Here is a 61,163-nt window from a genome sequence, read left to right on the forward strand (position 1 = left end):
GGGGATGTTTCTTTCTATCCAATCCCATCACACAAAATGGCTTTCAAGTACTAGTGTATTGCTGAAGTCTTCCTAAATGTTGGTTGACTTCTTGATTCCCATGCAGTATTTTGTGTGCCATAGCTAAGCATGCATCTTGAAAACTGACTTTTGTTTTCTTTGTCATCATCGTCCATCATCATCATAACCATCATCACCGTTATACGGAGCTTGTTTGTTTGAAATGTTTGAAAATCATGCTGTATTACAGAACCATTTTATTACGTAAACCTAGTTATATCATGCGCTACTTTACATTTTTTTCTCAAAAGAGAAAAACAACAAAACAACAAAAAGTCACATAAAACACAACATAGGTTTGTGACTGGGTGAACAAAATTTCTCATTGCCAAACATAATTAGCGCTGAAACAGGCACCAAACAATTTGTAAACTTGCCGAAAACTTAATGAAAACTTGACCTGTTTTCTGATATTTGTAAGACTGAAGTTATGTGAAGTGCATAGAAAATCTTCTAGATTATTATGGGCTGTATGAATTATTGGTGTTATTATTATTACCTCCGCCAAGGGAGGAGGTTATGTTTTCGTTACCGTTGGTTTGTTTGTTAGTTAGTTCGTTAGTTCGTTAGTTTGTCCGTGTGCAAAATAACTCAAAAAGTAGTGAACAGATTGGGCTGAAACTTGCAGGAAAGGTTGAGAATGACACAAGTAACGAACGATTAACTTTTGGTAGTGATACGAGAATTTTGGGGGAATTTATGAAGGATTTTTGATATTTTGGCAGGTAGGGTCAATGAACTTGGGAGTTCAGGCTGCGCGTTTTTGAGGTTTTCCTGCACGCACTAAAGTGCGTGCACTAGTTTCTGCTGGGATGAGGCGCGCACCGTGCAGCTGAGAGTTTATGACGTAACAAAGGCTTCTATATTGGAAATCAGGCAACTTTCAGCACACAATGCTATAAATACGTATGGGTGGAAATCACTGATTTCTCTATGGAAGAACAAGATCAGTGATGAAAATGATTTGCATGCTTGGCGGAGGTCTGCGCTCTCAGAGTGCTTCTCTAGTTATTATTGCTATCATTATTATTATTATCATCATCATCATCATCATCATCATCATTATTATTATTACCCTCTTACCTCTCTCCTCAGATGGCCTTCAAGTATCTGTCGTGGCTTCTCTACCCACTGCTTGTCTGCTATGCGATCTACTCACTCCTATACCAGGAGCACAAGGGCTGGTACTCCTTTGTGCTCAACATGCTCTACGGATTCCTGCTAACATTCGGTGAGAAAGAGATCGAGAGAGTTAGAGATCAGAGCTCCCGAGGGGCCCGGTCATCTGCAGGATGTTGTTTTTGCATTTTGATGGCTGGCATTGAAGACCCAGCATTCACAAGAGCTTTCTTGGGTCGGGAAAACCCCTGCAGTGGGGCGGGTGTTATCTTTATAGAATTTGAATCATCATATTCATTGAATTGAGACTGACAAGTACAGTGTAGGTGGATATGTTCCGCTGCATATTTTAAAAAATTACCCAGTCCAATATGGCTATTATTATTGTTATTAGTGGTATTAGTATTTTTACCTGCAACATTGGCTATGTCCTATTTGCTTATGTCAGTTAATTTGCTGTTCAACAGTATACAGTATACATAGCCTTTTTCAACTTGCGCAGTTGTCAAAGTGATATATATGACATGACGGACCTGCCTTCAAAGTGTAGTATGAATGTTTTTCTATGTTTATGTGAACGCATGAGATGATTAGTGGTTTCAGGGCTGGTACATTTTGTATATTCAGTTGTGACAAAAGTAATTTACAAAGTGTGGAGATCTCTTTCAAGCTTTGATATGTTACAACATGATGAGACAGATTCTACACAAAGTGAAGGAACTTTTTTTTTTTTTTAAAGCCTGCTGCTGATAATAGGATGCCTAATAAGAACTAAAGGTTTAGTATTATAGTAGTTGAAGATTACCTGTTATAGAATGTTGGCTTTCCAGTGCTGCACACGCGACACATTCAGACAGATTCTGCTCCATAGTAAAGGTCCTTTTTACCAGATGAAACAAATAACGGATGAAACAAGAACACAGCTTTCATGCTTCAAAATAGTTCTAAAATGTGGGTTAGGGATAGAAACAACCAGTGTAAAAATTTTGATCATTATAGTTAATGTTAAGTATTGTTGAATATACAAAATGTGAACAATAGTTACAATGAAATTATTTCTAGACTTAACTGTCTACAGTTATGCTTTACGGAGAAATATAGTGATATCTCTGTTTATAAAATGGGTTCAAGAATGTAGCCAATAGGCAGCGCTGAAATGAGACACACCTCCTTCCTTTACTTCAGTACAATTGCACTGCCTGTAATCCTATGGTAGATTGCCGATCGTCTGTGCTGTGCGCGCGGCGGCTCCTTTGATGAATTGCATGCATACGCGCTGTCAATCCTGTAAACAACTTCTAGTTCGGGCTGCCGGCCGCGCGGCCTGTCTTCCCTTGTGCATAACATGTGTGACGTACGTACATATACTCTACTATACGTACACTTTGTACAGTACAGTAGACCAAGCGTTATGGGACCGAACGCGTACATGGAGTCACTTTGAAGAGCAAATCCAACGATTTAGCAGGTTAATTCTCACGCCGTTTTCAGAGTATGTTGTCTAGTAGGCCTATATGAGGAGTCTGTATCAAGTCTTTAAGGTAAAGGGTGCATATTCTATGTAAAATAAGTAAGTTTTCATGCGGGAACTTAAGTGTCCGGAAACCCAACCCCCATTATACTTATACTGTATGTGCGGGACTTCCGCGAGTGCGACGTGCGTAAATGTTTGGGACGAACATCTTCGGACGTCTTGACCCACAAAGGTACGTGAAAAACGCTGAAAAATGATGTTAGTTTTCGAATTTTCGACCCATTTTATAAAACAAATGATGCACAGGATTATTTCATGGCGTTAGTGGAGGCGTAGCTCACTCTCGGGTATTTACAATGTAGTGCAACATGCACTCGGCTTCGCCTCGTGCATGTTTCACAATTGTAAATACCCTCGAGTGCACCACGCCTACACTAACACACTCTATCCTGTGCATCATTTGTATAATATTTTAGGCTTTATTACAAAATTTTTGTATGGTTACGATGTTTTGTGATACAACTGACCTACACATATGTATCAAATGTGATAACTCGAACATTTTTTATATCTCTGATCCCAATGGTTAACAGTACCTTTAATGCATAAATTAATTACATTAATTAATAATGTTGAACCTGTGCTACTCTCTTTCCACTGGTAGGATTCATCATGATGACTCCGCAGCTCTTCATCAACTACAAACTCAAGTCGGTGGCCCATCTACCGTGGCGAATGCTGACCTACAAGGCACTCAACACCTTCATCGATGACATATTCGCGTTCGTCATCAAGATGCCGACGCTCTATCGTATAGGCTGTCTAAGAGATGGTGAGTGCAACAAAGCAGCAAATTTCTTCCTTCCCCTAACCACAGCAATCTTTAATATCAAGAACCCGAGGATGTGTAATACCAATTGACTAGCTCATCCTGAGAATGGGTGAAAGAAATGTAGTTGTGATTTCCATATCAAGCTCAACAATCGGTAGCAAAAGGTCATAAGTGTTCTGGAGTATCACTAGCAAGAATACATGATAACGTCGTGGTGTACTTTTGCCGCTGAACTCAAAATGGCATAAGTTCTTTCCATCCATTCTGCTAATTCTGCTAATTCTGCTAATTTGTAAGCAGCACTGTCCACTTTCTGCATTTTGATGTCACATAGCTTAGAATGTCCTAGCTTTTGAATGAATATGAAAGTCTGAGCTTATGCATAGGCACTGATCAGGCACCAGTGTGTTGCCTGCACTTGTATACCATGTTCATTGTAATCCTAAATTGATTTTAGTTAGAGTGAAATATATTGTGTTGCCAAATTTTTGAGACGGCATTGTCCATGTTTGCATGATGTTGGGTTATTTTGACAAGATTTTGATCCTCTACGTCTCTCCTTTTTCTTTCCTCCACGCAGACGTCATCTTTCTAATTTTCTTGTATCAGCGCTACATTTACCCGACGGATTACAAGCGAGTGAATGAGTTTGGCACCACCGGTGAGATGCACGAAAGCGCCGATCAGCCTGCCACCAATGGGGGCGCCGTGCCCGCCCTGGAGGCCGCAGAAGGCTCGCAAGAACAGGCGGCCGTCAAATCTAGTCAGGAGAAAAAGGACGATTGAGCTTACCCAATAATCCAGACATCTTCACAACGTGTTTTTTTATGGTGCTGTGAATATTTAATCGTTCCCTGAAGGGAGTGACCAGCACATGATTTAGGAATGCTTCGTTGATTGCTTTATTGTTGTTTTTGGTGATTTTTGCAGGGATGCTTTTGATGTGTTGTTTATTTGTTTGTTTTTCGGAGTGGGGGGAAGGGTAATGAATTTGTGTTGTGATCATAAAAGAGGTTTTTTTTTGGGGGGGGGATGGGGAGGTTCCTCCGCCCCCCCCCCCCCCCCCCCTTTTGTGTTTTGTTGGTGCCTCGCTTTTCTGCAATGCATTGCAGTTATTGGGCACTTGTATGCTGAAATGCAAAGGGGAGAATTTTTGAGAGCAAATGAGTCAAGCGTGGATATTTTGGCTGAGTAATCATGATAGATATTACAATTCCACTCCCTCCCCCTGACAGTGACATAATTGTGTAAGTCAGCATTGGTGATGTCAAGGTGTCTTTATATCCATAGATGTAATCTGTATTGTAATGTGTGGTATGTGATGATTTGTTTGAAAGATGATTTGTCATATGAGAAGAGTGTAAGAGTGTGTGTTGAGAATATGCCACCAAAAAAAACCTACTCTGCAGCGTCCTGGCGTGACTGTCATTATTCTATGTGTGCATTGCTGCCTCCTTACACTTGTAATCTGATCAAAAAGTTCCCCTCCGGGACTTTGGAAAGAGCGAGTGAGCAAATGATTGGTATGGGATAGATGGAGTGATTGACGATAAAAACCCCGTTTCACATCTAAAATTCAATCTGCACCCCATGCCTCTGATACGTTTTAATGCCAATGTTATTGATGCATTTCTCAGTAGCGAACGGTCGACTCGTTCTCTCGTCTGAGCTTGTGCATAGTAATGCAGAATTGCAGACATGCATCTCCTGCAGTGGTCTAGAAAGATTTGAATCGTTTTTACACATTAGAGGAGTACAGACCCTGATGAAATTTGGTAACAGTGTCATCTTCCCATTTTTCTATACTCTGACCAAATTACATTGTAAAGGCAAGAAAACATGAACATGTCACTGTCCGAGTGGTCAAATTGTCAAAATATATTGCTGTTTTACTACAAATATCATACCTATGTACATGTTTATAGAAAGGAGACTGGGTGTGAGGACATCATTTTCTGCCACTTGTATATTCAATAATCAGGCACTCATTGTAAATTTCTGCGATATGCTTACGTTGTGCCTCGCCTTCATACCAAGATTGTTTGTAATGAGCCTATGTGCTGTGTTTGGGCATCAAATACTTTTACTCAATGGCAGGTCATTTTTCTCTCCACATGTCCCATTATCAATTGCCTTGGAAAAGTGACCCTTTCCCCTCCCCCCACCTTGTATTGTGACAGTTATCCTGTTCATATCTCAGTAAAAACAAAAATTTACTGTAGGCAAAAGAATTTTGTGGTGCTTCTTCTTCAAAGGATTGAAATTATCGTGGCAGCGACCTTTCAATTCTCCCCAGAGATCCGTGACTGATGTTGTGTAGAGTTCGTTCGGAGGCACACTTATCAGTACTGATACAGAGTCTCGACTTGTGTCGTGGTCGGTTTCTTGTAGTTGTATATGTGACAAGATTAGAGAGCCCATGTAGGTGATTATATAACTGACTTTTGTCAATCCACTGAAATGATCCCACAGAAATCCCAGTGTGATATCCCCCTCCCCTGGGTCGAGCGTAAGCCCTGTTCGAGTGAGGGTATTTTGGCCTCATGCACTTGAGCGTTAGTCTTGCGTAGCATATAAAATTTGCGCTTCGAATCTCTGTTGCAAGGCTTTAGCAAGTACAATGCCTTTCTGTGCACTCATACTGTCTATATATGCCATCTGTTGTTTCATTTCATTTTGTTTTATTTTCTTTTTCTTTTCTTTTTCTTTACTTTTTGTTTTGCTTTTTTTTAACCTGTTTTCTTTGGCTCTATGTGTATTCGATGTAGCATCCTTTCCTGTCTTCGATTTTCTCTTCAAGTAATTCCTGATCTATCACAGCCAACTTCATTTTTGACTTGCCACTTGAATCAATTAAGCCATTTTTTTTTCTCTCGTCACTCTGCCAAAAGAAAAAAAAAGAACACCAGAAAAAAATTAAAGCCAATGAACAATTAAGTCCTTAGAGCTCTTCATTACACCCCAATTTTAGGAATGATTACTATACCATGTAAGTAAGTCTTTCCTGTTAATAGCATGTCATTTCTTCTCCCCCCCCCCCCCATAAGCTTATGAAGATCATCCAAGTATGATGACAGTCCTGTCTTCCACAGATTATCTCATTTGTGTATCCAAATTTTGTGTCAAGGGGGTTACGTCTCTCTGAAGGCTGTTAGGTATGGATAGAAGGGTTTTTTGCCACGATCTCGGGTGTTTTGAAGCAAAGGATAAAAAAAAAGAAAAAAAAAACATACACACACAAAAATTAGCAGAAGTTTATTATTTGTGTAAAATTTGAAAGGTTGGTTTCAGTATATGTCGTGTCATATATTTGGCGTCTAAGCTTGCTGTATTTTTCACCTTTTTCATGCATATGGTTTGCTTAACTACAAGCTGGAGATTTTATTTAGTGATAACATTGATTCATCCTCCCCCACCCCCACCAAATGACTTATTAAAGAGTAGACATGTTGAAAACAAATAATGACCTAGTGCAAATACAACCATGCTCTACTCGATTCTGTTGTAATGGTCTGATTGGAATATCAATTAGGTTCATGCACTCTGATTTGTATTTTTTTAAGTTGAACATGGATATTCCTGTTCACAAGTGCAGTTTTGCTACCATATCCATCAACAACAAAAAGTACAGCCTAGCTATGTAATAAGGAAGTACTGTATAACACAATATTTTCGCTGCATGAAATTTTTGTGAATTGGAGCCGATGGCCCTTTTCACGGCATGAAAATTTGCGAAATTAGAATGCACGGGAACATTCCTCATTTTACAATATTCTTCTTTTGAAAGATCCCTTCTGAGAATTAAAGTGAGGGATACTACTGTATTGGAGCTTCGGTGCAAGTATAGTCCATTGTTTTGTTACTCTAGTACCTACAGTTTACTCGTGATTGTGTCAATGTCTACCTTTGTACGGTTCTACTCATCAATTGTGTTTGATTCAGTAAGGTTGTAACCGTAAAGTATTGCTATCATGAGAAAAGTGATTCATCCCGTCAGCATCCCGTAAACCTTAGAAATATTGGACAATTTGATAATGAGTAGATAATCAGTCCGTTGTCAAGTGTATTTTCCTTCACTTCATGTGTATTTCTCTTTTATATTATTTTTTTATGTGGTTTATTTAGAATAATATTAGGGTTTTGACAATCAAGCCAGCATACTTGTATGAGCTTAATTTAATGCCATGTATGACAGTATTTGGAGAAAGCATTTGATATTCTGCCAGTTTATATACCTGCATTATGATATTCATGAAACCACTGAGATCAGATAATATACATGTACAGTAAGTCCCCTTGTGGTCTGTGTAATGACCCCATGACAATAAATCAGATCGTAACTGTGTGAAAGGACATAGTATTTGATTGCGCCATTGTCATAGTTAATGATGCACTTAATGTGAAGTATCACATATGAGGAAGTGAGGCATGTTTTCATACTGAATTATATTCAAACAGAAGAAAGCAGAATCATTTGTACCTGCACTTGATGACAATTTCAAAGAAAGCTTTTACCCGGAAAATACCCAGCTTTGTAGTGCAAATCATTGTGATCAGAGCAGACCACTTAACCAACATAATTATTCAGATATAGTGCTTATCAGTAAAGACAAATCAGTCATGGCAACCAGAACCAGAAAGCTTGCTGCAGGCTTATGTGGCATTTGAACAACTGAGGCAAACAGATTTGATGTAGATAGTGATATTTCCTTTAGCAGGAGCAGGTAGATTGGATACCTCATTTCTCGATCTCTCGTGGCAAAATACCCAGACCTCCCGACCACACTGAATTTGGAGGAAAGAATCTGAATTTTGACCATTCCCTCTTGTTTCGACGAGAGTTTCCTATTTTTCTGGATAATTTTACTACACACTCCTTTGGGAACTGCTCTTTCTTTCCTACTTTTGTGCCAAATCATCCCTATTTTACAGTCAGAAAGATTGGGAGGTCTGAATACCCATCAATTTTAATAATACAAAAGAAAACAGGCTCATAGAAATCATCTCCAATGACAAGGAGAATGCATGACCATCTATTCTACATCATTTTACAACTTTTATCTGGAGTGCAGAATATACCCAGTGTCATGCATTTCGGATGAATGTTATGCCCTAATTTGTGTATACCGACATAGGAAGTTTAAATGGTACTCGGACGAAATATTGGAAGAAAAAGGGGACAGAGTGTATATGGCATGATATTTAGTGAAATGTTACCATGGACAATTTATGGCCTTCGTTGTCATAGTGGATGCTAAAGAGGATTGTGAGGGCATCTATCTGCGATACATATGTGGGGACACTGTGGAACGGTGGTTAAGACTCGCAACTCCAAATCGGAGGACCCGAGTTCGATTTCCACCCAGTGCTTACGCCCTTGGACAAGATGTCTTTATCCACAGTGTCCCTCTCTGGTGTTTAAATGGGTACCTGACAATGCAAGGGTAATACTTCTGGCAGGGCCCTCTGGTAGAGCAGTGGCAACACTGAAGAGGCTACCCTGGATATAGAAGACCTTTTTATTAGTATTATTATTATCTATATATATTGTGCTTGACCCTTTCTGAGTTGGGGACTTTGGACATCATGTACAATACTTTGGGGGTTTTCCATACCAATCAGCACTCATAAGTACACAGGGTGATTTCATGCGCCCTTTGTCTTTTACATGGATGTTATGATAGATGTTGATGTGTTGGACAAATTTAATGGATGCTGAATGCTCTTAAACGAGGCAGTACAGACTCGAGTGCATATATTCAGATCAATTTATTTTTGTGGTTTTAGGTATGCATTTGCAAAAATGTGTAGGCTACTGCAAATGCAAGTCTGTGTACAAATATGTATATAAGCACACTCACAGAATCTCACCGTGCAATGTTAAGGGAGAAATGAACAAGAATGTGGTTTTAGATAAAGACAGCAGCAACAACAAGAAAGCAACAGATCAGCGTAAATTTGAGCAACGTAGGCAAAACATTGTAATGACTACTTCATTGTCATTGAATTAAGTTTCAACGGGAACCTAAAAAAAAAAATAGAAATGAAAAAAAACCTGTTTTGGTGATGTGACCTTAATAACTGAATTTTAGCTTCATAAGAGTTTCTCATTTGTATTGTACATAGGACGACCTTTGACGTCTCACCGCCTTCAAGTTAAAGATAAAATGTAGGTAGAAATTTTAAACTCTGTAATAAATCTTGTACAGAGGTGTTAAGAAATATATACCTATCTGTTAAACAAATGTGAAGGAAATTATTTCATGATATGCAGAGTTTTGGGGGATTACAACTTTAATAACCAAATCCAGGCAGGAGCATTTTGGTCACATGGCCAACACAGGTGAATTGGGGTGCCTGTGCGTGCTAATTCACAGACATACAAGTGGTCGAAACCGAAATATTTGTTCAATTTGCCCAAACATTTAGTCTGATCACTGTTGCTGCTGCTGTTGTTCGGTCTGGATGGCCGTCTCCCATGGGTAGCGTTCTCGTATTTTGATCAATGTGATCACTCCGATGACTATTATTCAGGGACCAGAGACGAGAGGAAGGAATTTTTAGAAACCATGTTTTCTGTGTCAAAATCTCTCAATATGCTGTTTGTATTGAAGGATGCAGGACTTGCATGCGTGTGGGTAGGAATGAAATATGCAAGTGCGCAGGAATGCAAGTCCAGAACGTTATCGTGAAATCTTCCTTGTAGAGACCATTGACATATTGTGACAAGTCATCTGCATCCAAATGTAAATAATGCACTGTATACACTCTATGCTACTCGAGGTTTTTTTGAGCGGCCCTGTCGGATGACGAGCTCTTAGCCAGCCGATCATGTGTGAGTACCTGTGATGATATTGTGGATTTTTAAAGTGCCATGGATTGTTATTTTTTATTTATTTATTTTTTATTAATTTTTCTTTTTGCAATCTCTTGACGAGTTGTAAAAATGCTGTCAATTTTGAGGGCATTATTCAATACTGTCTAAGTGCATTAAAGATGTTCAAACCAGTGGAATCGAGGTGCATATTAAATCCATTGTCAGGAACTGCAGGGCATTAGAAAGAGAGCTGCATAATCTGCGACCATAATCTCTCAAATGCCTTTTCCACATCGTCTCTCAATAGTTTTGCCCTCTTTCTCAGCCATTGCTAAGGATTGCAGTCTTCATCAGCAATTCAGATTGTGCATGTGTACACCTCTAGAGGGCGCCATGTCAAACCAGGGCATTGCCTACATGCTGCAGCAATGCAAGTTTGTACAGAGAAGGGCGATTAGCAGCAAATGTCAAGTTGTTCACATCATGCAATGTCCAACCCCAGTAAACCCCAGTTGAAGAAAGATGCTTGACCCCCTAAGCATGAAAACAGTCACTTGTGATGTTGAGAAATAAAATCCACTGGACTAATCAGAAGGAATCTATTACATGTACCTGTCTTTTTTTTCCAGTGTGCTGATATACTGTAAAAGTGGTTTCTTTCGCGTACAGAAACTTTCGCGGTTTCCATCGGTGCCGACTTTTTCGCGTGTGTTTAAATTCGCGGTCGGTAATGATAGCGTTGTAACAAGCGACAAGTTCAAAACATTTTCGCGTGATGTTCAATTCGCGGTTCAACCTCAAAGCGCGAAAAGGGCGAAAATAAAACCACCGCGAAAGAAACCACTTTACAGTAGTGTAGCCTAAGTCAACAAGGAGAGTGCTACTACATGTAATAAGACTCCACAAGCATAAACTGTTTGGACGGCAATCCTTGTGCACGTACACTGTATAATCAGGGTCAGATTTTATTGGCTGCAGTTACTATAAGAATCATATTCCACTCAGATCAGAGATTTATTTCATCATCCAAAGACTTGATGACACCTTGAGAGAAGGTACCAAGACTCTTCCCTTGCATACTACAGGAGACTCCTTGAATTTTGATTACCACCATATCTCTAAGGCGTAGTGACATTTCCCTGATTGCTATTTTATACTTTTAAAGGACAAGTTCACCTTCATAGACATGTGGATTGAGTGAATGCAGCAATATTAGAACACATCAGCAAGAGTTTTAGGAAAATTGGACAGTCCATTCAAAAGTTAGGAAATTTTGAAGTTTCTGCTCAGTCACAGCTAAATGAGAAGACTACTTCAGCTTGTGATGTCACGTGTAAAATGATATAAAGAAAATATAAAGAATATTCAACTTATTTTCACTCTTCTCGCATAATAAAAGAACAGTTGACTTGCCTCTTTCAGAAGGCAGGGGGAATGATATTACCTTTAACATACATCAGTGACAAGTCATGGAAATGTGCATTTTTTTAGAAAAATCAAATTTTGTAAAATTTTCTTAATTCTTTTTTACCATGTAATTTAGAATGAGGATTGATTGTTGCCTGTTGCTATGCTCTTCAGTTTGCATGAAGGAACATCTCTATAGACGGGACTCTTCATAGATGACCACATCAAGAGATGGCCCTTGAGCAGAATGAATGTGGGAAAATGTCTCTTTTTTGTTGAGCCCACAGGAGGTGAGGGGAGACTAAGGGATCACCTGTGGCGTCTGTCCGTCCGTCTGTCGTCCATCCATCCGTCCGTCGTCTGTCCGTCCGTCCGTCCATCCGTCATCTGTCCGTAACGCTCCAAAAACTTCAATAACTCTTTACTCTGGGCTTCAATTGCAATCAAACTTCGAGGGAAGAGGGGTCATACAAAGTTTCACATTTTACCATACGTGAAGGTCACCTCAAGGTCAAAGCTCACAGGCAGGGGTCAATTAACTTTTGGGCCCTATGTTAAGTTTTTATGTTTCTATTATGGGTCATATCTTTTGATCCATAACTCCATTTGTGACCAAACTTGGATGGTAGATGTCCCTTGGAGAGTGGATGATCACCACAAGGTCAAAGGTCACAAGCAGGGGTCAACAAACTTTTAGAGCCCAATGTTAAGTTTTTATGGTGCGTTTCTATTATGGGTCATAACTTTTGATCCATAGGTCCGTTTGTGACCAAACTTGGATGGTAGATGTCCCTTGGGGAGTGGATGGTCACCACAAGGTCAAAGGTCACAGACAGGGGTCAACGAACTTTAAGGGCCCAATGTTAAGTTTTTATGGCACGTTTCTTTTTTGCCATAAATTTTTACCCTTTTATATCTCCTTTTATCTGTTATATCTCTCCTTTTTTTATCTGTTATATCCCATTCACATACAATTTCTTGTATGCGAATGGGCGAGACACATTATGGCACTTGCCTTGTTTTCATTTCAGGCTGACCCCAAGATTGGGTAATGTACAATGCTTGAAACAAAACACATACAGACTGGTGCCAAGGAATTGAAAAGGTAAAACGTGAAAGGTGAAAACAAGATAACTTGCAAGGGCGCAACTAAAAAAAAGGGGGGGAGGAGGAAGATGCAGAAGAAGAAGAAAGTAGAAGAAGAAGTAGAGAAAGAAAAGGAACGAAGGAGAAGAAGAAAAAGAATGAAGAAGAAGGAGAAAGAAGACAAAGAAAGTAGAAGGGATCGAAGAAGGAATACGAAGAAGAAGAGGAGGAGAAACCTTGTCAAAAAGGTCATGACCATAATATTATTGGTGTACTGCTAGCTGCAGAAAGTCCTGATAAAAACTTACAGTCATAATAAAATTTGATGAAATTAACATTATATTGATTGTTCATATGGAATTTGCATGGCATTACCCATCCCATATTTACCCATTAATGTAGCATGATTGAGGAAATAGGATATCTTATCAGGATATAATATTTCAGTTGATGTCATTGAAATACTGTAGTGATTGAGGTCCAACCAGATTGCAGGGGGGGGGGGGTGTTGTTGTTGTGTTTTAAAGAAAGAAGAGAGAGAGAAAAATACAACAAATAATTTGCCCCAGTCGACAATACTGACATAAGTCAAACATAATAAAACAAGAATGTTAGATATACCATACACGTCTCAAAAAGGGAGCTCATACAAAATAACCCCACAAAGGAGCTTATGCTAATGATAATTATTACAGTAATATTATTCAGTACCAAAAATAATAGTCTCAAAAAAGAGCTCTTGATAAAAGAATACCGGTATTACAAGGAGAAATAGAAGGCGTAAATATTCATCACTGAATGATAAACGCCTAAAATCAAAATAACTACAACAACAACACAGAAAGTGGTATTAGACCATTCTTGCTTGAGTTTTACAAAATGTACAAGGCGATGTTGGTTGCGATCTTATCTCATCATGTGTAAGTTTTGCATTTACATATATTTTTGCATTTACATACATTTTCACGAATGAGGTCACAGACATTTCCACGAGATGTGGTTGATGTTTTTCTGTTTTTATACAAGAAAACCTCAATCAATGATCGATGGAACTTCCATGTGTGTGTTCACTTAATCTAATTAGTTTTGTTGATTTGAATGTTGAAGATAAATTAAGTATAGTTGTACTGTATTATGCTGTTTGTTTTGTTTTGTTTTTTTCTGTTTTTAGTAACAATTTGTATGTTCCTACATAGTAAGTTTCTGTAAATACAATGTAAGTTAAAATATTTTTCACATATCATCACAATAAATTGCATCATTCCGTCAACAGTCTTTATAGCTGGATTTATCAACCGCTATGTTTTGGCACAAGTGTTGAATTCAAGTGATCGCTCCATCATCGTGCGTGAACGACAACAATAACAACAGCGTTTGACTTTTCTAAACCGCTTTTTCAAAACACGGTGTGGCAGTCCTCCATGCGATGACAGACCCCCGTGCAGTTCATGGGTCTACCCCATCGCGATCGGGTACGTATGGGTACATCATCGCATCACGTACGTTGTCGATCGATCGCATACAGTATGTATGCACTCGACTCTTAACGTTTAACACGCACGCAGAGCTACACACACGACGGCCGGGCGTAGAGCTGTGTAGAAGTGGATCTGAAGAACGAAATCTGAAATGTCAACGAGAACGTACCCACTGGAATCCACGTGAAAACATCTTCATGGGAAAGGTGTTGAAAGCTTAGTCGTACCTTTTACCTGCCTCGAAGTAATTAGTAAAGCCTACAGAGATGGAAAGGGACAAAATTACAGGGGTCATTTTGCTCCTAGGAGCCTTTTTCGCTGCATTCATCGGCTCCGTGCTGATGATGGGCCCAAGTCTGCCACTCATGATTCTTGCCCCACAAGTTTACCGCAGAGTGACGGATCAAGTCATCGGCTTGTGGTTGGCGCTACCCGTGGTAAGAAACGTACAAATTTACTCCGGGCATTTAGTGAACTATTCACCTTTTTCTGAAAAGAGTTCTATTCCTTTGACCTATGTCATGCCGGATATATTATGGTGCCCATTATTGGCATTAAGGAATTCTAGAACATGTGATTGTGCACCTCTGATTTGGTGTCCCTCGGCTCAAGTACAAGTTGCTCCGCTACAGTGCTACTACTATGCTAGTGTTGTATGATTGAGGGTACCACCTATCGTCACCCTATGGATCTGTAACAGTTTGTTAAATGTTAGCTTGTTTATTCTAAAAATATAAAACAAATTCGGCTAATTCTTACCTCAAATATGCCATAAATACTGCAGTTTTGAATGTCGAGACCGCCTCGTTGATTATGAATCTGTTTTAAAATAGCGCAATTTTAGTGCATGCAATCTGTTTTCTTCGCGCAGCTTAAAGGGGCATAATCCCAGTAGTGTAGAGGGCGCTGTTGATGATACTGCCGATCACCGTTAGCATTGATACGAAGATTACCGAGGTTGAGCTGTCATCAAGAGTAAAGTGCGTAGCTGTTGCTAAGTAATGTTGCCTTCATTGTCTTCTCTGCGCATCGCGCAGTCTGTTGTAATGCCAGGGTGCGTGCATATGTGCTTGTTATTATGATATCACAAAAGAAGTTTGCTAAAGCTGTCATCCCCCTCAACCGAATCATGAGCCGAACTGTGATCCGACCACTGACTACATTGAATCGGACTTCTTCGGACTCGGGGGAAGTGGGCCAAAGCGTAAGCACTAAAGAGGAGTCGATAGCATAGGTTTCTATAGGAAACTTGCGCCATGCGCCCTCGTACGCATTTGACTAAAACACCGGGACCATGCACCTTTAAAAGGGTACCTAGCGATCGGCACCCCCTCCCCTCCATAGGTAATACACGTGAATTTCACAGCCATGCGTTGTTACTGAGCGGATGTGTAATTGAAACATGTTTAGTTTTTTTTTTTTGCTAGTTTGTTTTTGAGTCTGATTTTTGTTTCTTCGTTTTTATTGTTTTTATAGCTAATGACACTTAATCCCACGCGTACCTTTTCGTTATATATGCAAACAGCCATGTTACGCAGGGTGCCGATGGCAAGGTACCCTGCCGATAGGTGGTACCCTTACCATACAGTGGAGCTTGTACAGTTGTATTTACCTTCTGCTTGAAAAAGTGAACAGAGTTTGAACTCTAGCCTAGAGACATCTAGTCTTGACTAGTTGTGTTGTGCTACATACTGTAGATTCTGGGACTCTCAATCTTACATTCATCATTTTGATTTGACAAATCAGGATTGCTAGATTCCAGGGTGGTCCACAACTTGAAATTTGAGAATGTTGCGAACTTTGAATGTGTGAATATTGTGGAAATTGTACAATGTATGTGCGTGGAGCAAGCACACAGATCACAAGCTTAAATACGGAAACTACACAATTGTAGAAACCTAGTTTGCAATCTTTCGTGACTCATCCTCTCCTTTTGTGCTGCTTATAAAGTATGTTTGATGTCCTGTTTCATGTTTTGTGCACAAATTTTTGAAGTAAATTTAGTTTGATCTTTCTCAAGTTTAATATGCACGTTTTTCACATGTTTGATTATATTTACAGTGTTGTTAATTTTAGGCATGCCGCCAACTCTCGAGGATGCTGCATAGCATATTGCCAGCTATAAAGGATGTTTCACAAGAGTTCGGGCATGTTGCAGTGACATGGTCAAACCTCTCATGAACCCCCATTGTGAGACACATTACACACAGATGAAATATTATCACCTCATTCAAATCCATTAAATGCACCTTCAGACTATTCAAACATACAGTATACACCTACACACATTGTAAATCACGTGCAGTGTGCCCAGCAGTATGTTCCTCTGAATCACTGTAACATGTTAGTATTTGTGTAGGTGGAAGAATGTTCATAATATGGTGTACTTGACTTCATGTCATTCACAAAATTAATGACCTACTCAAGCATCTATTGCATTACATGCAATTAGATATATGCAGGTCTATCTTAAAACTTTGCCAGTATTGATTGTACCGGGTACACATCATTTCTTGTTGTTGAACATAACATTTCTGTTGATTCTCTTCAATAACATTCCAGTTGTTTTCATGAATGGCAAGAACTTATATTGGATGTACATGTCTACCTTTCAGAGAAAAACTGATCAGTGCCAAAGATGCATCGTGTTGAATCCTAGAAACAGAGGCAACAAATTAGTGGAAATTTGAGGAAAGTCATAAATTTGATGATGGTACTAACACAAGCCAGGCAGTTTGATAGTCAGAAAGTCCTCTCATCTAGCATCCTATAATGTAAGCACATAGCAAATGCGACGCTGTTGTCATCTACATGGTTCTACCATTCATAAATTCAAATCTGAGGGGCATTTCATGATGCGTTTTGTCCACTGAACTCTATAGTGGAAGTGACGTTACGCACACTGCTTGAAGTACCGTTTTGCTTTAGTTGGCACTTCCATTCCAGGGCTCCACCTTTAGGCCCCACCCACTTTACTATACGCTACTGTTGTGCAGAGGATAGGCAAGAGACACATACATGTAGAATGGGGGTCAGCACATGTTGCACTCCGCCCTTCCAGATTTATTATTGATCGCTGCTCGTTGATACAGTTAACTGACTTCATGTCCACAAAATAGATAAGTGTCCTACTTTAAATCAATCTCAAGACTGTACATCATTTGTGAATGTTATGTCTTTACAGTTGTATGATTTTTGAAAAACACATTCTCTTGAATGCGTCTGATAAATCATATCCCTTATAACTGTCTACACTAGTACGTGCATGTGTTTTGTCTTTTATTCTAAAGTAAGTTAAATGACCTCACCCCCAATTGGAAACGTGGCCAAGGGTACCTGGTGTGCTGTCATTGTTCGTGAGGTTTCAAAGGTCTTGATTAGTGCATTGTAATCCAGTCAGTCAACTGATGGTCTCAAGAACCAAGTGGACTTATCTTCCGGCTCCTCTTATTAAATAGCAACAAAACGAGAAATGCTCAAGATTGTTTAATTTATGCCTGAGCTGTTGATCGAAGAACAGGCATTGTATGCAAAGTGACAAGTGCAGTCACTGCTTGAGACAAATTTTTGTAGGATAGTCGCTGTGTCTATAACAGCGATACATGTACACTGTACAGCTGTAATGATAATAATTAATATAATGTTTTTATATAGTGTGATTCGACGTTTGTACAAGTTTGTAAACAGCATTTAAACTAAAATATCTATAAGATTATTTGCACTGCCAAATGTCATTTATGAAATACAGATCTACATTGTATACCGGTACATGTATTCTCATGAATGGTAGTGACTATACAAGGAGCTCATAATGTTTTTCAGTACATTTTTACAACAGTTCCTGTTCAGTGTAACACTATGAAAGCAAAAGGTATAGACCGTCACATGCAGTTATCAAAATACAAAGAAGTTCTTGGAATTCTAGAGCATGGATTCGTGTGTCAGTACACGTACCGGTTGTAAGCATCAGTAGTTTACAGGTTCAGGTTTGGTATTTTTTGCCCCTGCTGTCTTCAAAACCTTCTTGTATACAGTGCAGCTGGTGATTCAAGTCAGATTTGATAAATTGTATTTTGATAATTACATTTTCATGTGGAAAACAACAAAACCAACTAAAGCAGATGCTGGGGAGTCAGAGCAGCACTTTATCACAGAATCAAGTCTCCAGTCAACATGAATCAAATGATGAATATTTTTTCCCTCACATACAGTACTCCATCTAGAATACCACTTCGTGTAAACAGTTCATCCCCAAACCATTACCCATGGCTTTTTATGTCTTTAGGTGCTTATAAATCAAAATTTAGTAGGCTGCATTTGTGATGTCACCCTACAACAACCCACACTCGCATATAAAGGTATCTGAGAAATGGCTAACAGCAGCTGGGCAACCGTTGTAAAATATGCTGTAAAATCTATGATATCATGGGATCTGCACTGCATTTAGCAGAGTATAATACTGGAGAGTCATGATGGACTTTTTGTGTACCATATAATGCAGAGCAAATGGAATATAGTTCTCTTTATTCAGCTAGAACTGTGTGCATGCATAATGGTGCACAATAGCACATCCCAGACGATGCAGGTGCTGTGTATTCTGTGAAATAATGAGGGGGGGGGGGGGTACAAGTAGGGTATTGGTTCTTGTCCAATCTTATATGTTTGCCCAAATGAATGATTTGGGTAATCCTGTAGGCCCTGCTTATTTTGTTTTGTTTTGTTTATCTAACACACACACACTTACACATAATAATTGTAAGGGCTACAATAAGTAATGGTGAAATGATGACAATTCACCCTTTGAGAACAGGGGCGGATCCAGGAATTCCAGAAAGGTTGGAGGAGGCGCAAATAAAATTAAGGAGGGCGCACACACCCCCTTTCCTTTTTTTTTTCTTACATTTCTTTTATTTCAACAAAAATAAAGGGTGGGGCCATGTCCAGTGTGACCCCCCCCCCCTTCCCCAGAACTGTGGCTAGCAATAACAACAGTCGGTGAGCCTCTAGAAGAGAATAAGGGACCTTCGTTTGGCAGTGCTCCATACAAGAAGGACGGTAGGCTTTGTCATCCTGACTCACCTCCAGCAGCCAGCGGTAATCTGCGCTACTGTGCATGAATGTACACGAAGGGCCTGCCGTGGTCACAGACTGCTGACCAGTAGCCACTATGCAGTGGTGGTCAATCTTCTTAGTTGTGCATGAATGACTTACTACTTACAGTACGTGGAAAGCTGATGCATTCTCCTGTATTTTGTTGTCATGTCTGCCGTGTGGGTGTGGGGTGAGGGCGGGGGGGGGGGGGGGGGGGGGGTTGAAGTATTGGTGATGGTGGATGGGGAGAGCTAGACCACGAAAATGACTCACCATTACTGTCACTGCAATTAATGCCCTGTCTTTCAGGATCATTAAACTGCAGATGCATTTAGGTGTTACATTCTCTACTCAGATAGCTTCCTGCTTTTTGTCATATTTTCATCTTAATGTGTTGACTCTAGGGATGGGTTTGGGGGCTGTGACATACATGTACATGTTATTATGATTGGGGCTTAGGAGAGAGACTGGAATCTGAATTGCTCTTAGAAAAAGTCAATTTGGTTGCTACCATCTAGAGCATACAATGTAGATTGAAGTACCATAAAGCATAGATTGGACAGGGCGGCTTTCCCGCAAATCCATTGCAGAAAGTTGTAGTCATCATTAAATGGAAGTTATGCCACTGTAGTGAAGTTTCTGGTCGTCCATACCAGATATATTCAAAATAATGGCATACACCGTACATACTAACCCTACATCCACACAAAGATACTTAAAGGCTTGATTTATCATTTGCAGATGAAACAAAAACCCAGCTTTAGGGCTTCAAAATAGTTTTTAAATTTGAGTTTGGGATAGAAACAACCAATGTAAAGATCTGAATCAGTATAATTAATTTTAAGTATTGTTAGATGTAATGTGAACAGTAGTTGTAATAGAAATATTTCTGGACTAAAACGTCTACTGTTATGGTTTATTGAGCAAAATAGTGATATTTCCTTTTGTTTTAGACTTTGTTGCGAAATTTTTACATGGTAGGATGTTTACAACTGACAACTGACCTACACATGAATGCATCAAATACATTGTATGATATCTTGAACATTTTTAAATCACTGCTCCCAGTGGTAAACAGTACCTTTGATAATCTCCTCTCATGTACAGCCGGGTTTGGGCATTATGATAGACTAAGAAATCAGAAGTGTACCAAAGTCATTCCGTAGCTCGCAGAGTTCACTGCGTGGCACAACCCTACGTGTGCTCGTGATGAATTTATTTCTTCTGATTCCCCGTGTGAGAAAATCGGTTTGAATCTTTGCCAACATCTTGAAGTCTCTGGTGTGAAGTGCCGTCAAGTTATGTGAGCAGGGAAAAGTTTGACGTGTATGGTAGTGGGGATGCAGAGGGGAGGGTAAAAAAGAGAAATAAGGAGATACTGTAAGGGCGGAGAGAGTAAGAAGCAATGTGCTTGCTATTCCAGTGAAGTGTTCCAGGAAGATTTGTCAGTAGTGCAGATGGCATTCACAGAATGGAGAGAGACAGATGGAGGGCAGTGAATGATAGGTGTTTATTTAGAGGAGATTTCTGGATAAACTGACCTGTGCTTCTCCACTGCTACAATGTGATTCCAAAAGTCATACTTACCCGTATTCAAGAGGTGCAGCGTGCTCAGTACACTATAAACATTGTATTATACCTTTATGATATGACATGTATGTTGGTAAATTATTACCTCAAGATGTAGGCCTACATCAGTGTGCAGCGTTTTCGCTCTGCTGAGTATACCCACACATTTGGACAAGTTTTGAGAAAAATTATTTCAAACAAAATAACTGTAAGATTTGCAACATTTCCTCCTTTTTTTTAACAGATGTACCCATAATTGATGATTGATACACATGTGCATGTACGTACACATTGTACACATGCGTAAATGCACTACATGTTTGTACTTAAAGTAATGCAAGTTGAATAAGAGCTGTAGATTACAGACACCAAGTGAATCACATATTGGCTACATGTATGTAAATCAAATCATGAGTATTGAGGAAGGGAAAATTCACGATGTTCCATTGGCACCACAAATGTTTGAAACAAAGACAACTACAATATGTACAATTATGCAAATTAGAGGAGAACCTGATTTTATTCTTCATCAACTTTCCCACTACTCTGCACACACTTCTTCACTGAATTTCCTTACAAATGTAAATCCGAATTGAAATATGAGAAGAATGTGTTGTGTGTTTTTTGCATCAAAGTGTTTTAGTATTGCAGCAACCTTTAGTCCATGATGACTGTACAATAATTGTAGGGGAGAAGGGTTGTTGCCATGTATAGGCCCTATGTCTGATTTCAATGAAACTTTTATCATTAATTGTGTACTGGATATTATGCTGTCATATTTCTATGAATACAAGTCAACTTTAACAGTCTGTGACATTGTGATATGAGTCCAAGAGGAACATTCTCACCAATGAGTTCTCATTGCTTTTGGATTGTTGCAACATTGTGAACTGTCATGCGACAAAGCCTGTGCTCAGCATGTAGAAAGGTGCCATCTTGACTTCCTCATTAAACAGAGATATCCACTGGTTGTACACACAATAGCAATGCCTTGGTCCGTGGGGTTCCAAAATTACCCCTTCTGCCTCGTTGGTAGTGGAAAAAGGCTTTCCGTAGATATTGATTGTTGTTGTTATGCACAAATGCTCCTTTGTCCTTTTCTCTGACATGCCTTCTGGAGGTGACAATGCGACATATTGGTAGTCTTTATAATACAGGCTTTTGGACAACACTGCTATTATATACAATCAGAAGTACATGTGTGGTTCAAACAGGCCTTTTTGACTACCATGTTGTTTGTAACATGTGTGCAGGAAAATCTGCATATTTGATTAAATACAGTGTATGTTTGTTAAAGGAAATTTCATCCTGATATAATGTTGCCTAGTATGAGGGAAGGAAAATCTGAGAAGTACATCAATAAAAATTTGATGAAAAAATTTCACACATAAAAAGAAGTTTTGACCTGTAAAAATTTAGAGAGTAAGACAAAATTGCAACTCTGTGTGGTCAATAACACAGGGGATAAACAGTTCTACATCTGTGTTGTAAACAAAATATCACTAATTTTTCTCTTTCCAAATATTTGGGCACTGACAGAACTTATCTTCTGAAGAAAACATGCTAAAGCTTAATACCCTTATTTTTTACCTAGAACAGGTTTGAAGTCATTTTTTTCTCTGGTGAAAAATGAAAATTGGTAAATTTTTGCACACAAGTGGAATGGAAAGAGCTCTGTTCAACACATACATGTAGATCACATAGAATTGCCAAGTTGTCTTGGTGTAGTACTCTCCTAAACTTTCAGTTCATAACATTTGTATGTGTGTGTGTGTTTTCCCCCCCCAACTTTGTACCTCTCTTATTTTGTTTTCATACAAAGAGTGACGTTACATCAGAATGGAAGTTCCCTTCAGTATAAAAGCATTGTCAAGTGCACATCAGGTGCAGGAGATATTTTTGAAAATCGTTGATGCATGATTGTTTTTTGATTCCGTCAAGCATTTAAAAAACAACAACATGGTGCTGATGTTTGATCTACTAAGGTATGCTCTCTTCTTTTGTTGGATGGTTGATCTGTGTCTTGCGTTGTATGTAGTGATCTTAATGTCAGGATATTTACGAAAGCAACCTCTTCGTTCCCACCATTACCCAGGTTAGATAAATCTACGATATCAGGCGTAAACAAATTCAAGAATTTAAAACTGTTTAAAAGCAGTTCAGTCAACACCATTCCACTCCAAAGCAAGTGAGACTTTGGCTAATCAGCATTATACTCCCCTGAAGTGAACAAGACTTTAGGAGAATGTGGACAAGACAGTACCTCCATCCTGACATCTGAAGGGCCAGAACAGTCCTGACCCTGAATGCTAGCAAAATCTATAAACTTTGGAAGAAGAAAAAAACAAAAGTCTAGCATCTTGACCAAAATTACCGTTTTTCATGTCAGCAGAGGAGACTTTGCAAACTTCCTTGTTTGTGCCGGTCTTTGCCATAGAACACTTACTGTATATTGTGTGGTTGCTGACTGGAAGATAAAGTGCTTTATACTTGAGCAGGAACAAGGAAATCATTATTAATCTGCTCTCACCAAATTGATAAATGATCAATTTAGATCTGAAACTGTATACTTGTACTGTTTGAGAACTATTCCAGGATTTGCTAAGTAGCTGTGTATACCCGTCTGCTGCTACCAATTTTTCATCAGAATACATGGACAGGAAGAAAATCATTCTTTGACGGGAGAACACACACACGAACACACAAACAGTACCTACAGTACGGTACTAAATGTTGGCTCAGGTTTCAACAAGAAAATGTTGGTGCAGTTGTACTTTCATAACAGTGTATGCCCATGATGGCAAGCTGTGCTTAATCTCGCATTACTTTTAGGAGTGCCTAGCCTCGGTATCAGGTGGGACTGGAGTATGTCATGTTCCAACTTGGCCTTATAGCCCATACTTTGTTGCCAGCTGAAGCTTCTTCTGACAGGGAAAACACTAAACAAACCCCTTAAAAAACTAATAATAATTTTGGTGAAAGCCAAAAAATATAGCTTACATGTAACAATGAGAAAAGCCCTTAAAAAAAAACAAGCAAAAAAATTCGATGAGTATTATTTTAACAGAACTATATGAGTATAACCATGAGTCATCGCAATATAGCTACCACTGGAGCGTGACAAAACCAGGAACACTTGCGGAATGCCTGTAATTTTTCAAACGGGTTCTGAGCTAAGCAGTGAGAAGGTGGCAAGTCACTTTGTACAGTAGCTACAATGTAAAATGGGCAACAGGAGCATTTATTTGAGCGAAAGTCTGCATTATAAAAGTGTTACGGTGTTGTAAATGAATTATTGACATGTTCTTCCTGCAGGGCTCTGTGTCAGAATTATGATGCATACAGTATCGACCGAAAATAAGCTTCCATATTGCCAGCCTGTGTGATATATGACTCCACAGCAGAACGAAAGAATTCCTGAAAGCCCGCTGCCTGAAAGTGTGATAAATGGTTGATGTAATTACCGGTATATTCCTCCTCCCCCCCCCCCCCCCCCCCCCCCCCCCTTCATGAAGCATGTAAGAGATACTTTGGATTAAGCAGCATTACCTTGCCACCTCTTTACATATCCTACAGGCTCTACTGGTCGCATTTCTCGCTGGGTTTCATGCAAATTTGCTAATATAGAGACATAAAAGATATCATGGAAAAGTCCAGCAGCTACACCATTATACTGGGATCACCTATGTGTATGTGGGTGACAGAACCTTCATCACGCTAGCGTTTAGATCCTTCGATTATGTTGCAGGCATTGATGCCTCTGATCAAAATATGTTATTCATACATTGTAGGAGAATTTATTTGCATTGCTTGTCCTTAAACATAATTCTAGTAGGTTATGAGTCATAAATTATTATCACCATTGTCTTCTTCCAAGGTCTTTTCCACCAAGACTAACAGCTATGTGAAATTAGTCTGTTTCTTGATGATTGATATCTTGTCTTACATTCTTTAAACATTATTGGCTATATATATTCATAATTATATATAAAATTCTCCATTTTAGTTGTTTTTTTGAGGGGGAGGTTCTATTTAATCATCTTTTTTAACACAGTCAAGATTTCTTTGAAGTGTGTGATACGTTTTGAACTTAACTCCTGAGTATTAAGTATATTACTTCATGATGTTACCATTCACACCTTTCAAATGCTGTTTCTTATGCACACCTTGTACCTTACACTAGTATATGATTATTCAAAAGCATGAAATTCTGTACCCGCTGCATGCTATAAGGATTAGAACAGGTTCCCACCTCCCTGATTAGAACCAACACTTGCTGTTGGGCGAAAGCTCTGTGGTCTAGTGGAGATGAAGCCTGTCCGGTGATCAGGAGGTCGTTGGTTCGAATCCTGCTCGAGTATGTATGCCCATGATTTTTTTATCATGGCTACTACTAAAACACTGATCAATTCAGTGCTTGATACATCGATGTAGGGCAATTTGTCAATCAGTTGCAATAGTATACAATTGTTGTACATTCTTTGAGCTGTGTACTTGCACTGGTATTTCATGCAGTATACATGTACCAAGCACGTAATTAAAGTGTGGAAATGTTTGCGCTCTGCTAGGCCATTGTGAAAATAACAAAGTACAAATATTTTTCTTTTTTTGGGGGGGGGGGGGGATGGGTAGCATAGTAAAATATGTGCAGAAGAAATCCAATCTGGGTACAGCCCAAGCATGTAACCACAGGAAAGGTTCAGCTTGTACAGTATATGGTCATTGTGTGTACTGTACTGATTGACAGGACCTACATGTACCCCCTTAGCTATAAATAAGTACCCACTCCATGTTCAGGTTTTCTTGCATTAAAACAGATTCATGTTGAACTTATAGAACTTGGGGGGGGGAGGAATGATACATTTGTATAAATCTTCCAGTTCAACACATTTATATAAAACAGTTTTGTGGTACTAAGTAAGTATAACCTTATATCTTCGTAGACACTTTCATAATTTCTGAAATTAGCAACTTTATTTTTCTGTCCTAATTTTGCCCATCTGGCAGACCAAGCACTTGAGTGCAAGCCATGGGTATAATCATAATTGGACCATTTACTCTGGAAAATGATAATTTTTCAACCAAAGTCGGTATGGGTCTGGATAAAGCAAACTGACCTCCAAAGTTAAACTTGTGTTGTGCGTGTTATCTCAGGATGTACTACTATGACAGGAAGTAAGTCACTGAGCTGCAAACGGAGGTGATAACATTCAGCCCACAGTACTGTGTTTGTAAACAGAATCCGGCATTGCTGAGTCCACTGTTCAAAGCTTCTGTTAGGTGCATTCACATTAAAATTATTGCTTAATGCCATGGTAATTTGTTGCCGCAGTTCTCACTGGCAAAATATGAAAGCGATAGATACCATGGTATTTCAGTTGGTACCGTTCGCATTTGTGAAATACCTTGGTATTTCTGGCCCGAAAGAATGTACCTCTACAAGCACTGCAGTATATGACTGTATTAAGTGTGAATAGGCCTTTTGATGGCTTTTAATTGTTGCATGGCTTGAAAATTTCCCTCTGGCTCAGTCAGGCTAACGATCCTGATGCGCTCCAATGACGGTTTTATTTTTCTAATTAGCCAGTTTATCTATTACTAGCAGTAGTATCGATATTAATCATCACAGCGTATATGTGCTGGGGTCACAAAAAAGCAGTGGTATGTTTTGTTTTGTTTTTTACTTTGCAAATTTTGCATTGCGAGAGTGGACATATGTGTGTAACTTACTGCATGCCAAAATCATGCCACCCAGATCACAAATGTAATACTTTGTCAATCTCTTGGGAAAAGATGACTTTTATTTCTCATTCCAATTCTCTCAGTCGTAAAAATGCATTATCAGCAGCGTTCACTTAATTATTTCCATGCTCTGTGGTGATTTTAGATCTCCGTGCACGATATGTGCCATGATTCAGTGAACTGGACACATGCAGTTTGTTTGTTTGTGTGTTTGTTTTTTTGTTTTTTTCAAGTGCCAGGGGGAGTGCTACCAACATGTAAAAGAGTACATGTATGTGGGACAAAGCGGGTTTTGTTTTAACTGTTAATGTCTGTATAATTTTATGTTCAGGAAATGTATTCAAGTATCTACATCTATAAAATTTTGTAATAGTTGTATTGTTTTGCACTAGTTTGTCAGAATCATGATAGGCTTGTCCATACAAAGCATGTGATCTTGCAGACATGCATTAACACTTCCCCATTTCATGTGAATGCGTTATAAGTACACATCAAATGACAGGTATAAAAGAGTCAATCAGCACTAACAAGGTTTTTTTCTGTCCTTTTTCTTTCATCTCCCACTTTCTCTATGAATCCACCATGGCGGCTCTCACCTGCTGATGTGACCTATGACCCCCTGCAGGCGTCGCTAGGTGAGTATACACTGATTTGCCTTTTTCTATTCACGCCCCACAAATGAGCTCTCCTTCTGAATCTGTGGTGAGTGATTATGGCGATGCGACATTGCCATGGCAACATATTGTCTCAAGCTGGGAGAGCTTTGAGCAGTCATGAGTGTTGAGGCAGATGAAATAGCAATGATACGTCGTCAGTGGACTGCTAATTAAATTCCTCAAAGGATGCAAATGTAGCATTATCATTTTGTCTGTCCACATAGCCAAATATAGAGGTTCTGGAAAGTGGTGGCTGGGGTAAACTGATGTACATTTTTCTCTCCTGTTACCACTTACAGCCATCATACAGCAGACGTCAATAACTTATATTAATACGTAGTCATAATAATGCTGAATGAGCAAAGTAATGGTTGACTGTACATAAATCATATACTTCATGGACACAGCCTTAGTCCACAAGAGAATGTACAATGTGTATCTGCATTCTGCCTTTTTCTATAATCTGCAATGTATCATTCATTGCTCAGGCTCTCAACTCATCCTTATGGCCTTTTAGCACTGCCCTCTTCTCTTGACTTAGCTACAAAATAGGCATTCTGTTATCTTGCTATACCTTTAAGAGTGGGTTACATGTTTTGATGGCTCATTAAGCCATCACAGGCATTGTAGTATCTGTTTTGCGACAGTGCTCATCAAGCAATGAAAGCTTCAGTTTCTATCTACAACGCTGTATCTTACTATCGCACCCTACCAAAGTCACTTCAAATTACCATATAACGTTCAGGAAGGAGCAGTACCTCAAGGGGCAGACCTTCCTTGTGGTACAGCAAGCATAGAGGGAATAGAAACCACAGTGTGACCTGTGACATCGATGCTAGCCATTACTGCACATAAGTGCCCAAAGTAAACGAATCCATTTATTAAAGCGCGAGGACAATACCACTATTGATAACGAGTGCAAGAACACTTGAGAGCCAATCATCAAGATTAATACGTCAGTGTGAGACATTTGAGGGGATGTTTTTATAGTTTGATATTTGATGGTGCAGTGCGAAAGTACACTGCTCCTGGAAATAATTTACTTTCTATGCAACACGATTAATCCTCTCCTTTGGTTGTGGAGCTGATGTGGCTCAGTGGGTAAGACCACGGACTATCAATCATGGGGTCCCTGGTTTGAGTCCCTTTAGCAGCAGCAGCTTTTGCCTCAGGCTAAAGTACTTTATCCTCTGTCATTGCCATAGTCCAATGGAGGGGACTTAAAACTACCAGTCACAGTGGTTGTTTGCTGACATAAGACATCCATTAGGTACTTCCTCTAATAGCAGCCACATAAAACGAAACATATCTCAAAATTGCATTGTTCTTTGGGACAATATCTCTTTCTAGATTGGACTACCAGTTGTAGTAATAGCAGGAGTGGTAGTACAACTGTAGAAGTAGTAGTAGTAGCAGCATCAGCAGCATCAACAGCAGCAGCAGCAGCAGTAGTAGTAGTAGAAGTGGTAGTAGTAGTGGTGATGGTGGTGGTGGCAGTGGTTGTAGTAAGTAGCAAGATGTGATTGTTATATTGACCCCTCTACAGCCAAGTCCAATGACTTTTTCTTGTTTTGTTTTTCTTTTCTTTTAACTGCAGAGGTGTGTTTTGGCACCAAATTCAGAGCCATTGGGCACAAAGTTGCCAATGAGCGCAGCGTCATCATCATGAACCATCGGACGCGGATTGACTGGCTCTTCTACATGGCCGTCTTGTTGGCCTACACCCAGACCACTAACCTCAAGATCATCCTTAAGACCCAGCTCAAGAAAGCCCCATGCCTTGGTACATCACAAGATTTGTTTACTGTTTGTTTTACCACATTATGGCAGACTTCAGAATCCCAGCAATTTGATTGTTCAGAGAGTGGATTGAAGCCATGCAATGTTTGTTTTTTTGTTTTTTTCAATTCAGCTCTCAAAAAAATGCAGTTATATGACTCACTTCATGTGTGGGGTAAATTTGCCATGTATAGACTAAGAATTCACTACTCTCATTTGATAGAGCATATACAGCCATTTACTTCTTCTTGTGTAATACACAGTAATATACAGACAAATACATTTCATATTATAGCAGCTGCACAGTGTAAAAGATTATGATTATTGTGAACTATTATGATGGTACTTTGCTGTCAAATAAGGCGATGTGTAAAATGCACCTGCGGGAGTTCTTGCAGACTGTAATACAATGTGGACACGCAGCTTGCGTCTGGGTCTATTGATCAGGGTCTTGTGACATGTGAAGCATAAACCAGCAAATTTTCATTCAATGCCAGGTGATTTCATGTTTGATGGAAGCCAGAGATTATTCAAATGGTTTGTGTGCCCCATTGTTGAAAAACATTTGAGGCAGAACCTAACTTACCCAAGCAGGAGCTCCGCCTCACGATTCATTGTGATACAGAAGAAACTCAAAGCAAGCAAACCAATGGAAGAAGAATTTTGGAGTTTCTCAAACTTTCTTGAAACGGTGATATTAGTTGCAATCAATTAACATTTAACCCTTTGGATTCTTGAGTACTGCTCAGCACAGAAAACGACGTAGCATTGTACACGCTGTCCAAAGACCCTGGCAAAGAAATGGTTAAATGAGATAAAGTGATGGTGTATGCCTCAAAGGTCTTCTGTGCCTTTAATATTTGATTTCCAACTCTGTCAAAACTTTCATTATTCCATTCACTTGATTTCACACAAATTTTTCAAGGTAGTTAAAATGTAATTAAAACATGGAGTGGAGTTTTCCTCTCTTAACTGACCCTGTGTGTGCTTTTTGTGCCAGCTGGCATATGATCTAGAAAACCCCCACAGCTTTGTATTCACTGTCCAAAGTCCATGGCCCAGAGAGGGTTAAAGATAATTTTCACATGCAGCTTACATGACCATTGCTTCAAGGAAGTGAGAGCTCTTTATGACAGCCCTCAAGAGGGGCTGCAGTCCTCTTCGACAACTCCTCTCCCCTTTCCTCCCTCCTCCCCTCCTTCCCCCCTCCCCCTTCCCTCCCCCTCTCCTCATGCTCCTGATATGCACCTCTCTATTTCCCCCCCTCCACTCCAGGCTGGGCCATGCAGGCAGCGTGCTTCGTCTTCCTGGCTCGCCAGTGGGTCAAAGATCGCGTTTGGCTCACCTCGGTCCTCAAGTACTTCTCCGAGATGCGCTACAGTTTTCAGCTGCTCCTTTTCCCAGAAGGTTTGTATCATAGGGGAATTTAAAAAAAATGGCAACACAACAACAACTGCAACAAAATCCCATGAAGAGAAAAGAAAACAACAAACATATCCACAAATTCCTGGAATACCTGTCTCCGCACAACTGCATCGAAAAGAAGGAAAAAAAATCAGTTGTACAAGTATAGTGGTGGCTGAGTAATTCTGGTCACTAATGAATAATTGAATGAAGAATGGACTCAGTATATTGTTGGTCTTATTGACAGTGTTTAATCCTCTCTTTCCATCGTGGATGTTGGCTAACGAAAGAATGCTTCAGAATCTCTGTCAGTTGAGTGTATGTGCCCCAAAAGAGCCTAAATGTATTTATGGGTATGGGTGGACAGAGTATAGTGAGTTTTGAATGTAGATTATTTGAAAAACGAAAAAGGCATGTCAGTAATATGGCAGTTATCGTTGCAGCACATGTGATGTGATATCTGTAAACAGATATCAAATTAAAACCAGGATTTGCTATTTATTTACTGTGCTTTCCGGAACTCACGTAGGCAGAAGCAATATCAATTCAATGATAGTGCAAGATTCCAAATGTTCAGCCATCATGATGTTAAACAGCCAATTCAAGAGGAAGTGTTACAAATCATGAATTGTAACATGGGACCACAAAGGCGCAGCTGTGAAAGAATTCTGTTGCTAGCTGGGAATATGGTTGTGGGATATTTTAAGGCAGAGAAGCCATGGAGAAACCATACAGTGCGCTGGGGTGCGCTCTCTATTTTTTTCTTTCTCTGTCTCTCTCATGAAAACTAGGGAGAGTGAATGAATATTAAAGAGAGAGAATGAATAAGAGAGAGATAGACAGACAGACAGACAGACAGGCAGACAGACAGAGAAAGAGGAAGAGATTTGTTAAAGAGATTTGTTACAGCTCCATGGTTTAAGTGTATATGTTAACCATGTGGTTTTCATGTATTAACTGAGCCAGAGTAGTGTGATGTATGTTACTTATGTTGTGCAAGTCATATGGTGTTTCATGAGATTGATTGCTGTATGAGATCGATTGCTGTATAAAGTTTATATTGAAAGAGAAATATTTCATTCACTGTAAGCACAATGCATGCCTTGGGGGTTTGTGATTGATGGCAAAATGCACATGCCTTGGTCACTCAGAATGTCTGCAAGTGATATTGAGGTTTGTGCTTGCCTACCGTGGATGAAGAAACAAATTGTAAGTAGTGGGCTGTTCTCATCACTGAGCTCTATAAGAAATGTATGGATATCTCATTGGGTAATCGCTTTGAAGCCACTGTGCCGCCATCTTACCACGCACATTGCCATACACTTGTGTACGGAGCTCACGACATCACATTTGTTGGTGACGATCTCTGCTGGAAAATGCATGCGTGTCTGCATAGAGTGCATGTGGTAACATGGAGGCTTGGTGGCTTCAATCACTTGTACAGCATGAATCAGCCAATGAGATATCCAGATATTTTACTGTAGAGATCAGTGGTTCTTACAGGGATTTACTCCTTACTGCTGCAATAGCTTGAGTACACCAAGAAGGTTGGCAAAGATGTTTGCGCACGTTATCTCCCAGCGTCAACACGGCGGTGTCTGAATCTGCCAAACTTGACAGATAGATAGCCACTTGAGCTATATCCGTCCATTGTCTCATGTAAGTTGTGCTCATCTTCAGTATCGTGGTGCCACCTGCTAGAATGTGCACAGAGTTCCTTGGCACCATCGTTAAAACATCATGCTCTGTTGCCCGTACCATTCAACAACTGTGATTCACAGTAAAGACCCTGAAAACATATACCTGCACGCCATTGTCTATCCGCAGCCATTGGCAATGCTTTGATAGCTATATGAATCAAAGAAAAATAGATAGATAGATAGACAGACAGAAAGACAGATAGATAGATGGATAGGTAGATAGATAATTGCAATGATAATACTTGTTTTTTCTATTTTTTTCGTGAAACATGTTATTACAATTTTAACAGCAATTCAGAATGAGATCATTGTAATCCATGAACTGGTGCCATGATTACTTATATTACGTGAACTGGTAAGGCATAGTGCTATGCTGTTGTGTGAGTGTGTGACATCGACTTTGAGATCATCGCTGCGTATTGTGTGTAATGAGTGCTGATGTTATGATGCTATTGTACTGCTGAGCTCATTATTGCAGCCAAATTTTCTTCAAAAAAAGCACAAAGAATTATTGTCCCCGCCAATCGAGTTCGAGCAGGGGACTATGAAACGGGCTCCGTACGTGTGTGTGTCCGTGTGTCCGTCCATCCGTCCGTCCGTCCGTCTGTCTTTCTGTGCGTCCGTGTGTGATCAAAATCTTCAATTTGCTACTTCTCTGTCATTTATGAGCCAATTTTGATTCTGTTTACTTATATGATAGCACTACATGTGAGCTTTGAAACTTCTACACAGAATTTCAGTTGTGACCTTTGACCTTGACCTTTGACCTATATTGTACATTTTGCTACAAAATGCTACTCCTTCGCCATTTCTAACCCGATTTCGATTCCGTTTGCTTTATGTGATGGCACTAGTTGAGGGCTTCAAAACTTGTACACAGAATTTTGACCTTTGACTTCTTTGACCTTTGACCTTGATTTTTGACCTATATTGTACATTGGCTACAAAATGCTACTCCTTCGCCATTTCGAACCCGATTTCGATTCCATTTGCTTTATGTGATGGCACTAGGTGAGGGCTTCAAAACTTCTACACAGAATTTTGACCTTTGACTTCTTTGACCTTTGACCTTGATTTTTGACCTATATTGTACAATGGCTACAAAATGCTTCTCCTTCGCCATTTCTAATCCGATTTCGATTCCGTTTGCTTTATGTCATGGCACTAGGTGAGGGCTTCAAAACTTGTACACAGAATTTTGACCTTTGACTTCTTTGAGCTTTGACCTTGATTTTTGACCTGTATTGTACATTTTGCTACAAAATGCTGCATGTACTTCCGGCGGGGACATATATTATGCACCGCGTAATTTCTACCTCTTTGTTTTTGTCTGTTTTGAGGGTAACCCAGGGTGAAGCACTGAAAAATCAAGTAGATAGTTCAGCGAAATGGCAGATTTCTATTTGGTACCCCCAAAAGCGCATCATATTTTGTAGTTAATTGGCAAATGTCCTTGCCTTGGAAGTCAGGGGCTTTGGGTCATTTATATTTTTAAACGGATGGAATAAGTGTGGTTGAGATTGGGATTCAGATTTTAACTTTTTGCAAGATAATTAGAAACCATTGTGAAATATTAAAGAGCGTACAATTCTATCAAGAATGAAATGATTATTTGGTGAAAATCAGTGTTGAAATGGCTGAGATTATCCACCTCCAAAGTAAAATAAAGTGGTCGTGATAAAAGGTGGGACCCACATTTTGTCAGGAAACTCTTTGTTTTTGGATATCTCAGCCATTCAAAACTGATTTTCATCTAATAATTTTGTAATTCCTCTTAGCATTGTATGCTCGTTAATGCTCCATATAAGTGGCTTTCATTATCTCACAAAAAGTTAAAACTTGAATCCCTATCTCAACAAATACTATACCATCCCTTTAATGTATAGTGTCGGTGCATGCACAATGTATGTGCTCGAGAGTGCTTGACGCTGCCTATTGTTTCGAGCGGAGTGCTAAGAAAAGCAAAATGTCAAGCCCTGCGAGATGGTTGTGGAGCGAAACCTGGAGGAACGGTAAGAATGGTTCATATCCATGAAAGGAAATGCCAAACAAAGACTTGTTAAATGTCTAGGCACTCTCAGTCAGTTGCTAATGGAAGCCAGGTGTTTGAGTATTAATCCAAATAGAAAATGGCAGTGCCTTAAGAGGTACAATATATTAGATTTGCTGCCTAACTCATTAATATTGTAAAAACGGATACAAACCATAAAGGAAAAGGAAGTCAATCTCGTGTACATAAATTCCAGCTTTTCTTTTTCTTCTTCTTCCTTGTCCATGTGCTGCAAAACCCATATTCCATTGCTGTTTTTGTGCATACTCCTATTTACTACCATGATATTGCAATGTAGAGTCTTGTGTTTTCATAGGGAGGAAATGAGGAAAGGGAATTTTAAATGTGTGGATATGTTACTTTGAATGCAAGTTGAGCCTTTGGATAGTTTTGGGGAAAGGCAGTTGGAAGTTCATATACATTAAAACTTATACGCAGAGTGGCCAACCGTTCAAGGGAGTCTGTGTAGAAGGTGGCCTGGATAGACATGTCATTATTACCTCCACCAAGGGAGAAAGTTATGTTTTCATCAGCGGTGGTTTTGTTCATTGGTTTGTTGGTTTGTTTGTCTGCGTGCAAAATAACTCTGTATTAAGTTGTGTGAACGGACTTGGATGAAACTTACAGGAAAGGTTGAGAATGATACAAGGAACAGATAATTACATGTTGGTAGTGATCTGGGAATTTTGATGGATTTTATGAAGGATTTCCAATATTTTGGCAGGTAGGGTCAGTGAATTTGGGAGTTCAAACCATGCATTTTTGAGGTTTGCATAGGCACATCGAAGTTTCTGCCAGGGCGATGCTCGCTGCACAGCGGGAAGTTGATGAAGTGAAAAAAGGCTGCTGTATTGGGAAACTGTGCGATTTTCAGCATGTGTATGTATGGGTGGAAGTCATTGATCTCTATGGAAGAACAAGATCAGTGGTGGAAATGAGCTGCATGCTTGGCAGAGGTCTGCTCTCTTGGAGTGCTTCTCTAGTTGGAAAAAAGATTATCATGTGCAAGGTAATGAATACAAATTCAGGTTCCTGTGTCAAGTCTTTTGTTTCTGACTTGATATTGCTTCTCTGTTCCTCAAGTACATGCCTGCCAACAATTCTATGAGAGTATAGTAGGAGGAATTCCTTCTTCCTCTTTTTCTGCGGGGAAGAAGAAACTGTAATGAACTTAATGTTCCTATTTTGTGAAAACATATATGTTGATGGTCATGTAAGGGAAGATCAATGTTCCTAATTTTTGGGGTTTTCATGCCATTGGTTCCTCTTGTGTAGCTGCAGGGTTAGCAAGTGTGCAGATAGATACATCTAGGATAATAGTGGGTAGGTTGCCGTGAATTGAGCATTTGATGAGGAAGTATTTCGCACCAGTTTTAGAAAAGGGCAGTCCTTCTTGCCTGGCTTCCCGTTGGTAGGCAATTAACCCCTCGACGTGACAACGGGTGAGCAGTGGCTAGTGGCGAGTGAAGCGGAAAATTGCCCGATGGAAGAGGGGAGAGTCGCAGCAGAGGCAGAGATTGAAGAGCGAATGTAATTAGGAGAGGGAAAATGGGATGCGAATTTAGTAGGTATTGAGGTACAGTTGAACCTCTCTTATCCGGCCTCCCTTTATCCGGATCTCTCTATTATACGGACGCGATCTCGCCGTGATTTATTTTTTTTTGGGATAATTACGGGAGGGAAGGGGGATTCCCAACTCCATGAGAACTCCTACACAAACACACATGAATTACATATTACTTCCAACATGATTAACATACACCTCTATTTTGGGGTCTGTTACTAAGTGTAACAACGAAAAGGTTGCAGTATACACATTACTACACATGGTACTACAATGGGCTACATCAGTACATGTGTATGTATATGTAAATGTATAAAGCATTGAGTCTCCCGTATCCGGCCAAATCCCTTATCCGGATGAGCCCCGGTCCCGACTTGTCCGGATACGAGAGGTTCAACTGTATTGAGTTATATGAGGATGAACTGGTATGGGAGATTTGTGAAATGAAATAAATCAAGCCTTGCCCTCCCCCCCCCCCCCCCCCCCCCCCCCCCGCACCCCCCTCCCTTGATCCATGCCTTCATCAGCTGGGAAGCGTAAAGATATGAAGGCTGTTCCTTGTGTTCCTTTTCTTTCAGCCAATGGCATGCACTTTCTGCCTTGTATTTCATGGACATTACTTTTCAGGAATTCAGACCTGTGAGACCAAGGTGTCAGTGGTTGAAATTGCATTGTGAATGAGAATAAAATTGCTCTAGAAATGACAATTGTCCCCTTGCATTCAGCAAAATGTCAGCTACCTTTAATACCTTAATGTTTTTAAGCTGTCAGCTTACTAGACTGTATGTAAAATGACAAAGATGAAAGAAAATGGTTTATCAAGCACCACTGCTGTGGTTTATTATTGCAGTAATTTCCATGATTGTGCTGTAGAAGTAGTTATTTTGGATGCTGGTATCTTATACTAATATTTGACATGAACAAGGTGAATCTTTTAGTGTAGCAGCAAAAATTGCCAGAAGACGTGCAATATGAAGCTTCAGCCCAGTTGCATGCGGGAATGGATGTATGTCCAGCATTCTGTTACAAGGCAATAGTATCACAGTAAACTACTGACTACCAGTATGCAGGATGCCCTCTCCACCTCGTGAGAGGGGGTGTGCATGCTCGTACAGTATGTAACATCAACCCGAGCTTCCATGTGCACAGAGAGACATTCCTTGCTGTGATATGTAAGGATTGTGTACTGCAAACGCAATAGCGATGTGTCAGGCATACATTAGGTCAAAGGTCGTCCTTTATTTGCGCACCATCCAGGGCCCGCGTGAAAGATGTAATGTGATCTAGATTGACATCATGCCAGGTAAATGCCCTGTATGGTCCTTATGTCACACTTGACGAGAGAATTCCATTCGTTTCTCTTTCGATGCCTGGGAGGTGCTGAAAGGGACAAAAGAAATTAAGATGTAAAGGACAACTTAGATAAGATTGTAGGCTTTGAGGACCAATATAGGGGTATAAGATTACTTCTGAAGGCTCTATACTTTTATGTAGCCCTCTTTTGTTTCTTCAATCAACTCTGTAAGCATTTTGATATCTGTGGTAGGAGAGAATAATTGAATTAATTTTTTTTTGAACAAACATATTAGAGATAAGAGTGAGTCATTCTAGTTGTTTGCTTTTTAAATTAGTGAAGATGCATGTAGTCCTTGTAGTTTATAGGAATTTCAAACAGCCTTCATCTGTGAGATGAAAACAGCTGAAGCAAAATGAAATTTGGATTTTGTGCAGCGGCTGGTTACATCTCGGAATGAGCATACCGGTATTCTTGGTGTGATTTTGAGATCGTATCACACCTTACACGCCTTCGCCTCTGAGAGCAAAGAGTGAACCAATTTTACTTGAGTTTTTTTTTTTTTTTTTTTTTTTTTTTTTTTTTTTTTTTTTGGGGGGGGGGGGGGTGTTCTGTCTCTTTGCAGGAGGCTTGCCATCTCACGGTGCCCTCTTTGATTAGTGCGTTCCCCATGGGAGAAGCAGAGGATATTAACCCACTGGTCTTTGGAGCCTGCCATGGTCTGATGATTGGGTGAATGAATGGTGCTTAGTCTAGCTGTCAGCCAGCCTTTTTAAAGCTACAGTAGTTGGAGACAGGCAAGGTACTCTATTTATACAGCATCAGCTTCAAGATGATTTTTTTCTTGTTGTTATTATCTTCTTCTTTTTCCAGTACCTCAGACTTATCAAGGTAGAATATTAAACCGATGTGTAGTTTCGGCAGTGATGTGTACTTCAAGAGCAACTGTGTCCAGTGTATGTAAAATGTGAATTGGTGTTTATCACTGTTGTGGCTCTATCGCTTAGTTACTATATGAAAGTAGTTTCATTTTTTTTTTTTTACAGATTGCTCAATGAATTTGAACGATATCCACTAGTGATATGGGAATAAGATGAAAGCTATCAGAACATTCCTGAACTATGCTGAATTACAAAAACCTTGGAGGTACTACTAGTTTTAAATGACTTCTCGAAGTTGTTCACTAAAACCAACTCCCCTCATATAATAACCCCCCTCCCCCATGTGCTTATCATTATCATCATTATTTGTTTGTTTGTTTGTTTGTTTTTTGGGGGGATATCAAGGTTTGACATGCAATTGCAAAAACCTTGCTTTCTCAGATTAAAACATGTCACAAAATTGGGTTAGTGTAAGGGTGTTGGTATAGAACTGGCAAGCATTTGCAGTTACGGCGGAAGCCTGGAGTTCCTCGTCCGTGTGTGCTACGTGATCCCAGCAGGTCCCAGGCCTGCCTGCTCATCTGTCAAAGGTGGACTTTAGACGTCATCCTATTCCCATCACGTGTCGCTTGTGAGGAGTTGTTGACTTATCATTTAAGCATTAAAGCGCTATCAGGTGCTTGCCGGTAGCCCGGGGTCAAATTAAAATGTCTAGTGGGTTCACTGACCTTCACCTGCTTTGTTCATTTTTATGACAGTCTTATCTACATTTGTGGCAAGTTAGCACAGAGCTACGAGCAATTTCTTTCAATGGGACTAATCATTGGACGTACACGTACACACTGAAGTGCATAGAACTGTGTGATTGCAGTGTTCCCATCACGTGGAAACATTATTAGTCAGTTGTGTTATCAATAGTAGATTAAAGACTCGCATGTGCGTAGGACACGCAGTGCACTTGAGCAAAGTTAGTTCACTTGATATTTTTGTGTTAGATAGCACCGGCGTGCGTGATCTTTCGGGCGAAGCTTTCAGGTGCTTTCTGGCGAAGCTTTCAGGTGCTTTCTGGTGGCGTTGATATAGCAGCTTCCACCGTGAAGTTGTGAGATCTCAAAATGATCTTCATTTGTCACTTCAAGTGATAACAGCAGGATAGAACATGTTACACGTCTGCATGAGGTGTACGTTGTGTTTGCCATCTCGACTCTGGATATCACCCTGTGTGAGTGCCATTCCACTGGTGCTTTCCCACAAACATTGACGTTGGGGTCAAAATAGGGTCCATGGGCAAAGATGGATTTTGCAAAATTGATATTTGACACCTAACACGATTAATTTTGAATGAAGCCACCAGTTCTCCATCTCTTGGAAGGACGCTAGCATTCTTTAAATCAACAACCTCCTATTTTGAATGTGTTCTTCAGTAAAAAAAAAAATAATGATAATGATGAAGATGATGATGATGATGATGATGATGATGATGATGATAATAATGATATTGATAATATACATACCCCATCTTATGCCTGTTCTCCTTTGTAATGTTTATTACCATTTGAAAGGCTTTGTCCTCTTAAAAGTAACCTGTGTCTTTTATCCTCTTTCGGTATTAACCTTAGACCTTCCAGGACACTACCAATTCCACTTCATTTTTGTTTGATGTCTGGGTAATTTGCTCTCCTTGTGTTTTGCTGGGTATACTTTATTTTCATCAAATGATAGAATGGATGAAAATATGGAAATTAAAACATTTGACTCTAGATCCAAGCACCATAGTAAGTTGGACATTCAGCCTTGTTTTTTCTTGTGTGATACAAGTCATGGCACATCTTCTCCTACAAGGGTGACCGTGCATCGTATTACAAGCCAGTAAAAGATACCCTTCTATGAATGCGGAAGCGATAAAAGATAAACTTTGAGTGATTTATGTGTAAAGACTATACCTCAGTCCCAACCATACTTGGTGGGGAAGAAAAAAAAACCAACGACACCAAAAGACTGATGCCAGCATAATTAAGTTAATGTTCAAATATAGCTCTGGTTTTCTCCTCCCACTGACCTTGAATGCTGTAATCTATCTGTGTATCGTCAAATGTGAAGGCACTTTAACTATTGCTGCTGTCTATGACACTGATTTTCTGTGGATTTACCCTTGTAAGTTCATGTCACAGAAGGTGATGAACTGGGTGCCACAGCCTTTATTAAAGTTTGTGTTATTCATCTGGTCATTCATTATTTACTTTTTATGTTGCAGCTCTAACTGTTTAACTAACAGTTCTTAACTGTCTAACTGGATTCTTACCATTTATTTGCAAGTTATACGCAGAGTACTTCATTGTAGAAAGTATGTACATTGTAGCAGATGGCAAAGCTGTTATGATTGTAGTAATGTTGGTGCAGTTTATCAAACTACATGATAGTAAGGGGAAAGTTAAGAGCTTGAGGTGTGAACTTTCCAGTCTGAAGACGTACGTCTCTGAAATAACTTTTATATTTCTGCAGCATAGATAAATAATCCCTGAGTTTCAATGTGCGCTGGAGCTTAGTAATGGCTACGTGCAGCCAACTTTACTGATTTTCACCAAATATGATATGGAAGTGTTTGTTTGTTCTTTTCTTATTTTTTTTTTGGGGGGGGGGGGTGGGGTAGGGGTCGTTGGTGATAGATAGGTTCATGTGAAATAGTAATTCACTCTCCCCAAGTTAAAGGCATTATTTACCATTGGCAGATGAAACAAAAACCAAGCTTGTAGTGATTCAAGATAGTTTTAAAATATGAGTTAGGGATTGAAAAAAACCAGTGTAAAAAAGGGTTAACTTAACCAGTATTTAAGCAATTCTAAGTATTGTTAAATATACAAAATGTCAACAGTAGTTGTAAGAGAATTGTCTCTAGACTAAGCCATCTAAAGGTATGGTTTAGTGAGAAAAATGGTAATATCTCTTTATATTTTAGGCTTTATCGCAAAATTTGTAAATGGCAGGATGTTTTGTGATACAATCGACCTACACATGTGCCTCATTTGTTATAACTCAAACATTTTTTAAATCACTGCTCCCAAGGGTCAACAGTACCTTTAAGCAGGAAGCAAGTACAAGTACATGTATTCTGATGCCCTATAGAACTTCTTGTTCCTGTTCATGTGACTGAAGACATTACAAAGCATGTGCAAATAGGTTTAAATGCCAAAGCCCCACCTGGATAATTCTGGCTCATTGTGCCATGCACATGGGTAGTCCTAGCAATCCCATCAACTCATATTTGTGTTCGGGCTGTTCTAAGCATGCATAATCTTCAGTGGTTGCTCTGGGATGCAAAGGATGCAGGTTTCCATAGCAACCAATCTCATGCCTCAAATGCCCGCATGCTGTGCTGGTCAATCGGCAGTGAAGTATGTGAGAAGGTGCTGCAACTTTAGAAATATTTTATGACGGTACGGAGTGTTACTTACAGAGATTGGTTTGATATGCCTCTAACCATCTTGCCATCACTGTGTACTGACATGTTGTGTAGCAGCATCATAATTGTGATTCATAACACATTTTTGAATCTCTGCATATTAAAGGGATGTTATAGTATTGGTGGAGATGAGGATTGGGCTTTTTTAACTTTTCGCAAGATACTAAGAAACCATTCATTAAATAGTACACCTAAAGAGGAATTCAAAGTGGATTCAATTCGATGGATATGTTAGCCATTCAAAACCAATTTTCATCGAAAAATTAACATTGAATTCCCCTTGGAATTATATGCTCTTTCATATTTCATAAGACATTTCTCATTATCTTACCATAAAAAAATGTTAGAAACTTGGAGTTTGATCTCAACCAAAGCTATATGATACCTTTAAGCATTCCAGGAAAAGGAAGAGATATCATGAGAGAAGAGTCAAGATAATACTTTCAATTAAATTCAGATGACGGCGTAGCATGGTCCTATGTGATGCCATCTGCTGATGATGTAATATGTAAATTGAGAAGATCTTTCCAGTTTTATGAGATACAATGTAAGTAGAAGGATGGACAAATAGATCAAAAGATAGTAGGTAGACAGGCAGAGAGATACCTGTAGATTGATAGATAGAAGGATACAGGTAGATGAGTAGAGATGTAGATAGATAGATAGATACTGTAAAAGTGGATATTTTCGCGCGACTAATTTTTCGCGCTTGGCCAGGTGAGAAGAGTTCCGCATGTTTTTTAATTCTGCAGAATCAAGACACCAAGTGTACAGGAACATACGGCAAGCAAAAACATTTGCGTGCTTTTATTTTCGCGCTAGTTTCTGGTTCTGCAAAATATAGATAGATAGATATATAGGTATCTATGTAGGTAGATAGATAGATAGATAGATAGATAGAAAGATAGAATAGATAGATAGATAGATAGATAGATAGATAGATAGATAGATAGATGAATAGATGGATACATATTTAGATAAACAAGTAGATAGATGGATGAGTAGATAGAAAGGCAATAGGTAGATTGATAGATAGGTAGATACATAAATAAGGAAACAGATAGAGGGTAGAGAGAATATATGATGTTGAAAGGTGATTACACACTTCCTTTGTGGTGGAAACCCTTACTCTCTTCTTTTCATAAAGGAGTCTGATAACTGTAGCAGTCAACAAGAAAATAAAGAGCTAGAGTGACATATGAAAAATGAAACCATGTTTGTCATTTTTTACTTCTGCTTGGAATCACAACAATGCCCAAGAGCTGCTACCAGTGACACACACACACACACACACATACACAAACAACATATGAGAGCTAGGAGGAATTGGTGGACTCCAACCAACATGTGAGTGGTCTAAATAGAAATTCACTTGGAGTGCTGGGAAGGAAATGGACAGAGTGTGCCAAATTCCGGTCGTCAGTGTTATGCCCAAACCACTCAGCCTTACGAGAGCTATAATCTGAATGAGTTAGACTGGTGTCAGCGCAAGTGGAAAATGATCAAATCTTGTGAAGGGTGTGCAATTCTCCCTTTGGGTTGTATTTAGCTGTAGAATGTTGTGCACATCGTACCCTGTGTTGCTGTTGTTGCTGTTGTTGTTGTTGTTGTTGTTGTTGTTGTTGTTGTTGTTGTTGTTGTTGTTGTTGTTGTTGTTGTTGTTGTTGTTGTTGTTGTTGTTGTTTTTTTTTTAAAAGGACACTAGATATGTATAGGTACAACTTTTTCTTGCTGTGGATGATGATTTACGATCATCAGGTCAAGTAATACCAATGAATTAAGCAAAAACAACAAAAATGAATAGGAAGACTATTTTCATCAGTGATCTCATGAATCACAAGTATCTCAACCATGCTCTGTTTCATGTACTGTAAGTCAGACTTGGAAATACAGTAAACCACATAAATAAAGGGTGTTGCACATGAACATGTAAATGATGAAAATGAAAGTGTTTGTCTGAGTGCATCTTCATTCCAGAAGCACAACCTATTTGCCTTTAAAGGAAGAGTAAAAATCTGAGATTGCCAGAGCTTTTTCAGTTCCCATTGTCCAACTGGGATCAGAGTTGGACCAAACTCTTATGACTTTTGCTGCCCACTGTAGGGGAAGGTTTTTGAGAAATACCCGCTGAATAGTGTTGTGTCTAGGGGATTAAAGTCGCTTTGCGTATTTTCAGCCCATCGAGTCATTGCACAGTGGATCAGTCAACATGAACAGCCTTTACCTCCTGAATAACATACTGAATAACATGGAGCTAGAGATGTCGGCAACAATTATCTTCCCAGCCAAGGCTTTCCATTGTCTCCTTGTGTACTAGCTCCTATTGTTATACTACAGACAATGTAACTCAGAGAGAGAGAGAGAGAGAGAGAGAGAAAGAAAGGGGGGGGGGGAGGGAGGGAGAAAGGACAAAGGGGGGGGGGTGGAGGATACCTGTCTCTCTGCTATCCCCAGGCACAATATTCTTTTTCCTTCACTCTTGCTATCCTACATCTTAACCTATCAAGTGCCAAAAGACACATTTTTGTGAGTTGGTGCTGTTTCTGTTTTATAAAATATTCACAATCCTGTTTAAGTGTGTCCGTAGGTTTATCAAGCGAAATCTATTTCATTCAAGCCCAATCCCATATCCACATTTAGCAAAACAACAGCATATAGGGGGTAGAAGTTTCATCAAGATCAGCCATAAAATTAGAAAATTATCGGATTTCAGAATGTCACATATTATTTCAAAACAGTAATTCAGATGCAACAACTCCAAGGTATGCACTTAACATTGAATGATGTCACTGACTTACAACTTCTGCTTGATTTGCACACAAACGCAAGCGTGCTCATTGGTTATTTAAAATGGAGTTGGTCGTCTTTATCATATTGGAGCACTGTAGGAAAGTAGGTCAGAGTGTGGAACCATAAGTTCCAGAGTTCCTATTTGTGCGGGCATCCTTGGACAAAATGTACTATTACCTATTTTGTCCCTCTCTTAACCTGATGTAAAAATAGGTACCAGGCATTGTTTGGACAATGATAATGGACAGACCCTCTGAAAGGACGGTGATAACACTGAAAAGGCTACTGTGGACGAATATGGCCATATTATTATACATGATACATTGTGTATATGTGTACATATTGTGTCTATGTGTACATATCATTATGTATAATCTGTGGTGTTTTTTTTTAAGCAGAGTCGTCAATGTCACTTTCTGTTAGTTTGTATCTCAAATACATGTACATTGAAACCTGTTCTTGCTATATTTTTTAAAGAAGAAAATGAGTATGCAGAGTGGTCAGATAAAGAAAACAGAGAAGATAACCACCCAGCTCAAAGCACACAAAAATAGGATAAAATGAATTTTTCACTTTTCTGCATAGTTTCAATGAGTAAGCTTTAAGCTTTAAGAATGATGATATTACTTGTTAAAAATTCCATTCTAACTAATAAGGGAGTTCACGGTTGTGATTTGCGCATGTGCAAAACAAAGGTCAAATGAGACTGTCTGTGTATTTGCCACTGACTTTAAAATGAATAGAATCCTTGGGCAACTGGGAATCTGAATCATGTCATTACAATGTATGTGTTTTAGACTGAATTAGAACGTACAGGTGTAAGTAATTCATTCATCAACACTGATTAGCAAAATCTCTCCATGCATTTCAAGAGCATTGATTTAATACAAGATGCCATGCTTCAACAAGGAATTCTTGATCACAACACATGTCCATGTTGTTTGAGAGTCTGTGGTGTAGGGGTCAAATGAGACATGCGCTAACCATGAACTCCCGTATTCAAAAAGTGATTGAAACAAGAGAGAGTTAGGAGGTGCAGTTTCATTGGAAAAGGAGAAAAGAGGATTTAAAGGCATGCTGTGCAAAAGTATCAATGAAAACATGTTCATTTCATGTTCTTTATACACTCGGCAAAAAAAGAAAGTAAACACTTTTTCGAGGTCATGTATTTCATAGAAGATTTTTATGAAAATCAATGTATTATATACTGTATTAAAGGTAATTTGATTGGCTATTAAGTTCATAGGTCAGTTAAAAAGAAAACTTTACGCATGAGTGAGCACATTCGTTCTTGTCCTCCAAGGCACAAAATCAAAAATTGCAAAAATTGACATGTTCTCTTTCATTTGCAAATGCCCTTCACGATAACGTAGACAACAAAAGACCAGTTTAACACAATGAGAGACATGAATGAAATAGGAAAAATACGTTTTTGTTCTTTATCTCCTTATTACCTCTAAGAAAAACAAAGTGGGAAACTAAAGGGGAAAATAAGAATTTTATGTCAAGTCAAACTTCAAATGACATAGGGAATAAAAAGCATAAAGATGGTTAAATGAGCAGAATTTCTTTATTTATTTCTTTTAGATTAGTGATTTAATATCCATGTGACAATTTCAAGAACCAAACATTATTTACAATTTCCTAATTTGAAAAAACCCTCAAATTTGTACCATTTTTGTTAATTATTACTTCTTCTCTTATTTCATTTGAATTTAGATTTGACATAAGATGATTTATTTTTCTCAATTCTTAGCCTTCATTGATCTTTTAGGCTTTAAAGATATCATAGAGATCAAAAGATTTGTTTTTATGCCTCCGCCACGAAGTGGTGCCGGAGGCATTATGTTTTCGGGTTGTCCGTCCATCCGTCCGTCCGTAATGAATTTTGTGGACAAGGTAACTATCAAAAGCTGTTGAGGTATCCTAATGAAACTTGGCATGTATGTGTATTAGGGGGTGAAGTTGTGCCTATCAACTTTTGGGTGCACGTGCTCAAGGTCAAAGGTCAAAAGGTCAAGGTCAAATACATAAAATTTCACTATTTCCACCATATCTATGCAATGCCTGAAGATATTTTTTTGAAACTTAGTGTATACATGTATTACCCAATTTAGATTCTCTGGTGAAAGTTTAGGTCATGAGGTCAAAGGTCAAAGGTCAAAAGGTCGAGTGAAAGTATTACAACTTCTTTTTTTATCTGTAAATTGGAAAATTGTTTAAGGTATCTTCATGGAACATAGTATATACATGTACTGACTGGCAGTGGTTATCTAGAGAATGTAGGGTTCATGGTATCAAAGGTCAGGGGTCAAAGGTCAAGTGCAACACTTCAAAATTTTACTATTTCCCTCATGTTCATGCAATGCCAGCAGGATTATTATTATTTTTTTTTTTACACTTGATGTATGCATGTGTAACCTAATAGAAATTCTCTGGAGAGTTTTTCTTTTTCTTTTTTTTTTTTGGTTTGCCTCAAAGGTCAAAAGGTCAAAGATCAAGTGAAAGTGCTGAACTAACTTTTTCCTCCATATCTCAGAAGTGGCTCAATTTATCGTGAAACTTACTGCATATTTATGCATGTTCTACCTGAAAGTGATTATCTTATGAATTTTAGGGTCAAAGGCCAGATGAACATGGTAACAATTTACTATTCAGTACAGAAATTGCACTTTTTCTCCATACCGGTACCATGAAAATTACTCAATGCATAAATGTATGAATGGGTCAAAGTCAAGTTAAAGTCCTTAAATCCCCAAATACATGCTCTCCTATTCATCCAATTAAACCAAGGTCAAGGAAGGTGAACATTCAACACATTTGTGACAAACTTGTCATTTCAATATTTTGCCAGTTTTGTGAAAATGTAATCACACATTGTCCACATGTACATTTACTATCTAGACCTATTAGGAGAATCATGCATTATGGCGGAGGCATACCAGTCGCCATAGCGACATTTCTAGTTACAACTTGATTCATGTTTCTTTTTGTGTGAAATTTGTTGTTTATTCTTGTTGTTCTATGGAAGAGCACATACACATGGATGACAACTTGTTCAGTTTTTGCAATTTTTACTTTTGTGCCCTGGAAGAGAAAAACAATGGTGTTCACTCATGCGTTGAGTTTCCCTTTTTGTTGACATACCAGGTTGATAGCCAATTAAATTACCTTCAATATGGTATATAATACATTAGCTTTCAGCCAAATATTCTATGAGAAATCTAGACTTAAAAAGCGTTTACTTTCTTTTTTTTTTTGCTGAGTGTATATGGTCCAGAAAAACTGCAAATGTGTCAATTTTAGTTTTGTTTTAACCATCCAAATTTTGATAGTAGACAGAGAAAAGATTACTATCCCTCATAAGACAAGCTGTAAAAATTTGCAGTGGTCAACCCAAATGACATATAGTAATCCATTACAGAGAATCCTAATATGCAACTTATTGTTGGTTTTGAGCTGGGCAGTCACTTTTTTTTTTTTGGGGGGGGGGGGGAGGGGGGAAGAGGGTTGGTTTTTGTTTTGCTAATGCATGAGTTATGAAATGAGAACTTGAGATGATACAAAGGAGTTGACTTTGTGTTCTCTTGCAAGAACCCCCCCCCCCCCCCCCTTCAAAAAAAAAGAGAGAAAAAAGTAAAAGCTCTTAGTCATACCCTTCAGGATTTTCTTTATTTTTGTTCAACTGGACATATGATAGCATACTGACTTGCTTCAGCAAATTACTATTATGTACTGCACACAAGTGAGCAGGTGCAACCAGCAACACACATTTCAGAATTCTACTTCAGATGAATGTGTGTATCAAGTTGTTTGATCATGTAATGAAACCTCGTACTGTGTGCTAGTAATATTTCACGGCTGCTTGAAGTTCAGGGATTGACAAACTGTATGATTCTCATTGTGTCCTTTGAAGTAATTTATTCTATCAATTAATTTTTTTTTTTCTTGAGCTCATAGAACGTGTCACAGCCCTTTGAACAGGAATCAAGGACTCTAGTGTTTGCTGTGATCCTAGAGTGCAAACCGACTTGAGACATTCATCTGTCGGTAGACAGAGATTGCTGCCATAATTGGAAATGCATTGTCATAAGTTGCTTCATTACGTCTGATTACGTCTGACTGACTGATTGATTGATTGATTGTTGGTTTTGAGTATGCCTTTATTTTTTTATTTTTTTCTATTTTTTATTTTATTTTATTTTATTTTTATTTTTTTTTTTTTTTAATTTTTTAATTTTTTTTTTTGGGGGGGGGGGGTCGAGGTTGGGTTTGAAGAGTGTGTCTTAGGTCCTGCCAAGTTTCAATCTATTCTAAGACAAAATAAACATTACTGCTGGATACGGTTCACTCTTTACATGCAAATGCTAATGACCGACTTTAGTTGCTGTTCACTCACCTTGGCCTGTAGAGGGCGTTGTGTGGATATATACAAATATTACAGACTGTTTGATGGTTGTCTATCACAGAGATGCTTGAATGCCTATACAATGTTTGCTATACTACAGTTGAACCTCTCGTATCCGGACAAGTCGGGACCGGGGCTCATCCGGATAAGGGATTTGGCAGGATACGGGAGACTCATGCTTTATACACGTTCATATATATACATACACATGTACTGATGTAGCCCATTGTAGTACCACATGTAGTAATGTGTATACTGCAACCTTTTCATTGTTACACTCAGTAACAGACCCCAAAATAGAGGTTCGTGTATGCAAGAATGAAATCATTTTCTTTTATATATTCTTGGGATGATTCACCTAAATGATTATTAAGAAATGTATCAAGTACATGTAATTCATGTGTGTTTGTGTAGGAGTTCTCAAGGAGTTGGGAATCCCCCTTTCCTCCCGTAATTATTGAAAAAAAAAAAATCACCGCGAGATTGCGTCCGTATAATAGAGAGATCCGGATAAAGGGAGGCCGGATAAGAGAGGTTCAACTGTAGTTGTATGAGTAGTATTCTCAGTTTAGAGGATGTTCAGTTGACTCTTTTTCATAGTTTTCATTCAATGTCTTGTGATGTTGTCTTTCCAGGAGTCAACTTCTGCCGGGTAGGAAAGGAACGAAGTGATGCATACGCCCATAAAAACGACCTGCCCCAGTACAAATATGTCCTCCATCCACACACCACTGGTTTCTCGTTTACAGTGGATTATCTCAGAGAAAGTGAGTACCATATTCCCTCCGTTTATATCTCTCAATCTCCTTCATCCCCCCCCCCCACTTTGTTGAGTGTGAAGTGTATACTCCATGAATCATCCTACACTAACATTACATCCATACTGTAATATCTATCTATTTATCTATCTTTCTATGTACGTATCTATCCCCCCCCCCCACGTTGTTGAGTGTGAAGTGTATACTTGCCACTCCCATGAATCATCCTACACTAACATTACATCCATACTGTAATATCTATCTATTTATCTATCTTTCTATGTACGTATCTATCCCCCCCCCCCATGTTGTTGAGTGTGAAGTGTATACTTGCCACTCCCATGAATCATCCTACACTAACATTACATCCATACTGTAATATCTATCTATATATTTATCTGTCTTTCTATGTACGTATCTATCCCCCCCCCCACTTTGTTGAGTGTGAAGTGTATACTTGCCACTCCATGAATCATCCTACACTAACATTACATCCATACTGTAATATCTATCTATCTATCTATCTTTCTATGTACGTATCTACGTGGTATCTATTCTCTGTCTATCTATCTATCTATCTTTCTATCTATCTATCTGTCTGTCTATCTCTCTATCTTATCTTTCTGACTTTAACCATGTGTTTCATTCTCATTTGTCTGACATACTAGCTATGTCAGTTTTGAATTTACTTGTTACATTAGATCACATTAGAGTACCAGAAGGATCAACATGTGTGTGAGAGGAGGTGGTACTGTGCAGGCAGTACAGGAATGTACAGTAAGATCAATTTCATCACCATGAACATGTTTACAGAGCCTTTTACAGATTTACACATTTGCAGCTGAAATCATGTTTCCATTAGCTGACAAAGTTGGATACATCATATCAATAGAGATGAAAGGGGAGGTTTGGCTCATGATTTCATTAGAGAGTATAGAATGTAGCTTGTCTCAGAAAGTATGAGAAAGGCAAAATGTTCAATGTGCATATCTGCACAGTTCCTGTTTATTACCTTTTTTAGGGTACACTGTAATGACATGATACAAAGGCATTGGACGGATCTCATTTATGCTTTTAAATTATTATTCTGTTGTCCACAGCTAAGATGATTGATGCGGTGTATGACGTCACAGTGGGCTACTGCGATGTGATTCCCGAGAAGGGCGAGCTGGACATCTTCAATGGCAACGTGCCCAAGGAGATGCAGTTCCTGATCCAGCGCTACCCGATCGACGCCCTGCCGCAGAACAGAGAGGACCTCAACAACTGGTGCGTGGAGAAGTGGAAGGAGAAGGAGCGCCGTCTGGAGACCTTCTACACCGGCAGCAAGACCTTCGAGGGGCAGGTGCCCGGCGAGCTGGTCAACCTGTCCGAGCAGTCGCGCCTCTTCAGCGGCTTCGTCATGGCCTTCTGGATCGCGTCGATGCTGCTCTCCGTTTGGGCCATGTTGACGTCAACGACCGTCTTATGGACGGTGGTACTCGTCATGGCAGTCTACGTCGTCCTCGGCAAGTACTTTGAGGGGGTGGACCACCTGTCCATAGCCAGCTTCAATTTCACGCAGGACCTGACGCACAAAGCGAGAACCACCTGAGGGGTCGCAGCCAGGGCCAGTGTTAACACTACTGTAAAAGCTGTTATTTTCCCCAAGGGTCTAATTTTCATGAATTTGGCGAATCACTGTTGGGCCCGGTATGTGACAACATAGGAGGATATCCCCAGCTGGTCTTGATTGTGTTGAATATGCAGCATTAAAATATCAACATGCTTGTATCTTGGCATTTGGTGCCTTTAGAGCTGGGGCGAAACCATGGCCATGGCTGGCCAGATATGGGCGTGCTAGTATGTCTAATATTCAACGTTACGCGCATCCCTCTTTGTGGACTTACCGCAAGTGAAAGAGAGTTATTCAGTCCTATGTTAAGTACATGTACAGTAAACTGGTAGAGTGAACGAACGGGCATTAGTGCACTTATGATAGCCTTGGTATCAAATCACGAAAACAACATTACATGACCTCTCCAAGCGTGAAAATATCTGTATGTGAAAATAACAGCTTTTACAGTATTCCTCCATCGCACACAGCCCTGCAAAAGGCCAATTCATGTCTGACTGGAGAATTTTCATCGTCCATCAAATGATATCGATCAAACTGCGATTCCACAAAAGTCTCGTCCATCGTTATTGAACATTTATACTTGTCATGAAGGAATACCTGTGTGATACCTCAACCTTTTGTATGACGAAGTGTAAATATCAGTTTCCAAATCCTTCTGTGGCATTTATAAAATGACGACAAGCGTAAATATTGCCTTGTCCGTCTTCTCTCTCTCTCTCTCTCTCTGTTTTGTAAATGCTCAGAAAAGGTCCAGCCAAAGATCAGAGTGCATTTTACGAGTAAATGAAATTTACTTTATTAGTGGTTTCTCTAAGTGAGATCGCACTTTATGAGTGGTTTCTCTAAGTGAAATCGCGCTTTACGAGTGTTTTCTCTGAGTGAAATTGCGCTTTACGAGTGGTTTCTGTAAGTCAGATCACACTTTATGAGTTGTTTCTCTATTAAAGTCAGATCGCACTTTATGAGTTGTTTCTCTGAGAGATCACACTTCCGCAAATTATATCGGTACTTCAGTGAGATTGAGAGAGTCACTTTTTTCCTCTCTTTTTTTTTGTACATTGCACATTTTGACAGATGTGGGTGAATTGTCAATGAGCTATGCACATCCCTTTTTCACATTTTGGGGAGAAAAAGGTTATAAACAGGAACATATTTTATCATTTGTTGTACATATGATTGTGTATTTTTAGTATGATTACTTTTTTTCCCAGTTGTGACAAGCAAAATTCTTGTGCATGGCGATCGTTGTGATGCTGATGAAGATGAAGGCTGAATGAAGAGTAAATGAAGAACAGCTTCAAAATTATTGAAGGTGTTGTGATACTTGAATTAGCTGTGATTAGTTTTGTCTCTCCTTTTTTTTTTCTCCTTTATATGCAAAGCTGTTTCCACTTTCATGAGATGGCTGAATTAAAAGTATGAATGATTGTGTGTTGACGGGATGTGAGAGGTCAGTAACGTTTTTCATGATGACATTTTGACTCCAATGTCTGATCCGAGATACTGAATAATGATCACTGTGATTGATGTATAGGTTGATTCGTCTACAGCCAACTTCAGAGCAAATTCTGCCAATGGCACACTAGTAGGTACTGCCACCAAAAAAAAAAAAAAAAAAAAAAAAAAATGTGAATGAATGTCCATGTAAAAAAGAAAAAAGTGATGATGTGATGTAATGTGAACATGATTCATCTATCTATTCATTGTGTAATTTTATACAGGATGATTTTGGTTATATTGTTACTATACATGCTTGTTTTTGTTTTTGTTTTTTTTTTTTGCACTCTATTTTTGCACCTATTGAGCTTTGTGTGTGCATGAGCCAGGAGTTACCTGTGATATGATTTTGAGTTTTACTGGTAAATCTTGCCGTCGTCATGTGTATTTGGTGTTGCTATGCATTTCGGGTCTCAATTATGCGGCTGGCAACGGCAGTATTAGACTGGAAGGAATTTTGTTTTTGTGGTACTTGTTTGTTTGTAGTTTGTAGTACATGATATACATTTCTCTGTTTCCTAATGGGGTTTTTGAAGGGTGAAAACATAAATCCTGGTGCTGTTTTGTCATTTGAAATGGAAAGTGTCAACAGTATGGCCTGAATCCCACAAATTTTGGTTTGCAATGTGAAGAGGAAAGAAAAATGCAAATGAATCCATGTTTATTTAACAAAGGCATTGGTACATATATATTTGCAGCAAGCAACCAAGCTGCCTCAGTACTTAAGATTTACCACCAATGGTCATTTCTGTCTTTTTCTCTTTCTTCTGTGTATACATATCTGTCTTTTCTCTCTATACATACGTCTCTCTCTCTCTCCAGCACTGTCTCTTTTTATCCATCTCTTTTTCCTCTTAGTTACCATGTTTGTTTTTGAAGTTTCTCTAAAAGTGTCATGCGATATTGCCAGTGTGTCGTAATGTTTCCCCAATGGTTGAATCCCTGCCGATGCCAGTAAGAAATTCAAGTACTTCCTTTGCCTAATTTTGTCTCTCTACCTATTGTACTTACTTTTTGATGCTATGATTGTTTTACATGCAGACAGGATGCTGCACCAACCTTACACTTTCTGCTTGAATTTCCATGTGTGTGAGAAACACATGACTTAACATGGTTAATGGGAACTGCATGTGTAACAGTGATATGCGAGATGACTTTTTTTTTTTTCTGAAGGTAGCTGTGCCCAGACTGTAAATGATGTATAGGCCTTGCAAGTTTGTGTCGATTTTGATTTAACAAATATTATGAATCAACTAATTTTGATGACAAGCCGGACAACCTGTAAACTCGAGCAACATTATTCAAAATGGTGAAGTGCTAACTTAATTTCTTCAACAGGGTCAGCACTAAATCATTGTCCCATTGTCTCTCTGGGTCCTGGTCACGAATCTTAACCACTTGTGAAATATTGTCATACAGGTTTTAATACGTGTAATGTTGTGCTTGTGTGATGTAGGGCATCAAACAGTACTGTGTACATGTGTTTTACACAAAAAACAAGACTATCTTGATCATTGTGCAGTGATACAACTGGAGTAAAGAAAGTCGATTGGTAATGTTACACTTCATGTGAAGGGACATCAGTCACTACACGTATAAAGTATGAAAATGAAGTGCCACTTCAGTGTTCAAGTTTTGCTTTTTTCTTGTTTATTCTAAATTATCTTGAGATTGGCTTGCCAATGCCATGAGAAAGACACATAGAATCAAGAATCTTTGAATGAGAATGACTCATATATCAGAAATGCCAAATGACAAGGAAAAAAGCAGGGTAGAACGAGCGAGAGTTCAAAGCGATAGGTTGTGAGGTTTCACTCTGTAATCGGGTTGGTATATTGTATAGTCCCAAATACAGACATCCACATATGCACTGACAGGTTACTTTAAACCTAGATGTTATGCATGGAAATCACAGCATTGTCTGCCTGTGCACTCAGTGGATATACTGATTTATTAAGGGACGGTTACAATTTGTCACTTCAAATGGCATAATTGCCCAAGGATTTCAGACAGCTATGCGGACAAACGCATGAATTGTTGTTGTTGTTTTTTTTTTTTTTCTCATTTGACTTTCCTGAACAAAATTCTTTTATGTGTATTCTACATGAGCTTGAAAGTATGGTTTTGTCCCATATATGCATATCCCAGTTAGTAGCTTTGAGCATACAGACTGAGGTCAAGTTAGCTTGATACAGTTTGGGTAGCCACCTTGATCAATTTGCTACATGTTTTCTCTGCAGAACAAAATGGAATCAATTTATTCTAATACCTATATCTGTCACAAAATATATTTGCTGGTTTGATGCTCTGTATACATTACTTCTTATTTCAATTTAATCTTGATGAATTTGACATAATTTATGCATCTGTGTATTGTGCATGAAGTCAAAGTTGCTTCATTATAAATTGCATCTGAATGGATTTTGAATTATGCAAGTATTACTCTTTTGTGTGTGCTCTGTAATGATAATAGTGCTAGTGCAACGCTTAAGCCAATGAATATTAGTTGTTTTTTTTCTTCTTTTGTTAATTTATGTATGTATTGATTACAGACCAACATATCAAAGAGATTGCCTTTGGGAAGAAAGTTGCTGAAATGTGGGGGTCTCATTTTATAGCTCATACTGGGAGAAATGTATGGAGAGTGGGTTTCTTCCTGCCATGTGCCACTGATGCCATTGCTCTAATAGCGCCCTCTTGTGGCAGCTCTATCCTCGGGCTCACTGCCATTTCTACACATGCCCATTCCAGGGCCTCTCATCACATGGTATAGTACCCTGTGCAACGGCAACACTCTCACTGACCCTAAGCCGCAGGGTGAATTTCCTTGTAAACAGTGTATTCTTCAAACTTGCCCCGACTAAAACTTGCCTCAGCTTTCATGGTAGAAATTTAGTGAGTCTTAATTCATGACAACATTTTTGAATGGGGTCACGAATGGGAAGTCTTGGTCATGTCTTCATCGAGACAACTGTGTGACAATTAACCTGTGCATTCTTGTCGTGTGACTAGCAGCGCTCATGTCATGTTGTGTGGGACTAGAAATGCATCTGGTTGTTGTTTGTTTGTTGTAATTTCTACATACAGTATGTACAAAAAAAAATTAATCAACTTTTCGCACTGATGACACCCAATATGATTAAACTGTCTAAATGCTACTTCAGAGTCTTAAAATATAACATCTTAGCTCTATTTTGCAGAAAACCCCATTCAATTTGGTTAAGAGGTCACAGAGAAATGTGTATTGTTGTACAGCATGTCATGAGTTTGATTCTTAACAAGTTTAACACTTGGATACTCTTGGAAATGCAAATTAATGTGTGAACACATTAGACAGAACTTGGAGGGAAGAGATTTCTGACATCCTCTACAAAATTCCTCATTTCTGTTTGACCACTGAAGCAAAGCGAATGGGGTTTTCTGTAAGATGTGGGCAATGAGATATAGTGTCATACCCTGAAATTGTGTTTGGATTGATTCACTATTTTAAAAGCCATCGTTGCGGGGGTACCGTTGTAATTTTTTGGGGGACATACAGTATATGAGCCGAGAAGCACATACAGACCATGGAAGGTCAGTAAAATATTCTTGTGACATGACCGATTTAAGGTCAAATCTAGTAAAGCTGCATACAAATGCCATCTTAAGTTTGAATACCTACCAGGTAATTGTATGACTGGCCGTGTATTATGTGTTGTTGGAAATGTCATGCATTGCTAATGTAAGCCGAAATTTCTAATGCTAGATTTACACTAAGTTTCTTCAGTTGGTGCCAGCTTGGGAAACTGAATGCAGAGCAACCTTAACTGCTCAGTGGTTTACTTTTTATTAAAATGCATTGACCTAATTGCGGCATTTTGACTGCATTGCATTGATTTTGTTGTTGTTTTTCACTGCATTTTGATTTTCATGCTGAATCACTTTGCCAAGTGTATTGCCGTTCTTTGTCTAGTTTTGTGTTTGTGTGGACACGGGATGAATGTATAATTCAGAGAACTTTGTGTTGTTTAATTTATCCGCAAGTAGCATGCACAGGGCACGACTGTCTGTGTTGGATGTTGATTTGGAAATGCAATCCTTCATGAACAGATTTGTATAGCAGTTATAATTCTGCAGTTCATAATGGATTATGTGATATTCTATTTGGACAATAATACAGTCAGTGAGTCTGCACAAGGTGAATGTAATCAGTCACATTTTTGCGTTACAGTTGCAAAAACTATTTCAAAAAATTATATAATTTAAAATGTCACCATACTGACGTACTTCATTTGTATTTCGTCAAACAGGTGTTGTGTTGTGTTGTGTTGTAGTGTGTGATGTCCATGCAGAAAGTTGTTCTTTTTGGTCACATTAATACAATAAAACTGGACAAAGATGAATCAAATGTAATTTTGCGTTGACTGTTTTTCCTTGCAGTGCGTTGTAAGATGTGCTGAGGAGCAGGAATATTCTTTTCTTCAGAAAGTTTAAGTGTGTATGTTGGTTTTTTTTGTAAGTTGATAATAGACATTAAGAAATTGGTATTTCTGCTTCTATATATTATTATCATACATGTCCAATTTTATTATTAATTACTTTGAATATTCTGTTGGAAAAAAAAAAAGTTTTAATTGAACTGAAGTAAATTGAATATGTAATAAAAATGAATTTCTGGAAGAGGGTGATTCTATCTAATTCAGAGCATACCATGGGGGGGGGGGGGGGAAGCAGTTCAAATTACAGCGAGGACATAGAACCTTCATCCACATCAATGTTCACAGCGAAAGGTAAAAATGTTGCTTCGGTATGCCTGCAGAAACTGTCAGTTTTTGCTGTAGAATTGACACATATGCATAAGATATGTGTGAAATAATGTAATGATGACACATTTCAGTCGAATAACAATGTTAATGTGAAATACATTGTACATTGTATTAGCCAAAAAGGTAAGTTGACCGCATTGCAACCTGAGAGCATATATCTGATTGTAAGTCTGTACATAATGTTGCTTGTTAAAGGATAAGTTCACCTTCATAGACATGTGGGTTGAGTGAATGCAGCAATATTAGTAGAACACATCATTGAGAGCTTGAGGAAAATCGGACAATCTGTTCAAAAGTAAGGAATTTTTGAAGTTTCTGCTCAGTCACGGCTGGATGAGAAGACTACTATAGCTTGTGATGTCATATGAGTACAACTATATAAAGAAAGTATAAAGAAAATTCAAGATATTCTCACTTTTCTCACATAATAAAAGAACACTCAACTTCTCTCTTTCAGAAGGCAGGGGGAATAATATTACCCTTAACATACATCAGTAGTAAGTCGAAGAAATGTGCATTTTATTCAAAAAGTAAAGTTTTGTGAAATTCTCTTTTTATTTTCCTGACATAGTTGTACGCATGTGACATCATACACTGTAGTAGTCTTCTCTTCCAGCAGTGACTGCGCAGATACTTAAAATATTCGTAACTTTTGAACGGATTGTCCAATTTTCCTCAAACTTTCACTGATGTGATCTACTAATATTGCTGCATTCTCTCAATCCTTATGTGTATGATGGTGGACTTGTCCTTTAATAACGACTGGCTAGATGCCCATGTCTGCTGCACAAAGTGTTGCCAGGGACAAAAGTATTTTGATTGCCTTTCACGGAAGCACATTGCTGATCGGGGATCAGCAAAGGGAAATTAATGATGAATAACAACTCTCATGGCCGACAGACATCATAAAGATGTCATATTCACATTGACTAATTACGTCTTCCAGACAAACTTTCACCAGTGGAAGATGTCATGAAGTTGTCAATTTTGACATCATTTTTGTATGTGTTAGTGGTAATGAAGATGTCTTTTTGACATATTCAAGACATGATTTAGGAAGTTATCCAGATGTCATATTTACTTTTTGTAGACAATATTGTGGTCAAAATAAACAAAAGGTCAGGACATCTGTCTGTATGACGTAATCCTATCTCAGAGATATCATAGATGTTCTATTTATAAAGTCTATGGCATCTTTAAGACAGGATTAAGATATAGAGACACATGTCTTCATCCTTGTTTAATTTTTTCACAATATTAATATTATGAACTGAAAGTACTATGCAAGTCAAAACCACTTCATGAACAAACTCTCAAACAATAGCACAAGGAGAAAAAGAAATACTACACTTTGTACATCAAATCATCAAATAGACACTCATGTACATACACTACTACTTTAATCATGAATGCATGAAGTTCTACATACATCTTGCACAACACCCAACATTTTTTTTGTTCTTTTTTAGTGTAGTCATGAATGGACAGGGTGAGTCCAAAAAAAGAGTTTCCACCTAGAAAATTGTAATTTAAAAAAAAATATAGCCATGAATGGAAGTTTATTATACATCTTTTGTAAGTGTTTATCCCAAAATATTCAGTCATTCTTGTGCAGCGTGTATTCTTGCTTGAATAAACAGAAGGCAAAAAATTGACTTCTGCCAAAGTATTAAAGTGGGAGAATAGATTTAACGTGTAAAATGAGATGCACTGCATACATACTTTTTCTCAAACACATAAACATTTACATCACATAGCACAGTATAATGCAAACTGACCAAGTCCTCTGAGAGGGAACAAAAAAAAAAAAGATTCCTGCGATATTACTAAGTATTGCACTGAGCTTTCATTATGGCATTATGATTGAATATTTGGACTGAAAAGAAACAGCTTCAACTTTTAGAGAAAATCAAACTTCAGAGGGATTAAAATCAATAGAATATGAAGATAAGAGGACTTGGAAAGACCTTCGACTCTGGCGATTATTTGACTTACGGGAGGTTGATCTAAGCAAGGTCGACTACTGCAGAACAGGAACAAGTTACAACCTTCTCCTTTGGATCTGGAAGCAGACCCGTTACCGACCGAGCCAATCACTGCCCCACATTCTTATTAATGTACAAAAGAAATTATGGAATGGGGAGCGGAAATCCTGCAATCTCATTGGTCGAGAGCTGTGTGTTGATTTTACTGGCAACAGGCTGCCTCACATTGGTAAACATGTTATTGCACACTTGTAGCAAAGGTTCGCGAACTAAGCAAGCGTTCACGCACTCAGAACGAGACGCCTATTGGCTAAACAAGGCAAGTGCCATGATGTGTCTCGCCCATTCGCGTACAAGCAATTGTATGTGAATGGGATATAACAGATAAAAAGAGACATAAAAGGGTAAAAATTAATGGCAAAAAAGAAACGTGTCATAAAAACTTCACATTGGGCCCTTGAAGTTTGTTGACACCTGCCTGTGACCTTTGACCTTGTGGTGACCATCCACTCCCCAAGAGACATCTACCATCCAAGTTTGGTCACAAACGGACCTATGGATCAAAAGTTATGACCCATAAAAGAAACATGCCATAAAAACTTAACATTGGGCTCTAAAAGTTTGTTGACCCATGCTTGTGACCATTGACCTTGTGGTGACCATCCACTCCCCAAGGGACATCTACCGACCAAGTTCAGTCACAAATGGAGTAATGGATCAAAAGTTATGACCCATAATAGAAACGCGCCGTAAAAACTTAACATTGGGCTCTAAAAGTCTCCCTCAGTCGATCCCTTAGTCTCCCCTCACCTCTGGTGGGCTCGACAAAAATCCTCTAGTAATTACTGGATGCACTGTTTTCAAGTTCTGAATGCATGGTTTTTCAGTCTTTTGTCTATGGCAAGCCAAAAGGAACTGCATCCATTAAATTTGCCATCAGGTAACAAGATTAAAAAATGGATTTCTGGCAAGAAAATTGAACCCATTCTATAACACAGATGACACACGTCTTTCCGTGTGTCAGTCGGAATTGTGTGCATTGCGTAAATATGAAATTTAGCTTAAACCCACTCCCCTTCGCCGCGTGGGTTAAGCATTCCATAGTTACCTTATGCACACGATTCCGACTGGTGCACTCAGACCTGTGCGTCATTTGTATTTTATAACACACAGACAAAAAAAAAAGGACAGTGAGAGAGAGAGAAACAAAGAAGAGCATCAATTGGAGTCCTCCCCAGAGTCTGTGACCACTTCAATTTCTTCCAAAGGTCCAGAAATGTCCGTATCTGCAGGTGATGCAGGCCCTAGAACTTCATCTGGTGTGAGCTCAGGCAGTCTCTGGTACACATACTTCAAAAATACATTTTTATTGCCTCCACGGCACCGTCTATATTGCACGGTTTGATGTGCGCGTTGTCCCTCACAGCTTCTGCAAAACACAAGGGGAAAAATGCAAAATAATACATAGCAGTGACACACAAGAGACCCAGAGGTCTAGCGCTAACCTTATAGTATCTCATGTTCACCTTCCATGCATTCTTCAACCATTACCAAATACATAATGTATAGCAAAATCTAGGGTGTGGTGCCCATTTGTACAAATATACAGTCTATATATCACCACAGTGATAATGCCTGCCAAGTTTGTTACAAATTTGACCCTACATTTTCAAAAAAACAGATTAATAGGGATCTTTTGCAAAACACAGAGGGGGGAAAACATGCAAAATAATCCAAAGCAGTGACATCCAAGAGACCCGGGAGGTCTAGCGCTAACCCGAGTATCGCAAGTTTACCTTCCATGCATTCTTCAACAAATACCTAGCTAGTCAAAGACAA

At 38.9% G+C, this 61,163-nt stretch overlaps 2 protein-coding genes across 2 annotated transcripts in view; both read left to right on the forward strand.

The window, feature by feature from the left end:
- Positions 1 to 4,271, forward strand: part of LOC139739556 (putative lipid scramblase CLPTM1) — a 17,115-nt gene extending 12,844 nt beyond the window's left edge. Inside the window, exons 12-14 of the mRNA XM_071650163.1 lie at positions 1,156 to 1,291; positions 3,318 to 3,485; positions 4,066 to 4,271. Of these exons, the coding sequence (XP_071506264.1) occupies positions 1,156 to 1,291; positions 3,318 to 3,485; positions 4,066 to 4,271 (510 nt within the window). The remainder of the gene's footprint in view (positions 1 to 1,155; positions 1,292 to 3,317; positions 3,486 to 4,065) is intronic.
- Positions 4,272 to 27,246: 22,975 nt separating this feature from the next.
- LOC139739567 (lysocardiolipin acyltransferase 1-like) lies at positions 27,247 to 51,475 on the forward strand. Its single transcript, XM_071650173.1, has 5 exons — positions 27,247 to 27,310; positions 28,929 to 29,114; positions 30,386 to 30,517; positions 49,297 to 49,428; positions 50,520 to 51,475. The coding sequence occupies exons 1-5, from the start codon at positions 27,247 to 27,249 to the stop codon at positions 51,011 to 51,013; spliced, it is 1,008 nt and encodes a 335-aa protein (XP_071506274.1). The 3' UTR covers positions 51,014 to 51,475.
- The last annotated feature ends 9,688 nt before the right edge of the window (positions 51,476 to 61,163 follow it).

The sequence above is a fragment of the Diadema antillarum genome, unplaced genomic scaffold, assembly GCF_040938485.1.
Source record: "Diadema antillarum isolate AM-2024a unplaced genomic scaffold, OU_Dant_1.0 scf00000029, whole genome shotgun sequence".
NCBI lineage: Eukaryota > Metazoa > Echinodermata > Echinoidea > Diadematoida > Diadematidae > Diadema > Diadema antillarum.

Excerpts from the sequence above, each read along its gene's own strand:
- LOC139739567 (XM_071650173.1), top strand. The coding sequence starts at position 27,247 with ATGAATCCACCATGGCGGCTCTCACCTGCTGATGTGACCTATGACCCC. Across the intron at positions 29,115-30,385 it reads CAAGAAAGCCCCATGCCTTG|GCTGGGCCATGCAGGCAGCG; the intron begins GTACATCACAAG and ends CCTCCACTCCAG. Across the intron at positions 49,429-50,519 it reads AGTGGATTATCTCAGAGAAA|CTAAGATGATTGATGCGGTG; the intron begins GTGAGTACCATA and ends TGTTGTCCACAG.